The following is a 72089-nucleotide window of genomic DNA, read 5'->3' on the forward strand; positions in this document are numbered from 1 at the left end:
TATCTTTAGAGGGGACGGGAAGGAGAGAAGGAGAGAAATATCAATGTATGGTTGCCTCTCGTGAGTCCCCTGCTGGGAACTGGCCTGCAACCCAGGCACGTGCCCTGACTGGGAATCGAACCGTGATCGTGTGGTTCGCAGGCCTGCGCTCAATCCACTGAGCTACACCAGCCAGGGCCCAAACTACTTTTGACACATACAGTCAGTTACAGCATCTTCACCATATACTGCACAAATAATGTTTTTGCATTGAGTTATGTTTTCACCTTTCTTAAAATAATAAAGTATAATACACCCAAAATGTTGTGTATCCTCTTCCAGCTTCAATATTAAAATGTCTGCACAAAAATTCACCAATTTTAATAATTTTTTTTAAAAGTGCATGGTGATATGATAACTGTCACAATATAATCCAACAAAATTGTTTTGAATGAAGTTAAAGACAACTAAGCACTACTAGAGCCATTGTATGTAAAAAAACAAACAAAATTTTTTGCCAACCCAATACTGGATGATGTAAAGAAATACCTCAAAGCACAGAGGAAAAAGACACAGATGCAAATCTTGAAGAAAAAAGATAACAGATTGAAAGATAGACCTTTGAGACCTAATATGCATACAAACACAAAAGTTCCAGAAGGCAAAAAAAAAAAGAAGAAGAAGAAGAAAGAAAGAAAAGATACAAGTGAAGAAATAAATGAAAAACAAAATAATAGAACTTTCTCTAAGTTGGAAAAATATTTTAAAGGACTGAATCTGCAGATCTAAAGAACTCATGATATTTCAGTCTGGATTAATGAGTAGATTTAGGGAACTGATCTGCTTGGTGTGGTGAATGTAGCCCAGCTCTATCAGAAAACAGAGAGGCGTGAGTTGGCACACAGGAAGCCAAACCCATGTTCGGCTTTCCTGTGGGAAACCAGGCCTGCATTATATCTAGGCTGCTTTGAGGTTTGCTTTAGGTAAAACTCCCTCACCCTAAATTGAGGCAGAAAATGTTTACTGCATCTCTTTAAAGTAACTTTCTGAAATATGTGCTAAACCTCCCAAGTATGGAGTGTAACCTGTTCAACCACTCTTCCCCTGGATCGGCAACATCCTTCTCTTTGAAGTAATTAGCAAAATCCTTTCCTTTGTTATCTGTAAAAGGTAATCACCTACAGTGAAACTGTGCATAGTAAATGAGGGCCATCCTCCATGTAAAGTACCCACAAAAGCTTATTCAGGCAGGGGTCGGGCCCCTCTCTCTCACTGAGTGTGGCTGGGCAGTCCCTTTTTCTCTACAGGACTTCTATAGTCTGTGTGAATTTGTTTGTCACAGACACAACCCATGGACACCATGGGCTGGAGTCCATATCAAGTAGAGACTCACACTAGGCATATACAGATATAATTCCTAGAAACTAAGGATGAAACTCAAACTTTCAGGCAGAAAGTACAAGAAAGCTAAAAAAAATGATATTCGACTTCTCATTTGTAATGTGGGAAGCTAGAAAACTGTTACATAACAACTATAGACTAGTAAAATACAAGGGTGGCAACCTATCAGCCAAAATATAGAAACCTGTTCTGGTGAAACAAATATTTGAGGATTTGCAGGAATTCAGTCTATATCATTTAGGTCTCCCCCATCTGAAGAATCAACACAAGAAAGGACTAAACAAATAGCAAATAAGCTAAAAACAGAAATAACTCAGAAAAATCATGAGAAAGGAAACAGAGGAAGTCATGACGCAAAATAAATAAGACATATAAGGTAATATATAAAGAATGCAATAAATGATCAGTCATTACACTGAAGGTGAATAGATTAAGTTTTCTTATCTAAAGGCAGAAAATCCAGCCCTATGCTGTTTACAAGAACCACCTATGCAGTTAGTCAAAGAGCTACCAGGAAAGCAAAAAGAGAAGAAATGTCAATATTGAGAAGCAAATTGAAAGTTAATTCAAGAATCAAGAGAGAGATGAACTTTATATATTGATAAAAGACAATTTATGAAGTATAATAGTATTAAACCTGCTAAATACACAGGGCAAAATTGTATAAATTTGAGAACTCAATTTAAAAATACAGTTCTGTAGGAAAATTTAATACATTTGTGTCAGAATTAGATCTAGGAGACAAAAAACAAAATAATAAGGCCATGCTGAAGTCAAATAGTATAATTAAAAATCTTGATTTAAGAGGTATATAGAAACATATATCCTGATTTTAAAGCACACATTTCTGTGTCCCTAGAAAATTAACAAAAACTAATTATAAGCTTTGTCATCCTCATCTTCAGCTGATGAATGTGCTTGTAATTGCCCTTATTAACATTGTACCATATTAGTATAGTTTTATGAGGAGACAACTTTAAGATTTTTCTGAGATGCCTTTTGCTACTAGTAACTATTAATTTAAAAGATTTGCATTTTCCATTTATTATTTAATCATTTTTAGAAAAAGAAGGTCTAAAAAATGACTTTTAGCAAAAGTAATAGAGAAGAGACAAAACAGAATTTTTTATAAGAATAATGCAATTAGGAGCAAATGATACTCCCCACAAGGGCTGCTTTCCATGGAAGAGCTAAATCAAAAGGAAAAAGAAGCCAAAAAATGCATTCAAATGTATGATATTGTAAAATTTAAGTGTTTGTGTAAAATTAAATATGGTCAAATATATGTAAATTAAAATGAAAACTATTTAATTCATTTTTTAAGGTGCAGTTTGGGATTTTCAGCTTCTAAAATTAAGTCTCAGTTTTTTATTTTTATTAAATAAATATGTTCCAGTTTATGGTTTCATAAGCATGTTAAAAATGGTTTTAGAACCAAAACCTGTAACATTAATAGCTTTCAAAGATGTATGTATGTACTGTGAGCATAATATTCAGTTCATTACTTCAATGGCTATTATATAAGCATTTAAAATAGTTGTCTGGAGCCCAAACCAAGAGAGTTTACCTTGTTTTTTTATTTCTACACTATTGGTTATTCTTTTGAGTTAATTTTTACATGAATTTTATAGCTGTATTTTTCACACCATAAGACACACCTAGGTTTTAAGGGAGGAAAATAGAAAAAAATTTTTGAAGCAAAAAATGTGGTAAAATATTTAATAACATAAATAACATAATATTTCACCAATGTAAATGTAAACAAAACTCAACAGCAGCATTAACAACCATTATTCCTCCCAAATTTGGGGGGGGGGGCGCGGTGGAGGGAGTGCATCTTATAGTCCAAAAATACATTAATCTACGGTTCTGATTTCCAACTGTGATTGAGATTACCAGATCCATCTTGCTAATTAGCATGCCTGAGCCCTTAGTATCAGTTGTCTAAAGGATACAGTTGTTTAATGCCGATGAATACTGGCTCCTACTCCTCCAATAAGGCTTACAGCTCTCTATGAAGATTACAGCTGGAGAAATGCTACTTTGAACAAGATTGTGGACAACTCTTGAATCTCCCAAATCTTGGAGCTATGTCAATTGGAAAAGGTCTTTGGAATGGATTACCCTGAGAAAAAAGAAGCCTTCTTAGGAGAACACACATGTTTGCATTTGATCTAGAGTCCTCTTATCTGAGAGGAAATTCTATCTACTGAAGCAGCTGGACCTAAGCCATCTTTGAGGCCCCATAAATTCACACAGGAGCGGTTCTAGTCATGTGGCATTTGAATGAAATTGTATTATCCATATGGCAACACAGAGCCATGGTGATCATGGTGCCTGACTTAACTCAAATGTTTCTCATATCAAGCAGGCTCTTACCTGAGGGCCTTCACACTTGATATTTCCTCCTGCAATTGTCCATCTCCCAGATAACTGCATGGCTCTCACCCTCGCTTTCCGCAAATGCTACCCCCATAGAACGTGTTCCCTTTCCACCGGACGAGAAGTACGGTCTACCACCTGGCCCACATCCCCTGCACTAGGTCCCTTAGTCCACTCGGTTTTTCTTCACAGCAGTGATCACTATGTGCTGTGCTGACATTCATTGCTCAGTATCTGCTATCATTCAATGCGATGTAAGCTCCACGGGAGGTGTGGCGGAGGCAGAAAGCAAAACTTCGCGTGTTTTGTTAACTGCTAGAGAGAGTCCAGAAAACTGCCAAACACAAATTAAGTGCTCAGTAATTACAAGGATGGACGAAAAAAGGAATGCTGTTTATTGCGTCTTAGCCAGTCTGGGAAATGTCAACAGAAGCTAGGGTCCAACCCCTAGACCCTCTCTTCCACACATGTTATTGGTTGTCAGGAAAGGAAAACGGCTTTGCACCCCCAGCTGAACTGCGTGCATAGGATCCTATATTGAACAATGTATCTTTTTCCGAAAGCTGTGCGTGGTGGAGCGAGTCCCCAGCTCAGGCCGGATGTAGGGATCAACCCCTTGCCAGGTCAGCCAATGAGAAGAGAGCTTCTCTGGGCTGGCCTGGAGGGTCTGTCTACAAGCGCCACGGCCCACGGAAGACACTTAATGCGTTTGCTCTGCGTGTTTGCTCTGCCCGCGGCGGAGTAGGGAGATCGGGCGGTAAGGACCAAAAAGCCAAGTTCCCCTTTGGTATAACCAGTAGGTGCCAGTTGAGTTCTTCCTCTCACTTTTTCCTTTCACTTTTTGGTTCGTGGCTTTCAGTGCTGGAAATTAACCTTCGTCGCTGGCGCTGTTTGTGACCCCAGGTATGGAATGACTCTCCTTTTCTCCAGGTGTGTTTTGCTCACTCCCAAATAGGAAGTTAGATTACGTGAGAGTCTTTGAGAGCCCATGTAATGTGTGGGAGACAGAGATGCAGACCACGGGCCTAAGGCTCAAGGGGCGGGGGGGGCGGAATATTACAGGACCCCTCGGGGTGAAGAACGCTAGTGGCTTGCGGGTGAGTGTGGGCGCAGGCAGAGACCGGGCAGGAGAGGGCACTTCCCTTGGGCGAGGCTGTGGTCAACTGTTGAGGCGGGGAGCCCAGGACTGTGTTGAGGACATGCAAAAGGAATCCACTTTGGGTGGGGACCTAGTGTGGCCTGAGTTCAGGTGTTACGATTATTCTCACTTTCACTAGTCCTGGTGAATTCGGGCACACCTCGCTCATCCCTACCCAAAGCACGTGTTGGTCATCCAGTGCGAGAAAATTCCCTCCACCTGTGCGTCCTCCAGGCTGCTCTCTTATTGAAGACAAAACAGCCTAAAACTTAACAGTCCCTGTGCTGCATGCCACCAGTTTCTCTCCTTCCTATTACAGTTCTAGAAAGAATAGCACTTGCTTGCGCCCTGCATGGAGTCACGCTCTATTAATAAAAGTGGGGCTTTACCACCCTTGGTCTCTCCCAGCAGTGGCTTAAATTGCTTTCTCTGCAGAGGTTACTAATGAGCTTCCCACCCACCAAATTCGAGTACAGTGGCAGGCATTCATCTCTATGTCACTTTGGGTTTTGACAAATTAATATTGCCTTTTTTTGCCTGTTTATTGTTCCACTTATTTAAGGAATGTATTGCCATTAAAGAAAGTTGTCACAAATTGTCCTAAACCGCAAACACAACCTTGGTTAATATTTTGGCATATTTTCTTAGTACCTTTTTTTTAAATGGAGAAGTTTGGTTTTAATTCCGTGGTTATAATCCTCGTATTCCTCCCATACGCTCTTCACGCTGCTGTGTTGCATATTGCTGTGTGGAGAGGTCATTGAGACAGAAAAATCAAGGGTGCCATATTTTTAAGCATGTATTTCATTAATCATAATTTAATTTTAATTTGTTGACAGTTATTTACTATTCTAACTAAACACCCCAATGCATAAAACTTTCTTTTCTGTATTTGGGATATTTTCCATTGGATAATTTCCCAAAGGAGGGATTACTGGTTGAAAAGTCATGCATAGTTTTAAAGCTCTCCACAGCTGCGGACTTGCACCTTTCCAAAGGTGTAGCAATTAACATTTACACTAAGTATATCTGCCCCGTACCATTCTTACCCTCATATGGTATTATTTTTTAAATTTATTTTTGCTATTTTGATTATTGTGAAGTACGGTCAGCTGGTTTATAATAGTTTTTATACCTGCTCAAGTTTGAACTTTTTCTGAAATACTTGTTAGCCGTTTGCCTTTTTTTCTTTATAAGTAGGTTATTGGCAGTAGTTTGCTTTTAGTGCTTTGCTTATCTAGTTGTATATTATGTCTTTCTGGTGATATGAATATTTTTTAAAACCATGTTTTAGTGTAAACTATAATTCATATAGGAGAGTGCATTGAGCATAAATGTGCAGCTTGGAGAATGATTACCAAGTGATCATCCATGTAAACCAGGCTGGAACAGAACATTGCCAGAGTCCAAAAGCCCCAGGGGCACCTCCCTGATCACAAATGCCTCCTTCCCTGCAGAGGTACCGTTAAACTGACTTTCATGGTAGTTACTGCCTTACCTCTAGCCCATTTTAAAAATATGGCTTTAACTCCTGTGCTTGCATCCATAACCAGTATAGTTTAGTTCTTGAATTTTTAGTGATCTTTTTACAAATGGAATTATATATGGTGTATCTTCTTTTCGGGCTTGACTTCTTTCACTGATGGTGTTTCTGAGATGCCTTCTAGTGGCATGTAGCTGCAGAATATATATTTTCAATATCGTCTAGGACTTCATTATATGACTTTACCTCAATTTATTTATTGACTCTGCTATAGGAGAACTCTTGCATCTTTTCCAGTGCATGGGAATGACAAACACCACTTCTGTGACTATTCTTGTATCTCTCTTGGTGTACTTGCACATGCATTTCTGTTGGGTATATTCTTAGGAGTATAATTGCTAGGCTATAGGGTATGCAGATCTTCAGGTAAAAAACAACTATTTATTTTTGCCCTGGCCAGGTGCTCAGTTGGTTGGAGTGTTATCCCATGCACCGAAAAGTTGTGGGTTCAGTTCCTGGTCACGGCACATATCTAGGTTGCTGGTTCAATCCATTGTCAGGGTGTGTTCAGGAGGCAGCTGATCAATGTTTCTCTCTCCCTCCCTCCCCCTCTCTCCCTTTCTCTCTCTAAAATCAATAAACATATCTTTGGGTGAGGATTAACAAAAACAATAACTATATCTTTTTGAATAGTTTTAGATTTACAAGAAGAATTATCTTATACCCCATCACATCTTTGTTATTATAGTATATTTGTAACAACTAAGGCAATTAAAACTATTAATTAAGGCACAATGCAGGTTGTGCTTATTTTATCCTAGTTCATTTTCTATACAGGTATACTTAGCTTTATTGTGCTTCACAATTTTTTTTAAACAAACTGAAGACAAGATTCCACCAGCCAAAAAATTATGACTTACCTTATTGTGGTTGTCTGGGACCAAACCCACAATATCTCTGAGGTATGCCTGCGTTTCGATCCTTCCTAGGATAACACATTACAATACATTTAGTCATCTTTTCTCCTTAGTCTGGGTTGTGGCAGTTTCTCCCTCTTTCATTGTTTTTGGTGGCCTTGATAGCTTTGAGAAGTACTAGTCAGGTACTTATTTGGGGTTTTTATGATGCTTTTCTTACTGTTAGACTGGGATTGTGGGTTTTGGAGAGGAGTATCACAGTGGTGACATCCTCAGCACATCCTATGGATAGTACATGCTGTCAACAATGGCTGCTGACTAGTGTTACCCTTGATCACCAGGCAAAGGCAGTGTTTATGAAGTTTGTCCATGCAGTAGATCACCTACAACTGGTGGATTGGTTGCAGAGGGCAGGGTATGGTATGATCCACCTCCTGGAAGAGGAAAGAGCTGCCTAAAATATTTGTAATTCTTCTGGGAGAGATTTGTCTCTGCCCACTGACACAGCTTATTTATTTATTTAGTCATTTCTGTATGTCAGTGTGGACTCATACTAAGTTTCTTAAGGCTAAAATATACTCAGTGTGACATTTTATTGTATTTCTTAGCTGTGGTTCCTTCCTTTTCCATATACCAGTTTATTATGAAATTATTTTTCATTTATACATTGTATTTCAATTGTTCATAAAGCCAAAAACCATAGGTTACAAATGCATATTAATTTTTTGACAATAAAATGATGTATTTTAACATAACCTATTTTGTATAGTAAAAACTATTTTACTTTTTTTGCCATTAAAAGTTGCCTTGTTTTAAGAAATTTTCTACATGTTAAGTAAAAAACATTGTCAGTGGGTATATTAGTACTTCCAATATTGAACTAATTGTTTATTATCTTGCCCTGAATTTTTGCAACTACTCATCTTATAAATTCAATATTGCTACTCAGACCCGTGTTCTGAATTCTTCACTTTGGGAAAAATATATCCGGTGACAACATAGAATGAAGAAAAGAATGTTATCAAACATAGTATAAAAATACAGCTACATAAATATGAAAATAGCCCCTTTTCTTGACTTCAAATGTAGCTTTCTGCTTTCCTTAAATTTTACCAAAAATCAAAGGGGCTGCAAGACATAACAATTGCTAGCTGATCTCCTTCGTGGGGACAGGGGACACCATTACAACTGAGTTCTAGGGAGATCCGAAGGTGACCGTGTTCCTAGATAAACAAACAGCCATGGGTACTTTGTAGTTTACTTAGACCATTGGGACCTCTTTTGGGTTGGCTCCTGTGTCTTTTTGACATGGCTCATTTTTTTCTTTTCTGTACTTTCTGGCACTACAAGAAACTCTGGGCTCAGTTTGTAATATTTCGCTCCCCACCCCCTGCTCCCTGCTCCAAAATCAGCCATTTCTCCAAGGAGCCTTGGTTCCTCTTGTTGAAGGATGGTATTGGAAAGCAAGTGGTCTGGGAACATATCTCCAATTTTAGTAATTGATGCCAACAGTTCTAAAGTGGTTTTACTGATTTGCACTTCAACTCTATAGGCCATATTTTCAATAAACATTTTGCTGGTTTGAGTTTAACTTTTGTGTCTGAAATCTTATGGACAAGAAGTTTTAATTTTAACATCATTAACAAATATACCTCCTAATATACATACTGATTCTTGATCATTTCCTTTATTGTGCCCGAGCTCATGTTTTCCTTTCCTAAGGTGTGATGAATATTTCCTGCTGTCTTTTCCCTTCTGGTTTGAAGTATTAATGATTTGTTGACATTATATCTGAGATGTATTCTGTGAGGCTACTAATTAATTTTTACCTGGCTAGTTTACAGATTGTCATAATAATCCGCAGTGAATGCTTCCCTTCCCAATTACGGTATTTCTTCTCTTGCGAATGCATTTTCCAAGCTATCTACTGTTTTTCTGTTTTGTTTATTATGGTAATATCATAGAGAAGAATTTACTGAGTTATACACTCAGTAGTAAAGGGTAAGGCTTTGGAAGTGGTTTCAGCTGGGGACAGTTTGCTCCCTAGGGAACACTTGGCAATGTCTAAAGACATTTTGTTTGTCACAACTATAGGAGATTGAGGGTTCTAATAGTGTTTGGTGGGTACAGGCCCACCAGGAATATTGCCAAACAAGACACAGGGCACTTAACAGTGCCCCCCAAATAAACAGCTGTGCTGGTGTGGCTCAGTGGATTGAGCACCAGCCTGTGGACTGAAAGGTCACCTGTTCAATTTCCAGGCAGGGCACATGCCTGAACTGCAGGTTGTGGGCCAGGTCCTCAGTTGGGGTGTGTGTGAGAGGCAACCAATTGATGTATCTCTCACACATGGATGTTTCTCTCTCTCTATTTTTCTCCCTTTCTCTCTAAAATAAATACATAAAAATAAAAAAAAGAATTGTCTGGCAAGAAAATGTTAGTAGTGACAAGGTTGAAAGCAGCTATAGGAGATCCTGTTAGACCAACCGAGAAAGGAAATTAGGCAGAAGCATATGAAAGGGTGGGAATGTCCTGTTCCCTAGATAAAATGCCCCTTCCTCAAGACCTTCTCATCTCTATGCTCTAGAAAAAAAAAAAAAAACCCTCCCCTTAGAATTACTAGAACTCAGAAAATGGCTGTTTTATTGGGTTGGCAAAAAAATGTGTTTATTTTTTTTCCATACAGTGGTCCTAGTAATGCTTAGCTGTCTATAACATCATTTGAAACAATTTTGTTGGATTGGATTGTGACAGCTGTCATATCAGTGTGCATTAAAAAAATCAAGATCAATGAATTTTTGTGCAGCCATTTCAATATTGAAGATGGAAGAAGATACACAACATTTTTGGTGTATTACGCTTTATTATTTCAAGGAAGGTAAAAATGCAACTGAAATGTGAAAAAAAAAAGATTTGTGTAGTGTATGGAGAAGGTGCTGTGAAAACATGTCAAAAGTGGTTTGGGAAGTTTCTTGGTACTATTGACATTTTTGCCAAATAATTCTTTGGTGTGGGGCTGTCTTATGTATTGGAAGATGTGTAGCAGCACCTCTGAGCTCTGCCCACTAGAAGTCAGTAGTAGGAGATAGCCAACATACTCAAAATATCCAACTCAATAAACTTGTTGGTAAACATGAACATTTTCTTTTATTTTACGGGGGCGAAAAAAGCAGACTTTTTTGGCCAACCCAACGTATGTAGAGGTGTTTCTCTTCCATTAGCCCAGTGTTCAGTACAGAGTCCGGTATCTCAGACCATAGGCTACATAGGTTTCGTTTAATTCTGAATTCCCAGTGCCTAGGATAATAAGTGAAATTAAAAGTACCTACTAGAGACTTGGCTGGTGTGGCTCAGTGGATTGAGCACCGGCCTGCCCGAGTCAAAGCGTTGCCTGTTCGATTCCCCAGTCAGGGCACATGCCTGGGTTATGGGCCAGGTCCCTAGCAGGGGTCACATGAGAGGCAACCACACGCTGATGTTTCTTTCCCTCTCTATCTCTCTCCCTTCCCCTCTCCTTTCCCCTCTCTAAAAATAAGTAAATAAAATCTTTTAAAAAAATGTATCTAGTACAAAGAGAAGGAACTTTGTAGTTTTATAGGATACTTGTCAACTCTTGGCAAGTACTCTAATTTCCAAGTGCTTATATCTGTAAATATGGATAAAACTGAACTGTCACGACTATTTTTGAGAGTATAGAAAATTTTGATAGAATGTTTTGTGGCGGACCCTGGTCAGCAGAGTCCACCTGTTGTGGCTGACGACGAGAATAAACTCACAGGCGACAACAATCCTGTGGAGAAAAAGGGAACAGGCACGGCCACTCTCTCAAGGGGAGAGTGCCTATGGGTGCCTCGGCCACTCCCTCAAGAGGGGAGTGCCTTGACCCTTGCCTAGACAGGCTTTTATGGTTGTCCTGCGGTCTTACATCAGAGAAAGATTTATTATTTAGTACATAGAATATCATTGTCTACATTTTAGGTACAATCAAGGAAATAAAAGTAACATGCAGAGGGGGATGGCAATGAGCCGATTAGCTCCGTCCTTGGGCAAATTCACACAAGCTTTGGATATTACCTTGAAGCTAGATAATACATATTTGTTGTTTTAGACCAAGGTGATGGAATTTCGGCTAGCAAAATTCCATTTTAGTTATGGCTAGCAAGAGCAAGCCATAAGAGTCTGTATGTATTTTCTAGGCCTGATTCCCACGGGGAAACTCCGTTTGAAGGTCTGGCTCCTGCCCACCACTTCGCTTCTGTAGGTTTTCCGTACAGAGCTGAGTCACATTTGCCAGACTAAAACAAACTGGTCCTCTACAACGTTTCACAGCAGATCCTCCACAAACATGGGCTTTATGACAAGGTGGAAAGAATACACAGTGGCCTATATTAAAGGAATGTTTTTGTGATAGAAAATGTATTACAGAGGACACTAAGCACGGAGCAGAATATAGTGAGCTTCAACATGTTTTTGTTGAATTAATCTATATTTTTATAGGTATTTCATTTCCTAATTTTTTTCCACAGGTCCAGGTGTTGTTTTTTCCTACTGAAGCTGGAATATCGACGCAAGGACAAGATGACAGATTCGTCGTTTTCCTTCTTTTCTGAGTTTGGGCTGCTCCTGTGCTTGGAGGAGCTAAACAAAGAGGAATTACATAAATTCAAGTTCCACCTAAAGAATGAGATCATGGGGCCTGGGTACTGCAGGATACCCTGGGCCGAAGTGAAGAAGGCCAAGCGGGAGGACCTGGCTAACATGATGAACAAGCACTATCCAGGAGAGCAGGCCTTGGATGTGGCTCTCAAAATCTTTGACAAGATGAACCTGAAGGATCTGTATGAGAGAGTGAAACCAGAGATCAATCGTGAGTGATGCTAGGAACATACCTGGGGGGAGGGGGAAGGAAGTGCTTCCTGGAGCCTGCTGGGATGATTCTATGAAAGGGCTTTAGCCCTGGCTGGTGTAGCTCAGTGGATTGAGCACAGGCCTGCGAACCAGAGGATCGAGGTTCGATTCCCAGTCAGGGCACATGCCTGGGTTGCAGACAGGTTCCTTGCAGGCCAGTTCCCAGCAGGGGATGCACGAAAGGCAACCATACATTGATGTTTCTCTCCCTCTCTCCTTTCCCTCTAAAGATCAATAAATAAATAAAATCTTTAAAAATAAAAAAATAAAAATGATCATTTGCAAGTTTTAAAAAAAAAAAGGGCTTTAGAGATTACATCATTCTGTGGGACACAAGCTCCATGGTGGTCAAGTACATTGGGAGCTTGTTGGATCATTTGAGAAACACTGAAGAGTCAGGAAGGTCTTGAGTACTATTACCCAGCCCTGCTCATTAATGGGGGGTAATTCATTCACTTGGTATCAGTTAGCATGATGAAAGCAACTGTGATAAGAATTAGGCTAAATTTTAAGGAGTCTCAAACATGATTTAAATCTTTGCTGAAATATGAGGAATGGGAAAAAAATTATTACGGGACCTAAGCCAAGTCAGTATTTTTAGTCATTCCCAAGTATGGAATAGTGTAGAAATCTAAAATTCCTTACTCATATTTCCTTTGAGCCTCATCACTGTGACGTCTGTACAGGCGATGAAACGTTGGCTTAGACTAGACCACTTGCCCTGTTGGAGGGTGGGGGTCCTACTTCAGTGTTGTTTACAATCACATCGCTCTTCCCTCGGCGAAACTGGTGCAGTGGGAGGCTCTGTTGACTCTAGTTTTCTTAAACCCCGGTGGTCATAGAATTGGGTGACTGAGGATAACTCTGGCCCCTGTTCTGGCTATTACCAAAGCTCTCCTTGTTTTTGTAATCTCATGTCCCTGTTGGAACCTGTTGCAGGGGCTGCCCAGACCATGGGACCGGAGGACACCAGGGCCAGAGAGGCACAAGGTGGCCAGGAGACAGTAGGGTAAGTAGATGGGCTTTTGTTAGATTTGGGAGGAGTTTGAGCTTTTGAGACATGATGGGGTTTATTCCCCAGGGCACTTTTGTTCAACTCTTTAGGTTCTTCTAATATCTCACCTGTTTGCTGAATATCATTCAGCAGGTTAGAACCTGCTGCAGGGGCAGCCCAGACCATGGGACCAGAGGACACCCAGGCCGGAGAGACACAAGGTGACCAGGACCAGGGGGGTAAGTAGATGGGCTTTTGTTAGATTTGGGAGGAGTGTGAGCTTATGAAGCATGATGGGGTTTGTGTGCCAGGGTGCTTTTGTTTAACTCCTTAACTTCTAATATCCTACTTGTTTGCTGATTATCTTTCAAAAAGACTCAACAAAACTGGCTCTCTGGCCAAAGGCAGAGTCAGAGCCATGTTGATTCATGGCCTGAAGAGGATGGTATTTGGGAATGTCCAATTATCAAAGAAAGTCTAATGAACAAAGGTGTATTCATGTCTAGGTTGTATGGACTAGAGTCCCTGGGTTGGCAGGGACTGTTTGGCTTATCATATCTATTCCCTTCCTTTAGAAGTGATGCTATAGTTAAGTTCCTAAGATGGTGACTGACTAGTCCATATCAAAAGTAATTCCTAGCCCTGGCTGGTGTGGCTCAGTGAATTGAGTACCGGCCCATGAGCTAAAGGGTTGCCGGTTCAATTCCCAGTCAGGGCACATGCTGTGGCTTGTGGGGGTGCTAGTAGGGGGTGTGCAAGAGGCCATGACACTTTGATGATTCCCTTTCTTTCTCCCTCCCTTCCCCTCTCTCTAAAAATAAATAAAAATAAAATAATTCCCAGAACCAGGTGTTTTCAGTCTTAGTTCAATCTCATTTCCATTCCCCCACTTTGTTTTGAATTTTATATAGCTGAAATCCAGCGTATGTACATAGCATGACAGTACAGAGAAAACTGGAGCAGGTGGAAAAGCTTTATTCTTAACCCTGCAGAAACCCAGCTGGTTTCTAATAGGCCACACTCTTTCATGAAGGAAATAATCAAGAACTTCCTTCATTTCAAGAACTAATAAATAAAAATTGTTTATTGTATTAAATGATCCTGAAGATGATTTCCCACTTTGACCTTAATTTCTGACTCAATATAAGGACATTTATTTTTGTGGTGTATAACTGGCCACAAATTTAAGAAACCAAGTTTCCATCTCCATAGAAATTTACTGTTAGGAAATTTGGAATACAGTTAAAAGTAAACAAGGAAAGCAAAAATTACCCTTACTTCTTTTAAGTACTGCACTGTACTAAGTATTATACTATACAGAGTACCTAGTACCATAAGTTCTCCTTGAGGGTAATTTACCACAATTTAGTGGGATATGAACTATGTTAGATGTTTGTACTGAGTACCCTAGTAGAACAGACATAAAATTACAGTCTTATATCTGGAGAGCATTGGTTCCAGGGCTCTTCTGTGGGTGCTTAAGTCACATATAAAATGGTGTAGAACAATGCGTATAGTCAGCCCTTCACATCCACATGTGCCCAACTAATACTGTATTCAAAACTACTGTGTTCAGTCCACCATTGGTTGCCTCTGTGGATGCAAAACGCAGGGCTATGGAGGGCCAACTGAATATTTATTGAAAAAAATCCATGTGTAAGTGCACCCATGCAGATCAAACTTGTATTGTTCAATGGGCAACTGTATTTACTTTAAAAAATTAAATAGTTATAGCTTGTGCTATGTGCTAGGAAAGAAAAATAGTCTGTGTTTTGAGAATATATGAAAGAAAGAACTTATAGCATTGGGGTTCAGAGAAGGCTTCCTTCCTGAGATAGTGACATTTAATTGAGATATAAAGATGGGATCGGGCTTAAATAAGTAAAGATGAACCTGTAGTTAAATTCTACTTGGACATGTAGGAATTTTTTTCTTCTCTCTGTATAATTTTGTTATATGTTATCACCCCAGTAAATTCAATAAAAGTAAACAAAACAAAAGGAAAAAAATATTTTTCAGGCTGTGTTTCAATGTTCATTTCTATCAGTGTTTTACTTGTATAGAGTGGATTATTTTGATCCATAGCTTCGGCTCTGTATTCAGGTCCTCTCTGGCTATCATTGTTAATTGTGGACTATGTGCCTTTTAAATCTGGATGTGACTGTGTTCTACATACGTACCATCTTTTTCTCTGTGGAGAAAATTATAATATTTCTTGAATGGAATTAATTTTTATTTTCTATCACAAATACACTTTTCTGTATTGCCAGTTCTTTTTTTTTCAATTTCTAATGTATGTTTTAGATCTACAGGAATATTTTTGTTTTGTTTATGTTTTTTTCCTTACCTAAACCAGCTGTACTTTGATCTCAGCCTATGTTCCTAAGTCCAAGTCCAGTATTCTGAACATTGAAAATCATAGAAGTTGTTTTGATCATGTGTATCTTTGTTTTGTTCTTGCTTTTTTTCTGACCTAGGTGATGGAACAGAATATAGAATTCAGATACAGAAACAATTTTGCCTCACACGGGTCAGTAAGTGTTTGCTTGGAGAACCTAAAGATTTCTGTCATGAAATTGCTGCGGAAGGTAGGGAACTCTTGGAACATTTGTTCGATGTGGACATCAACACCGGTGAGCAGCCGCAGACCGTGGTGGTTCAGGGGGCTGCTGGAGTTGGGAAAACCACCTTGGTGAAAAAGGCCATGTTAGACTGGTCCCAGGGCGATCTCTATCAGCAGAAGTTTACCTATATTTTTTATCTGAACGCAAGAGAAATTAACCAGTGGAGAGAAAGAAGCTTTATTCAAATGATATCAAAGGACTGGCCCAGCACAGAAGGCCCCATTGAAAGGATTATGTCCCAGCCAAATAGTCTGCTCTTTATTATTGATAGTTTTGATGAGCTGAACTTTGCCTTTGAGGAACCTGAGTTCATGCTATGTGAAGACTGGACCCAGGTGCACCCAGTGTCCTTCCTCATGAGTAGTTTGCTGAGGAAAGTGATGCTCCCTGAGTCATTCTTATTGGTGACGACAAGACTGACAGCTTGCAAGAAACTAAAGCCCTTGTTGAAGAGTCAGCGTTCTGTAGAGCTACTAGGTATGACCGAAGATGCAAGAGAGGAATATATTTACCAGTTTTTTGAAGACAAGAGGTGGGCCTTGCAAGTATTGCGCTCACTCAGAAACAATGAGATGCTTTTTAGCATGTGCAAAATCCCCCTGTTGTGCTGGGTCATTTGTACTTGTCTGGAGCAGCAAATGGAGAACGGTGGTGATGTCACATTGACCTGCAAAACCACCACGGCTCTGTTTACCTGCTGTGTCTCCGGCTTGTTCACTCTCGCAGACGGAAGCTGTTCTAGTCGACCCAACCAAACCCAACTGAGGAGCCTGTGCCATTTGGCTGCCAAAGGAGTATGTACTATGACACATGTGTTTTACAGGGAAAACCTCAGAAAGCATGGGTTAACTAAATCTGATGTCTCAGTTTTTCTGGCCATGAATATTCTTCAGAAGGACCCAGATTATGAAAATTGCTACGAGTTCGCCCACCTACACATTCAGGAGTTTTTTGCAGCTATGTTTTATATTTTGGAAGACAGCTGGGGACCCATGGACCATCCCTCTCAGTCTTTTGCAGACTTGAAGCTGTTACTGGAAAGCACCAGTTATAAAGACCCTCATCTGACACAGATGAAATACTTTTTGTTTGGCCTTTTGAATGAAGATCGAGTGAAACAACTGGAGGAAACTTTTAACTGTAAAATGTCCCTGGAGATAAAAGAGAAGATACTTCAGGGGATGGAAAAATTAGGGAACAATGACTGTTTCCCATCAGAGCTGGAATGTCTGGAGTTGTTTCACTGTCTGTATGAAACTCAAGATGAAGCATTTACAGGCCAGGCAATGAGATATTTCCAAAAGGTTGTCATTAATATTTGCGAGAAAATCCACTTGCTTGTGTCTGCCTTCTGCTTTAAGCATTGCCAGTGTTTGCAGACCATTAAACTGTGTGTAACTGAGGTATTTGAAAAGAAGATGTTAAAATCAAGCCACCCAGCTGAATTTTGGTAAGTGTGCTAGGTCATTTCCCGGAAGTGCCCTGTCAGGGAGTGAAGAAAGAAGATTTTGTCAGGGGGAGGGGAATTGTTAGCTGAGGTCCTAGAGCCAGGATGCCCTTTCAGAGTTGTCCCACCTTAAGAAAAGGAGGCCAGGCATGGAAGCCCCTCTTGACCAGTCATAGCTACTGGTAAGGAATGGGTAAACACTTGTCTCAAGTGGCTCCATGGCTTGAGGGTAATTCCAGTAGATGGACTCGGCTGAGAGCTGTCAGTTGTGAACATGCCCAACAACTGGGAACCAGTGCTTCAGTCCCCAAGGAGGGCTGTGGTATAGCACAAACTTACATCCTCTATCCTACACCTATAAAACTTGCAAAAACAATGCCCTCCAGAAGAATAGGGGCCAGGAATTTCTTGTGGGACCTAGTGTACGTAGGTTATCTCTCTGGGCTATGTTCTGTGGTCCTCTACTGACCTAGCTGCCTTTCCCCATTGCCTGCACATAGGTCAGTCTTCGTATGAAAGGTCTCGGGCCTTTAACACCTGTTGAGAGTGAGCTGTAGGTAAGAAGTAGTAGGTGGTAAATGAGTATTTTAAAAGAATAAATGAATCTTCAGCATTTTATGCTTATTATTATTATACCCTCTCCTCTTCCTCAAGCTGCATTTTCTGACTTTACCCATCTAAGTCTAGGGGAAGAATTGAACTATGGAATTAGTTCAATGAATTTCAGATTTAACTGAAATTCATTGATGGCTTACTATATGATCAGTTAAATCTTACTATATGATTCAGTTAAATCTGAAATTCATTGATGGCTTACTATATGATCTATAGAGTGCACAGGATATTGAACATATCCAATTTAAGTCTCGTCAAAACCACATTGCAATTTATTTTTAAGACTGGAAAACTGAGATTCAGGGAAGTTCACCTAGAGAGTAAGTATACGGTCATTGATTTAAGCAGACATGAAATAATAACTAAGATTTGCTTCACATATACCTTATAGTCTTCTAAGTCCCAAGTCACTTAGTCTCCTGAAGATCCTAGGTGGATGCTCCTATTTCCATTTTACTTGTAAGAAACTGAGGTACCAAGAAGATGTGAAACTTGATGGAGGTCACACATCCGATTGTAAGTCCTTAGTTTTCCAACAACCCAAACCGTCTCATTGCTGTGACGTAGGATCACAGCATTCCTCTCGGAAGAACACATTTCATTTCTCTCTAAACTGTGGGAGTAGGGATTGTAGGCTGGAATGCCATGACCCCCACTTTAGTGTCCAGGGGAAGTTGTAAATAATCTGCTTCAGTCAGTTTCTGGATTCTGATCCCATAGTCCTATTTAAAGAAGACATAACCGAGCCCAGGGCATTAGAATGTGTTGTATGCCTAATAATAAATGTTACGAAGGCATTCTGGGCACTATCTGGCCAGTCTTTGTGCTACCTTACCCTCACCTCTCTTGTAGTGTTATCTAGTACTAGAGTTGCCATTGTTGCTAAAATTAAGAGTCTGAGAACCCCGTGTTTTTTTAAAGGGACATTATGGGTGAGCTTGGTCTCTTCTGCAACCTAACTACATTGTAAACTTAACGGCAGGATTTCTATCTTGTTCACTATTTTACCCCTAATATTTGGACATTGTAAGCACTTGAATGTTTGAATGAATAACTTATTGCCTAGTTTCCTCAAATTTGACATCTCAGGGGATGTAGGGGATACTACTCTGTAAAGTCATTCATTCCAATTTAAGTAAGGTATGGGGGAGACCAATGTGTATTGAATAGTAAAGAGGATCAGGATGTCCACTCCAAAATGTGCCACTTTGGTAAGAATTATTTTGAGTTGAAGATGTTTGAGTTCCTTAAATTCCTTATCTGCCTAAAAGCAGAGCTTCCCAAAAGTGCTCAGCTGTCATCAACTCAGGTGTCCTCTTCCTGTCCACTCTTCCCAAGAGCAGCTCTCATCTCTTCTTAAAGACAGAAGTTGGCAGGACACCCAGACAGTCCATAAACTATCATGTCTTCCATCTCGTCTCCTAGGGCCCACTTATCTTTCCCAAAAGTGATTTGTTGTTCCATAAGTGCCCTTTCTCCCAATGCCTTCCCCTACTAAATTAGGTATATAGACCCCAAACTCTTTTTTTTAATCCTCACCCAAGGACATCCCCCCCCTGCCCCACCAACTGCTTTTAGAGAGAAAGGAAGGGAGAGAGAGGAACATTGATGTGAGAGAGAAGCATTGATTGGTTGTGTCCCGTACAGGTCCAGACTGGGAGTTGCATGACCCAATAACCTAGGCATGTGCCTAACCAGGAATCAAACTCACAATCTCTCAGTTACAGGACAGCGCTCCAACCAACTGAGCCACTCTGGCCAGGCTGTAGAGCCCAAATTCTAACCACCCCCTTGCTTTACCCATAATGAGTTATGTGTATCCATGCTAATAAAATTTGTATGCCTTTCTCTTGTTAATCTGTCTCTTGTTAGGTCTAATTTTACAGAGTGTGAGTCAAGGAACCTAGGAGGACAGAGGGGAAAAAAAGATAACTTTTTCTTTGTCCTACAGTAGCTGTGATGTATAAGGAAACATGCTGGACTTACGTATATTTTAATACAAATAGCTACTGATTGGTAGGGGCATTTAAAACATGAAACATTTGCTAAGTATTTTCTATAGATTGTCTTAGTCTTCACAGTAATCCTAAGAAATAAATACTATTATGTTCATTTTTTTAGGTTAGTAATGTTGCCAGAATCACCTACTTCAGTGAATGGCACTTAGGGCTCACGACTATTTCATTCTAGAGCTTATGCTTATAATCACTAGATTATCTTCTATTTTCTTTCTTTTTTAAATTTTTTTGAAATTTAATTATTGTTCAAGTAGTTTTCTGTTTTTTACTCCCATCCCAGCCCACCCCCCCCCTTATTTTATTTCTTAATACCTTTTGTTTATAATGGCTTTCTTGATAGTATGCCTAATAATTAAATTATGTGACATTTTAAAATTTACAAAGTGCTTTTGTGTACCAACTAAAACTGACTATTAAGCCCTCACAGCCCCGGGAGAGGAGATGGCGTTTCTACTTTATAGAGGACGGAAACTCTGAGCTCAGAGAATTAATGTGACTTGCTTAAAGGACTCTTAGCTAGTAAATGGTAGGGCTGGGGCTCAAACCTGTGGTTCCCTAACGTGTAGCCACTGTCTCTAATCTGATTCTTTGTGGTCATATATTATTTTTTTCTTCTTGATATTGGCTGTTCTGATATTTGAAGACTTCTCCTGTCCTCTCTGAGTCTCTTCCTCCCAAGTGAAGTCTCTAGTTTTTATTCTGTGCACTGAAGGAGTGTGTTGAGGGGTGGAGGGAGAGCTATGCTATTGGGCAAGAAAGCCTCTGGAGTGCCAAGAGGAAGACAAGCCGGTGGGCTGTGCCTACGCTGGACAGACACCCTTGCCATTTCCAAAGGCCACTTACTTTCACCCACTACCGTTTTCTAAGAGTTGCCTGGGCTGAAATAGAGTCATTGGTCTTTTCTTTTCCCATTTTGTAGGCAAAGGGATGCTTATTCTTGCTGGCGGGATCTCTGTTCTGTGCTTCATACGAATGAACACTTGAGAGAATTGGACCTGAGTCATAGCAACCTTGATGGATTAGCAATGAAGATTTTTTATCAAGAGCTAAGGCACCCATGCTGTAAACTACAAAAACTACTGTAAGTCTGGCATGAGGAAATTTAAGAGTTCCAATTTCTTTCCTTGTTCCACTTCCCACTCCTACTTATTAGGCGCGACCAACAGTAAGATGCTTAAAATTCACGGTGTCAAATACTCTAAGAGCATAAACAGTGGAAAGCTCTGGGGATGTGGAAGCATAACTAACCTATTCTGGGAAAGAGTGCATAGAAATGGGATTTTTGAGACTTGATTAGGAATTTTCTAGATGAGGAAGAACACAGAGGTAAGGCATTACCTCTGTAAGGCTAACACAGAGATGATAGGGCATATTTTGCAATAATGTGTTTTGCTAAGGATGCACAATTAACAGTTGATATTAACAGTGAACTCACCTTGGGTTATTTAAAGGATTAAATATCATGAATTAATGTTATAAATGCAGTATTTGGAATAGTCCCAATGATTTTTGATAGTCATTCCTGGGGTTGAGTTCAAAAACCCTCCTACTGCTTTTCTTGATGTTACTACCTTCTTTTTCTTCAGGGTCACAAAACAAAGAAACAAACAACCCACAAAAGTTGAGGGTATCAGTTGTCAGGATATAATGGACACCTGGGCTGGAAACCCAGGGGAGGATAAGACATGGCAGGAATGTTTAGGTAATATCTGAGAATTGGATTTGAAAACAAAAGGGTGCTGTAGCCAGGGACAGAGATGATTTCGTAATTCCTCCTGCATATTTTTCTTCTGAAGGTTGAGGTTTTTTCCTTTCCCTGATGATTATTGGAATATCGCTAGTACTTTGACTCACAACCAGAATCTGCAGCATCTAGACCTGAAAGGAAGTGATATAGGGGACAGTGGAGTAAAGTTATTATGTGAAGCCTTGAGACACCCAGATTGCAAGCTACAGAATCTGAGGTAAGTCGTGATTTTTTTTTTTTACTACAATTGAGAATTTTATCTGTCCAGCCTGGAATTGCTGTTCATAGGGCTAGCTTAAATCTATTTTCACGATAGGGAGTCCTGGGGGATCAATTTCCAACTGATTTCCTCTAGACAGGACTTCTGATGCCTCTCATCCCCCTACTCCTGACTGAAGACCCCTCATTGTACAGTTCTCTGTGTCTCCATCTCCTAAATTTGAAAAAGAAAGTAGACCCAGAATTTATAAAGATTTATTTTTTTCATATTTAAATGAAGGAATGTGTAGATTCATTGTATCTTTGAGTACTCAGGAAAGAATGCACTGATGGTAACTGGGGACAGTGCTGGAGCAGGGTCAGTTTCACTTAATTTTTGATAGTGAATTGCCCTTCCCTTATAATTACAACTCAGCGACAAGTACCGAAGATTGAGGAAGAACAGTGTGGCCACTGTGCTCTCTCGCTGCCACGCACTGTTGGTCTTCCTGTGGGCCTAATTTGCTTTCTCTGTGAAAGTGAGAGGTTTAGCCGTCACATTTGGTCTACACATTGTTTAACAGGTTTCAAGGAAGATCTTGTTTTCCAATGAAAGAGATTTCATCCAGCTTCTGACAAATAAAACCAAAAACAAAAGCAAAATAAAAAAATCATTGCAGTAACTTTTACTTGAGAAATTTTTGTAATCCCTGGGCTTGGTGGGAGTGGGGATGGTACAAGAATGAACCTTGATATATGAAAGGATAAGTCTGTATTTGTGATAAGTAAATGATAATTTGTGTATAGAAAAATACAAGTAAAATCTGAGACAAGACCTTTTTGAAAATAGACATGATTCCTGTTGCCATTAAGAATTTATTTTTAGGGCTTGCTTGTTTTTACAGGGTGAAATTCACTTATAGCAGTCTGAAAAGTTGTTGGATAATTCCTTTTTAAATTCTTTTATTTTTTATTTAATTTTTATTTTATTTTTCCCATTACCCTTTAGTTCCCTTGTACTTCCCTCTACTGAGCAATCACTACACCATTGTCCATGTCCATGAGTCCTTTTCCTTTTTGCTCAATCCCTCCACCCTCACTTCCCCACCTGCTACCTGTCATCTTCTCTCCATCTATGAATCTGTCTGTTTTGCTTGTTACTTTAGTTTGTTCATTAGATTCCACATATAAGTGAAATCATATGGTATTTGTCTTTCTCTGACTGGCTTATTTCACTTAGCATAATGTTCTGCAGATCCATCTATACTGCTGCATACTTCTTTTTTGTAGCTGAATAGTATTCCATTATGTAAATGTCCTATAGTTATTTTAAATACTTATCTATCGGTGGACACTTGGGCTGCTTCCATATCTTGGCAATCATAAATAATACTGCAATGAACACAGGGGTGTTTATGTTCTTTCAGGTTAGTGTTTTGAATTAGTATTTTGAGTTCCTTCAGATACAATCCCAGAAGTGGGATCACTGGGTCAAAAGGCAGATCCATTTTGAATTTTTTGAGGCATCTCCATACTGCTTTCCACAGTGGCTGCACCAGTCTGCATTCCCACTGACAGTGCAAAAGGGTTCCCTTCTCTCCACCATTCTCGCCCGCGCTTGTTTGTTGACTTATTGATGATAGACATTCTGGCGATATGAGATGGTGTGTCATTGTGGTTTTAATTTGCATTTCTCTGATGATTTGTAATGTTGAGCATCTTTTCATATGTCTGTTGGCCATCTGTATGTCCTCTTTTGAGAAGTGTCTATTCAGTTCCTTTGCCCATTTTTTAATTGAGTTGTTTGTATTTTGGTGTTGAGTTTTGTAAGTACTTTATAAATTTTGGATATTAACCCCTTATCATATATATTGGTGAATAGGTTCTTTCATTCTGTGGGTTGTCTTTTGATTTTGTTGATGATTTCCTTTGCTCTGCAAAACCTTTTTAATTTGATGCAGTCCCATTAGTTTATTTTCTTTTTTGTTTCCCTTGCCTGGGGAGATCTATCTGATAAAAAATTTCTACAAGCAGCCCTGGCTGGTGTAGCTCAGTGGATTGAGCGCGGGCCTGCGAACCACAAAATCGTGGTTCAATTCCCAGTCAGGGCACATGCCTGGGTTGCAGGCCAGTTCCCGGCAGGGGATGCACCAGAAGCAACCATACATTGATATTTCTCTCCTTCTCTCCTTCCCTTCCCCTCTAAAGATAAATAAATAAAACCTTAAAAAAATTTCTACAAGCAGTGTCTGAGATTTTGCTGCCCGTGTTTTCTTCCAGGATTTTTATGGTTTCGGGTCTAACAGTTAAGTCTTTAATCCATTTTAAAAATATTTTTTGTGTGTTGTTGGAAGGTGATCTAGTTTCATTCTCCTGCATATATCTAATTTTCTCAACACTATTTATTGAATAAATTATCTTTAACCCATTGTATTTGCTTGCTTCCTCTGTCAAATGTTAATTTCCTATAAAGGTGTGGGTTTATTTTGGGGCTCTTTATTCTGTTCCATTGATATATGTGTCTTGTTTTTATGCTGGTACCAGGCTGTTTTGATTACTATGGACTTGTAGTATAGTTTGATATTAGGTAGCACGATTACTCCAATTTTGTTCTTCCTTCTTAGGATTGCTTTCGCTTTGTGGAGTCTTTTGTGGTTTCATATAAATTTTTGAAATATTTGTTCTAGTTCTGTGAATTGCATCAGTGGAATCTTGATAGGAATTGCATTGAATCTATAGATTTCTTTGGGTAGTATGGACATTTTAATGATACCAATTCTTCCTATCTGTGAACACAGTATGTGCTTCCACTTATTTGTATCTTCTTCAGTTTCTTTCTTCAATGTCTTACAGTTTTCCATGTACAGGTCTTTTACATCCTTGGTTAGATTTATTCCTAGGTATTTCATTCTTTTTGAAGCAATGCTGAATGGAATTGTTTTCTTAATTTCTTTCTGTTAGTTCATTATTGGCATATAAAAATGCAAATGATTTCTGGATATTAATTTTGTAACCTGCTATTTTGCTGAATTCATTATCATTCTAGTAATTTCTTGGTGGAATATTTGGGATTCTCTATGTACAGTATCATGTCATCTGCAAATAAAGACAGTTTTAATTCTTCCTTTCCAATTTGGATACCTTTTATTTCTTCTTGCTGATAACTGGCTAGATTTCCAGTACTATGTTGAATAAGAGAAGTGAAAGCGCACATACCAGTCTTGTTTCCAATCTTAGTGGGAATGCTTGTAGGTTTTGCCCATTGAGTATGATGCTGCTAGTGGGTTTGTCATATATGGCCTTCATTATGTTTAGGTATGCTCCCTCTAATTCCATTTTGCTGAGAGTTTTGACCATAAATGCGTGCTGGATTTTATCAACATTTTCTGCATCTATTGATGTGATCACTTAATTTTTATCTCTGTTAATCTAATCAAGCTGTGATCTGCAGCCTAGCTTAAGCACCGCAGGGTGGGGCAGAGTAATTCCAGCAGGCTGGGTATTGCTTCCTCTCAGGCTGACGCCACTTGAGAAGAGTACTCTGCCTGAGAAAAATGGCTTCTGTGCCTGGGGGATGATTCAACATATGGATCCTGGTGGCTGTTACTTCAGATCTCTTTCCAGAGCCACCAGCTCCAGACTCTCCTCAAGTGTCTCTGGTCCACTCTGCCTTGCCTTTGCTGTAGCCCAGTGTAAGTGGCTCCAAACAAAATTTTGTGCATTGGCCCTTTAAGAGGCTCTCTGTACCTCCAACCACTTCTCCCCGGTGGACAGAAACCCTGCTGCTTTTCCTAGCTCAAGGTTATCTGGGTTCCTTTCTGGCCCTGGTACAGTACACCAGGAGCCCAGCTTGGGGTTTAGGCCCCACACTTTTCAGGGGGAACCCCCTGGACCCGGAAATATCCTTTCTGGAACTTCAGCTGTTGCCTGCAGGACCCAGCCAGCCCTCTCGTGCCTCCTCCACTGTCACTCTCCCTGCCAGTCATGTTGTGGCGAAGTGGTTTCTTCCATCTGTCCGTGGTTATAAAGCTTTTCTCCAGCTATTGTTCAGTGGGTTATTCAAGATGACTTCTCTACTGTTTAGTTGTAGTTCCAGATTGGTCCTGGGAGGAGGTTACTTTAGCCTCCACTTATTCCTCTGCCATCTTGGATTCTCCGGGTAATTCTTAAACGAGTTCTGTTATCAGCAAGACAGTTTTACTATCTATGAAGTAGTTTTAGGACACTGTGAGAAATTTTCTATAATCTGAAGCCTTTGGTCTGGAACCCAAATGAGAAGTAGGTCATTGGCTCCTCTGTCTAATAGTAAAACATACTAGTGACAAAAAGCTGTTAAGTGGAGGGAAAGATATTTTCTGACATTGGGAGCTGTGGACCCAAGACAAAATGCCTTGGCACCTAACAGAGCAGCTGAACTGGATAAGATCTTTTTCATCAGTTGAGGGTTGATAAACCTTGATGTAGGCCCAGTTGCTAGGATTTTAGACAAGAAACCATCTCTCTAGGTAAACCAGTAGGGCTCCTTGTGGGGGTGAGTAGAATGTTTTGGTAGCGGAAATCACCAGTACTTTGTAAAAATAAAACATTACATTATGTAGGATTGGATGTTGTCCTATTGTGGGTGAGTAATCAAGAGTCCTAAAGATCTTCTACTGATGTTTCATGTGGGAAAGTTTCCAGTCTCCTCATGTTTTAAGAACTATGGACAGTTGACTGGCCATGTTATATGTGTTCCTAGTTTCTGTCCCATTAATGTTTTCTTTCTGTTAAACTTTAATAATTTACCCATAGATCCCATAATATTAGATTCTTTATGTGTTTAAAAGAACTCTCTCCAAATACAGTGTATGAAATTTCCTGTTTCCCTAACTGCCTGCCTGGCTGCTGATGTCATACCCTTTAGTATTAGTATACTCCAGCTATCATAACAGAATACCACAGATTAGCCTAGTCAACAGAAATTTGTTTCTCATAGTTGTGGAGGCTGGAAGTTCAAAAGCAGAGTGCTGGCAGGGTGGCTTCTGATGAGGCTTCTCTCCTTGGCTTGCAGGTGGCTGCCTTCTCACTGTGTCCTCACATGACCTTTTTTGTGTTTGCACACTCCTGGTATCCTGTCCTCTTCTTATAAGGACACCAGTTCTGTTGGATTAGGGGCCCATTCTTGTTACCTCATTCAATTGAATTACCTCTTTAAAGGGGGTCACTGTTCAGTCCAAAGCACCTTTTCAGGGCAAGTTGAGGTTTTCAGCCTTAGGCCAGGTTCTAGGTCATCCATTGAGGACTAATCCTGTTTGTATGTCTGTATGCCCTGATTTTGAAGAAAAGAATAAATTCCCAAGGGACTCAAGGAATAAATTCCCAAGGGACTCAAGTCAATAAACCCTTGGTTAAAAGGAATAACCAGAACAACACCATGTTCCAGGAACACTGCTGCTGCCAGGTATCAGGTATCAGGCCCAGCCACTCCAGAGCACAAGTGGTCTCTAAATGTAAGTCTTCAAAAATAGGGGCTCTACATGCACTTCTTTTCTTCTTCTGTTCCCCTTCTTTTACTTTATTTTTTAGAAACCTTTACTTCTGATTTACTTGTTTTTATACTTAAGGGATGATTCCTTCAAAAGCATGGGTTGACCATTTGCAAATGAGCCCGTGACAGACAGTAGTGGGAGTCACAGCGTTCGCTCCTGGTTTCCTGCCCATCAGTTTCAGAGGTCAAGGAGGGCAAGGATGCAGCCCTTCTTCAGTCCACCTTCACCCATGTTTTAGTTAGAGGACATTCCTCTCAATCAGAAAATGATGATCATTTTAAAATATTTTGGAACACTTTGATATATATTTTTTCCTAGGGAATTGGGGACGTGGGGATGGAAAATATAAGCTTCTCCCTTTCCTTTTCACTCTCAGAGCCTTGTGATTGCATTAGCATTCGTTCTATATAGGTAAGCTGGATTTCCAGAAACAGTCCCACAGGCCCAGATCCGCGTGGCCAAATGCTCTGGCTGGGTGAGTGGTGGTTATAATTCTCCTCTCAGAGGGGCCATTTCTATTTTTCTGTATTGTTTTCCAGCTTAGAATCCTGCAACCTAACTACACTTTGCTGTCTGAATATCACTAAGGCTCTCATCAGAAGCCAGAGCCTGATATTTCTGAATCTGTCGACCAATAATCTACTGGATGATGGAGTGGAGCTGTTGTGTGAGGCTTTAAGACATCCAAAATGTCCCCTAGAGAGACTGTCGTGAGTCTTTTTGCTTTGTTTTCTGTTTCCTGTTCAGTCTTGTATAGCTTAGTTACAATGTGAATGGGCAAACTGCCTGGGTCTTGACACCAATCAGCTCATTTGTCAGTCATAGAAGAGCTTCCCCTTTTCTCCCTCTCCTGCCCTCCTCTTTTCCTTGACTTCCAGACACTTCTTCTCTTCATGACTGACTGTTCATTTCCATTAATTCCGGGCTTCTCCTCTTGCTTCCTCTTTTGTGTGTCATTACACCCTGCATGTAGCTGAAACAGAATCGTGATTTAAGTAAGCTTTTAATGAGGCTGAGTCTGTAGTTGAGGTGTAGTAGGGGTCTTAAGTACCAGCTAACTTTCCTGTGAAGGAGAAGCATAAACTTTGGGATTTGACTGATCCCTTCCCCATCTGTTTTTCCTTCAGTTTAGAAAGCTGTGGCCTCACAGTCACTGGTTGCAAGGATCTTTCTTTGGCTCTCATCAGCAATAAAAGGCTGACGCATTTGTGCTTGGCAGACAACATCTTGGGAGATGGTGGAGTAAAGCTTATGAGTGATGTCTTGAAACATCCACAGTGCACTCTACAGAGTCTTGTGTAAGTATCTTCCAATCAAATCCACATTTTGAAATAAATTTAAAATGGGAAGATAATATGAACACATTCTGTTCCTTGCTTTTTCCATACTGTTGACCTTAATGATAAGGAAGATGATGAGGATAATGATATTAATAAGTGTCATTTATTGTGTCCTTAATGAATGCTTGGCCTTGTACTAGTTTTTTTTTAACCTATACAAAAGTACCTGTTGGTATCAAATTGGCAACCTGAGTTCCAAGTGCCCCATTGTACAGGTGAAGAATGGGAGGTTTAGAAAGTTTATGCACCTTGCCTAATGCTCACAAGAAAATAATGGATTCAGGACTAAAATCTGCCTATCCAGCTTCACATTTGGGGCTCAGAACAGGTAAATGTGAAGGAGTACCATTAAACGCAAGTATAGCATTCCATGGTATGGCTGGAGCACACTGTGATTATTCTGTTAGTTGCTGTTACATAATTTCATAGACATGGAAGTGATGAGCCAAAACTTATTTTGTCAGATATGGTCATATTCCCTCTGCAGTCTAGGGGCCTGTATTTTCATATCCTCACTGAGTATCTGGAACCTTGTTGATCATTGTGAATTAGATAATTGAAAATAACTTTAAAAAGGATTTGATGTTGAACAGCTTTTCTGGTTTTGGCCTTTAATACTCAAGGAATTGTCTCTTTATAGGCTCAATTTTCTTCTGGCTCTTTTCTTTATGTTATATATTATGGTTACTAATATCACATATATACTATCATTATTATATTTTATGTATTGTAAACAACTTACCTCACATGTTGCTGTATTTCTAATTTTTATGGTCAGTTTTAGAATATAGAAGTTAAAAATTTTTGCGAAGTGTAATTATCCTCCCCTTCATTACTTCTAGAAGTTTTGTCATAATGGAACTACCATTCTTCTTTAAAAATCTACTTACGTCATCTTTTTATATTCTGTATGGTTTAATTTTTAACATTTAAGTGTTAAATTATTCCAAATTAAATTTTTAATAAGAATTAAACTTATTTTCCCCAGACTGGACATATTAAACTTATGTCCAGTCTGTTGTCTCCAAATAATTTATGGCATAATATACCTTTTCCCTACTGATTAGAAATGTCACTTTTATTATGTACAAGTACTTTATTATAATTACTCCCATTTTACTCTACATGCCTGCACCTCCGTTCCATGTAGCTATCTCTGCAGCAGGGTTTTTTATTTATAGGCAGTGTAAAGGCATTAACATTTTATTTATGGTAATAAAAATTCTGAGGAACATGAATCCAGTTTGTAGCCCAATTTGGTGCAGACCTGTGGTTCTCAAGTGAGACAGTCAAAGAGGCAGTGAGGGAAGAGGCTGTCTGCCCTGAGATGGAGCATTGGCAAGTAGATGGGCAAGAAAACATGAAATCTCTTCATGGATTTAAATATTCAGGCAGTCCAGCAATGACTCCATTTTTTCTCACATTGTTCTTCTTGTAGGCTGAGATGTTGCCATTTCACTTCAGTTAGCAGTGAACATCTGTCAGCTTCTCTCCTAAGCAACAAGAGCCTGACACATCTGGATCTGGGGTCCAACTGGCTACAAGATGATGGAGTAAAGCTTCTGTGTGATGTCTTTCGGCATCCAGGCTGTAATCTTCAGGACCTGGAGTAGGTCTTCTTTGACCTTAGTTTTGTGTAGCTTTAACTACTACTGTGAGAGCAAGGGAGGTGTTTGTCTTGACTGGACTGACTCATGATAACCAAATTTCTGTATGAGTTTACTTGTCACATCTATAAACACTAAAGTGATTGAATTATTGGGTTCAATAAGCACTTGTACTTCCTTTGGGAAAATATGTATGATGTGGGTGACAATATGTTCTCTGAAGTTCCCTTGATTATGGTTCACTTGGAAGATAAAATTTTACTTACTGGAAATTATCATTATATCCAGTGCCTTTATTTCAGCTCCAGAGATACAATTTCTAAGTGACCTCTACACACAAGATAGGTGTTTAGCCCAGTTTCTCTCCTTAGCATTGCTGTAATCACAGACTAATTTGTGCTTTCTTAGAGACCTTCATAGTCTCCGTAGGTCAGGCCAATTCTCTCAACCAGTGTTTGCAACGAATATGAGCTAGATGCTGAGGGAACTAAAGGTTATTACTAAGGTGATGCTTTAGTCTGCAAGTCACTCACAAAATGCTGATAGTAGGGAAATGCCAACTCTGATCTATTCCATGTTTTGTTATAAGGGTATGACAAAGTGTCAAGGAGCAAGCAAAGAATGGGACAGAGGAGACATGAGTTCGTTCTGGTTTGAAAGATGAAGGGGATTTTGTTATGTGTAGATATTCTAGGCAGAAAGAAAGAAGAGAGAAAAGGGGAATGATGATAGATGTGGTATATTTGTAAAATAATAGGTTGTGTGGTTAGAGAATTAGGGTGGGGACAGAAGAGGGAAAGAGAACGCTTGAGGCCAGGTTGTAAATGCTCTAGAATATCCTACAAAGACATGAAAGAAATATCTTTCTATATGTAAGTTTCTTGATTCAGTGGGGATAACAATTTGAGGTAGATTCCTGAAAAGCATTTTTATATCAAAGGCATATTAGAAACTGAAACTATAGGTACCAGTTCCTTGGGAAAGCTTATACTATTGTTTAGTATTGGTAGGAATAAGTGTTTATATCCTTCATTTGGGAAGCTCGATAGATAGCAACCTCTTTATGGAAGAAAGCAGTTTTATCTACTGTCTTTTTCTGCTTATTAAGAAATCCTATCTGTTCCTACTGGTAATGTTAGACCTCTATGTGTGTCCTGGACTATGGATAGAAAAGGGTCAGAAAAAAGGTTCAAATACTACCTGAGCATCTCTCCCAGGAATAAACTGTCTCACAACTGAAGGTCTTACTTTTCTTTTGTATTCCTTGCAGACTGATGGGTTGTGTTCTCACTAGTGCGTGTTGTCTGGATCTGGCTTCTGCTATTGTGAACAACCCAAGCCTGCAGAGCCTGGACCTTGGGAACAATGACTTGCAGGATGATGGAGTCAAAATTCTATGTGAAGCTTTGAGACATCCAAACTGTAATATTCAGAAGCTCGGGTGAGTTCAGTTTTTCATTAGAAAAATGATAGCTATTTGGCAGCTAGTGTAGCTAGAAGAAATTTAGTGTATGGGGAAGAATGGAAAATAGATGGGGTTAGTAGGGGTTAGTAGAAAGTAAGTTACCCTCAGAAATGAGAATCTGAATTACAGATATTTGAATCAATGTGTGATATATGTTGTTAGTATAAAGCCGTGGTTCACATTTCTTTGCATCCTTGTCAGTACCCTAGACAGAGTATGTATTAATAAATAAGTGGTACTTAAATTAGGTCTTTCATATTCTATCACCCTTCAGATGTATCATATCTGGCCATGTGTTAGTGATTCTTATTACGTATGAGACTTACTAATCATCTTCTATCCAGAAGAATGCTGTTGATGCTCTTACAGAGCTTGCAACCTAATCAAATCTTATCCTGTGTTCTGAATGCTTACGTTCAATCCGATATTGCTTAGATTTTTTAAAAATCTTGAACTAATATTGGAGAGTACATTTTTAGTCATACAGCATGAGTTATTGACTTCTGGGTCAAAAATTTTGCTTCACATGTGGGAAGCCCAGACACTCTGATCTGTCTCTCTGAAGCTTCCAAGAAAGTGTTTTTCCTACGTACGTTTCCTTTGACTGTTTCTGTGTGTCACAGCAATGATGCTGCTGTAACTGTTGGGGCTGAAATTTAATTTTATTCTACTTATCATCTGATAAGTTAGCCTATCTTATTTAATATGTTTCTGCCTTATGGATGCTGGAAGGAGACACAGAATCTTATCAGAGACAGGGGACTTTTATTACTCATAGTATAGCCATGCGAGCATTAGGCATGTTTGTGTCAGTTTCCCTTGTGCCCTAAGCCTCACAGGCTTGTTGTGGAGGGCACCAGTGGATGCCTACACATGCAGTACTTTGTGTCCTGAGAGAGGAGCATTGAGTTTGGGGACTCACCATTTCATAGCAAGCAGTGAGCTAGCCTGCTCTTTGTCGTGGAAGGGGAGACATTGCCTCATCTCTCAAGGTTGCTCATTGCACATGCATCCTAGGAAATGGCTTAGGTAAAAGGTTGTCAAGGGCCTTTCATTTAAGTCAGCAAAAATGTAGGAGGCCTGCCTTGGTTGGTGTGGCTCACTGGATTGAGCGCCAGTCTGCAAACCAAAGGTTGTTGGTTTGATTCCCTGTCTGGGCACGTGCCTGGGTTGCCGGCCAGGTTCGCAGTAGGGGGCTTGTGAGAGGCAACCAATATGATGTTTCTCTCTCACACTGATGTTTCTCTCCCCTTCTCAAATATAAATAAATCTTTAAAAAAATGTAGGGGGGCTAAAGACCCATAGAAGAATGTCTCCCAACAATATCCACTCCCCCCCCTTTTTTTTTTACATAATACAGTCGTGGCTTCTGGTGTATTTTCAGAAGGATGTGCCATTCCATTGGCCATTCTGATTAATCTGAACAACAGAATCTAGGACCAAATTTGTTCATTTGTCTCCTACACCATTTAATTAGAGCCACTATCAACAGGAATCCACGCACAGGATGAGGCCAAATTACAGTATTGATTTCAACTATGTGCTCAAGGTCCTGGACTCAGCCAATTGAGGTAGACCTAGGGGGGAATAATATGTCTTAATACGCATTACAAATCATAATAGGGAGTTAGAATGACCTGCTGATCTTGGTGTCATTGTCAGTAAATAAAAGGGGGCAAACATGGGCCATAAACAATCCCATCCCCAGTAGAAACGCTCAGTGGGCCACACTTCCCGACACGCAACCATGTAACAAGTAGCACCAGTCACTGGGATTTGTTGTTATACTTGACCTGGGCCACCATTGCACTGATTGGCTTATGTCAGATGGGCCGTGTCCCTGAGTAGTTATAGCTGCTTTGTTTGCCATACATGGCCTACCCCAGGCTGTTCTGGCATCGGGAAGCTCAGGAATTTATATTGGTCAGACTAAAACAAGGTTGTACCTGTTGTTGTGTTTGCAAACATATGAGAGGGGTCCACATTTGGGGACTGCCATCGATGGTTTCAGGCACAACAGAAGAGTTAAGGCCTGCCGTGTCTACATGAGATGTTCTGTTTTCATAGCCGGCAGACATCATGACAGCTGGTCAGGTTGCCAGTCACAGCTGCTGTGTGGACGAAAGCCGATCATGTACTTATTTTGCCAGGCAGTGCTGTTGGACCTATCGTTGGGGAAAAAGAGAGTCTTACTTGTTCTTCCCAGTCCCTGCACCTCTCAGGTTCTGAGGTGCTCCTTCCTAGGCATTGGTGTTGTGCTCTTCCCCCAGCCATGAAGTAAGTGTGTCCTAGCCCAGCATCTGTAACTTCACTGTTGCCCTAATCATTCCCCACTTGTACCCATGCCTTCAGTCTACAAGGGTTAGGTGGAAGAGGGACCAAACCAATCTTATAGTTTGTACAGAAAGCCATTGTACCCCGCACCTTGGCTCGTGTCTAGTATTGTACTCAACCAGGTGATCCTTTTCCTCATGATTTAGGGCCTAGTTAATCCAAAAGAGAATCCAGGTGTCGAACACCATAGGTCCTTCCTTGCTGGTCTGCCACCGGGAGGATGTACCAACCAGGCTGTCTGGAGTTACTGTTAGGGAAGGAAAAGCATCATGCCCAGAAATGGTCAGGATCAATCCTGAGGTGTCGAAATAGTTCTATATAATTTTCTATCACTTTCCAATGCCTAATCATTATTCAAGAGGTGACCAAAATAGGTAAAACATTTCAGGAGATAGCTGTGTGACCAAACAGCCTTGCTAAGGTATGTACATCAGGAGTTGGCGAGGGAGGTAAAGTCACAAACCTTTTTGATTTCTTTCTGAGGGACCATTCCAGAGCTCAGCAATAGCAGATGCTTGTGGATGGCAGACACCATGGAATGTTCCTTGCATACCCTGAGTGGTGACCCATTGTTTCCTTGAAATAGAGGACCTGGCTATTATACTCCTTGATTTTTTGCATATCTGAAAATGTCTTCTTTTTCTATGAACTTGGAAAACTGCTTGGCTCTGTTCATATTATTTTGATCATCCTTTTCCTGACAGTTTTCCAGAGTCCACTGCCTGCCAGCATTGAAACTAGCTGTAGAAAAGTCTAAAGCCAGCAGATTCTTCCTCTCCCCTGTCCTTATCTGTTAAAAGTACTTTTCAGCATTTTCACAACTGCTAAAAATACATTTAGGAATATGTAGGATGAATTAGAAAAAAATCAAGTAAAAGAAGAGTTTTAAAAGATTAAAGAAAATTAACTGATACGACTAACAAGAGATCCAACATAAGCATAATTAATGACCCTACAATAAAAGAAATTGAACACATAAGTAAAAATTAAAGACAGGAAAACCTATCCCCTCCCCCTGCACAATCTTCAGATTGAAAAGGCACACCATTTCCCCAGAAAAACATTAAAAAAGAAAAGTCAACACAGGACAAATTATTAAACCTATGAACATTCAGGCCTAAATAAAAAGTACTTTTAACAAATAAGAACACTGAAAGCGGAAGAACCTGCTGGCTTCAGACTTTTCTACAGCTGGTTTCAATGCTGGCAGGCACTGGCCCTGGGAAACTGTCCGGGGAAAGACAATCAAAATACTATAGACACACCAAGCAGTCATTCAAGTCATTCAGCAGTGGTGAAAATACACTTCTCCTCTTCTGGTATAACTTATTCTACAACGTATTTTTTATTTTCCTTTTCTCTTATTTTTTAAGCTCTCCCAAATCACATTTTAAGCATTTCTGTTATGAAATACAAACTAAATACAGAAAAGTGAAAAAAACTAATATTTAAAAAATAAAAAAGGTATGTATAACCACACCCAGGTCAGGAAATTGAGTTTTCCCAGCTAACTAGATTCTCCTCATCATTCCTTCAAAAATCACAACTTCTGCCTCCCCTCAAAGAAGCAACCATTATCCTGATTTTATGGCAGTCATTTATTTGTTTTCCTATACAGTGAACCAGGAGTGTATGAAAACTATATAGTTGAATTTTGCTTGATTTTGAACTTTATATACATGTAATCATACCTTATGTATTCCTTTCTGTCAATGATTTTTTTTTTCGTTTTTGCTTAGTGTTATGATTGTACAAGTCATCTGGCTGCTGCCCTGGCTGGGTGGCTCAGTTGGTTGGAGAATCCTTCCATACACCAAGAGGTTGCGGGTTCAATTCCCAGTCAGTCGGGGCACATACCTGGATTGTAGGTTCTGTCCTCGGTCAGGGTGCATGCAGGAGGCAACCAATTGATGTTTCTCTGTGTCTCTCTCTAAAGTCAATAAACATGTCCTTGGGTGAGGTTTAAAAAAAATTTAAAAGGAGTCATCCAGTTATTTCATGTAGCTATAGTTCATTCATTTTTATTTCTGTAAAAGATTTTGACAGATGACCCCACCAAAAACTATAATAACCATTATATTGTAGGTGGACTTTTGGGTTGTTTTCATTTTTCATTTATGACCTGATGATGATGTAAATACTTTAATGTATGAATTCTGGGGCACATGCATATACATTTCTCTAGGCTAAATAATTAAGAGTGGACTTCTTCTGTCATGAAGGAATATATATCTTCATATTTATCAGATATTGTTAAAAGGATGGTACCAATTTGTTCTACCACTGCCAGTGTGTAAAAGTCCCTGTTGTTCTCTATTCTTGGATATTTTGTCAAGGCTTAATTTTTAAAATTCTAGCCAGTCAGATGTGCATTTTGGCATATGCTTGTGTAAGATTGGAATTATTTCTTTTTTGAGCTTTGTAGAAATTCTTGGTTAAGTTATATGATCTGAAGGTTCCTTTGTGTGGTGACTTTTTTGACTAATGATTCAATTTTTAAATAATTATACATTTATATAGGTTTTCTCTTAGTGAGTAATCTTGGCAAGTAATTGTATCCCTATGCTTTTATTTATTTATATGAATTTTAAAACTTACTGGCAAGTGTCTAGTATTATATCTGCTTAATTTCTGAATCATCTCTAGTGATTTAGGTATCTAGTGATGTTTCATTAATTATTGTTTCTATCTTATTTCTTTTACTCTGGTTGAGTTTATTTCACCATTCTTTTTCTAAATTCTTGAACTGGATGCTTAGCTCATAAATCTTTCTTCTTTTCCAACACAGCCTTAAATTTTTTAAATGATTTTCATTTAAATCATTGCAGTTTTTTTGTTATCTTTTTATATTTACTCGCTGGCATCGTGGTCTGAGAATATAAATGGTTTCACTTCTTTGACACATCCGATGACATTTGCTCACAGCCTAGTGTACAGCCAGTTTTGCATGTGCACATCAGTGGGATGCAATATTAAGAGCTGTTGGATTCAGTATTTCACATCAGTTAAAGTTGTTAATCCAGGTGTGTGAATCATCTGTATTTTTGGTGATATTTTTCCAGATGATTTAACTACTGCGAAAAATGTTTAAAATCTCCTTTGTAACTATTAGATTTGTTTTTCATTTTGTAGTTGTTAGTTTTGGTTACCTGCATTTTTCATCGAATTTATTTGGGTGACATTGGTTCTGAAAACCATAGAGGTTTCAAGTGTACAACTCAATGAAACATCATCTACACACTGTGTCATGCACCCATTACCCCAAGCAAAGTCTCTTTCTATCGCTATTTCCCACCCCACCCCTGCTTTGTCTACCTCCACCCAGTCCCCACCTACCTTTCCCTCTGGCCATCACCTCACTGTTATCTGTATCTATGGGTATGCATGAATGTTTTTTGGTTACTCCCTTTACCTTCTTTTATCCAGTACCCCCAGCCCCACCCATAGCAGTCAGCCTGTTCCTTGTATCCATGCCTCTGTTTCTATTTTGTTCTCACTTTATTTTGTTCATTAGATTTCACATATATGTGATATCATATGGTGTTTTGTCTTTTTCTGACTGCCTTATTTCACTTAGCGTAATAATCTCTATGCTGTCACAAAAGGTAAGATTTCCTTTTTTTTTTACAACCATGTGGTATTCCATTTTATAAATGTACCACAGCTTATTTGACTATTATTAGTGATTACAAATTTAGGATGATGCGTTCTTGATTATCTTTTATCTTTTATAATACTTTTTACCCTAACATTTATTTTGTGTGATAGTTGTGCATTTTGAGTCATTATTAGTGGTGGGACTATTGATCCACTGTGCTAATGTGTTCTCCATGTGGGCAGCAACTTAAAAACAATTGTATACTGTGTATCTACAGAGGCACTCAATTGTTGTATGACTAGGTAAACATTAAGGTGAAAATGAAATTTAAATTAGTTGGTTAGGGGGAATCATCAGGTACAGAAGATTGAGTTTAACATATTTCCTTAGTTCATGGTATTGTATTATCATTGGTTTATACAAGGGCCCATTGATTGTCGGTTGGTTGGTTGGTTAATTTATCTCCTCTAACCATTCTCTTTCACACCTGTAGGCAGCTGACCTAATGTGTTTGAAATTTAAGATGTGCTGTTTTTCTTTGGTGCATGCATTTCTATTTGCATAAATGGTATGGTGCAAGAGGCCTCATTATATACCTTGCTTTTAAACTAATACTGTATTTCTAAAATCTACTTATGTTGTTATATTTTTAATGCTGTTTAGAGATTCAAGTACTTTATAGTTTTTCTTGGTGTGCTTCCATACTTTATTTCCTGGACTGTAATTATGAATTTGTAACTCATGATATTGCAAGGCATATAGTCAGCCTATAAATATCTAGAATAATGAATATTATACGTACTTACATTTCATCAATTTCCTCTAATTGTGCTCACTTTTTCAGCTTCTAGAGTTATCCTCTACTCCCAGCTCACAGATCTCTTGTGTGCTTGCGCTCTCTCATGGGACAAAGTTAATTTTATCTGTAGTCTCTCTTCCCGCAGGCTGGAATACTGTGGCTTGACCTCTGTCTGTTGTCAGGATCTCTCCTCTACTCTTAGCAGCAACCAAAGACTGACAGAAATGAACCTGATACAGAATACCTTAGGTTGTGAAGGAATTAGGAAGTTATGTGAAGTCTTGAGGTCTACTGAATGTAAACTACAAGTTCTAGGGTAAGTCTTCATTGGCTTTTTAGGAAGAAAGTTTTCTGGAATGAGGGGTCAGGGGAGCCACTCATTTACTCTAGGCCTCAGGATCGACCTGATTGTGGCTCTCTGGGTATTTTCTAGGCCCTTATTTGTTTTTTCCCCATAGAACACTGAATTCTGAGAGACATGTGTAGCATAGTGGTTAGGAGCTATGAAGTCTAGAGCCAGACTCCCTGAGCTTGAATTCTGGCCTTACCACTTACTACATATTTGAACTTGTGCTAGTCCTCAGTCTCTCAGTGTTTCAGTTACCTTATATGTAAAATGGGTGCAATGATTAATATCTACACATAGACTTATTGTAAGTCAATATAGGTGGTCTTTAAAACAGTGCCTAACATAATAAACGGTCTATGTGTTACCTGTTTTCACAATCATTAGTAGTACTATTTTGCTTGACTAAAAAAAAAAAAGGCCTCTTGGAGGATCCTGTTAAGTTTTAATCTATTTCTCCCTTCTCTTCTAAATTCCATGTTTCTTTAACTGCAATATGCCCCTCAGCATGTCCCTCAGTTTCCTTTTCTACTCCCCAGCCACGTTAATATTCTCTCTGCTTTAAAAGAACAGTTCCTCCCACCCCAATGAAATAAGCTTCCCAGAGAAAGTAAAGGGCTGTTGGAAAATTGAGTGCAAGAAGAGATATTCCCTTGTTTTCTCAGGTTGTGCAAAGAGGCATTTGATGAGGAAGCACAGAAGCTGCTGGAAGCTGTGGGGGTTAGCAATCCACACCTAGTCATTAAGGACGATTTTAACGACCATAACGAAGAAGATGGATCCTGGTGGCAGTGTTCCTGATTTGAAGAACTTGATGTTCTTTGAAAAAGTAAAAGAAAGATCTCAGAGTGACAAGGTCTGGGGCTCTCTGCTTTAGATACGCTGTGCCCAGCCACACTGCATTGGATGTCTGTTAGATATAGGTTAATCACTCTCTGTAAAATGTCTGTTCTACCTCACAGAGGAGTTTGGGAGGCGAAAATAAAATGGAAACTGTAAAGCTCTGTGGAAAGTGTACCATGATGTTTTTAATTGGATGCAGAGCTTAAGATCCATGTGTGAGAACTCTAGAAATGCATCTGGAGGATGGGGCTGGGGAAGAACACCTTGTTTTCCTCTCTCTCCATCCCCAACACCACGGCTTAGTTTGCAGCCTCGCCGTCTCTGGTATGTTTTGTTGGATGCTTTTCTGTGTGCATTCTTGGGACTGGTGTCACAATCACTTGGTTGTTTCTTAAAATGCAGATTCCTGAGCCACATACTAGATTTACTGCATCAGACTGTCTGGGTGAGGGTCCTAGGAAGTGGCATTTCCAATACTTCTCAGGGAATTCTTTGGTGCACCAATATTTGAGAATCACTAGTGTCATTAGAGATCAGAGTCCATTTCTGCAGTGACCACTTTCTGTAGCCTATTGTGAAGATAAAGGAGACAAAGATTATAGGGGTTAGAGTGAAAAAAAGGCTCCTCTGTTTGACAGAAACATGGTGCAGTAGAATTTTCTATTAAAAAAGAAGTTTTGGTAACTTATTGGTATGTAACAAACAGTCCCCAAACATAAGTGACTTCGAACAATAACCACTCATTGTATGTCATGTCTTGGTGGATTAGAATTCAGAAAAGGCTCAGCTAAGCATTTCTTAGGCTCCACATGAATATCAACTGGAGTCCCTTGGTGCTATTCAGCTGACAGCCAAATTGGTCTGGAAGCCTCAAGATGACTTTCCCCATGAGCTTGGTACCTCAGAGAGGAAGGCTGGAAAGCTGGGTTGGGTTGGGCCCCTCCTCCCTCCAGTGTTAGAGCTTCCCCACATGGTCTCTCCAGCAGAGAAAATAAAGTTCTTTGATGGGAGTTCAGGATTTGAAGAGGTCACATGGAAGTTGTGAAATTCTTTAAAAGCTAGGCTCAGAACTGGCATAAAGTCACTCAGTCTTACTCCATTGGTCAAAACAGTACAGGCCAGTCAGATTCAAGGGCGTTCACTTCTGGATGCTTGATGGAAGTAGTATCAAAAAATCTGTAGCATTCTTTAGTCCACTAAAAACTCTGTCATTTTTTTCCTCTCTGTCTGTAGGAGATAAGAAAACTTCTGAGGTGGTATAATAGCCCCTGAGACAATGTGGTAGGGATGGAGACAAGAGTGGACCATGGCAGTTAGAAGGAGCAGATGGCAGTCATGTAAAAATGTATATGTAATGTTACTGGAGCTGATACCTACACAGAAGAGGGATATGGCCAACATTTGTCACAGATGATACCTAGAAGAGAGGTCTGCAACCCAGGCATGTGCCCTGACTGGGAATCGAACCAGCCACCCTTTGCTTCACAGGCCCATGCTCAGTCCACTGAGCTACACCAGCCAGGGCAGAAGAGATAAATGTTTTAATTTCGCTTACAAAGGTATAATTTACCAAATTGCCATAGATCCTTGGACACTTAGGAGAGAAAACAATTTATGTCTGGAAAACAAAGATCAAGCACCATTAACATTTTATATAGAAAATTATAAAAGCAAGAATCATTCTTATCAGTTCATTTAAGTCCACGGTATTAAAAAATGAAACTAGGCCGCCATCTTAACACTATAAACTAGAATGTTGGGGACCACTTTGTGTGGTATTGGAAATTGTAGCCCTGCTCGAGCAGGCCTTAAGAGAGGCCCGTAAGTCTGGACTGGAACACTGGGAACTCAGATGGCAGGCACCACACGGATACTAACACCGAGGGCTCCCAAGGGAAATCAGGCTTAAAGAATGCATTATACCCTTTGAAGCTTGCTTTGCTTTGTATAGCCCTGTCGATATAAACCGGATGTTTAAATTGAAAGCATAAAGGAGTCAACTCCTAATCTCATGAACCACGTCTTGGCCACCCTCTGGCATCAGCATATCTAACAGACTCTGACCTGAGGCAGGTCTCTGAGTTTCCTCAATTGTTAGCTATAGATAATATCTGTTTTCTGTAACTGTGGCCTTTAGACTTTGATCCATGAGCTTTGCATGCATGCTGTATAACCCTGTGCATACCCATCCCAATAAGAGCCGTTGCGGAGAAGGGCTCGGGGCATTCTCCACTAGGGGGAATTGCCACCCGCTTTCCCACCAGAACAACAGATTGTGTCCTGGATGACTCATTCTCCTCCTGCACAGCTGGGAGAGCTCTACAGGACCAGGGCATCCCACAACAGAACAAACTCAAAATGGATTAAAGACCTAAATGTAAGTCATGAAACCATAAAACTCCAAAAGAAATCATAGGCAGTAAACTCCTTGACATTGCTCTTAGTAATATTTTTTCAGATATAGCTCCCTGGGCAAGGGAAATGAAAGTACAAACAGGACTATATCTCAAACTAAAAAGTTTTTACATAGCAAAGGAAACTGCCAACAAAACTGAAAGCCTACCAATTGGGAGAAGATATTTGCCAATGATACATCTGATAAAGGATGAACATCCAAAATTTATAAAGAACTCATATAACTTAACATCAAATAAAAACTGGCAGTGTGTACCTGAATAGACCTTTCTTCAAAGAGGACATACAGGTAGCCAGTAGACACATGAAAATGTGCTCAATGTCAGTAAATATAAGAGAAATGCAAATTAAAACCACAATGAAATATTACCTCACACCTGTCAGAATGGTTATCAATAAATCATCAAAGGAGAGTTGGCAGGGATGTAGATCGAGAAAAGGGAACAACTCTTGTGTACTATAGGGGACTGCAAATTGGTGCAGCCACTATGGAAAACAGGATGGAGTTTCTTTAAAAAACTAAAAATGGAACCGCCACAATTTCACTCTTGAGTATTTAACCAAAGAAATCCAAAACACTAAGCCCTGGCTGGTGTAGCTCAGTGGATTGAGCGCGGGCCTGCGAACCAGACGATCGCGGTTTGATTTCCCAGTCAGGGCACATGCCTGGGTTGCAGGCCAGTTCCTTGCAGGCTAACTACCAGCAGGGGATGCACAAAAGGCAACCATACATCGATGTTTCTCTCCCTCTCTCCTTCCCCTCTAAAGATAAATAAATAAATAAAATCTCTAAAAAAAAAAGAAAAGAAATCCAAAACACTAATTCAAAAAGATAAATGCACTCATATGTTCATTGCAGTGTTATTTATAACAGTCAAGATGTGCAAGCAACCCAAGTGCCCATCAATAGACAAGTGGATTAAAAAGCTGTGGTACATACACACAATGTAATGTTATTCGGCCATAAAAAAGACTAAAATCTTACTTTTTTGTAACAGCATGGATGGGCCTACATGATAATATGTATGCTAAGGGAAATAAGCCAGTCAGAGAAACACATACCATATGATTTCACTTACATGTAGAATCTAAAGAGTAATATAGACAAAGCAGAAACAGTTATAGAGACAGGGAAGAAGACTGATGGTTGGCAGAAGGGAGGGTGAGGGTGAAAAGGTTAAGGTATTAAGAAGTACAAATTGGCAGTTATTAAATAGTCGGGGGTATATAAAGTACAGCATAGGGAATATAGCCAATAATATTGTAGTAACTATATGGTGCCAGGTGTGTACTAGACTTAGAAGGATCACTTAAATTACATAAATATCTAATAACCACTATGCTATACACCTGAAACTAGTATAAAATAATATTGAATGTAAACTGTACTTGGTAAATTAAAAAAGCTCAAGGGCTATAAGCAATATAACAGTCCTATTGTTTGGACTAAAGAAAAGTCTTGTTACAACTAGGAATTTAAACAGAGAATTAAAAAATTAGAACACTAAGTTCCTTATCTTCAAATATACATATTAATTTCTGGATTTGTATATGACTAAACTGTGAACTCTTGGAATAAATTCAAAATAAAGTCATGTCTATTTACTAAATTGAGTTAAAACTAAAACAAAAACCAAGGAACAACGCACTATGTATGCCAGCTCAGGACATATTGTTAACTAGTCCATATAGAATAAATTTTAAGCTTAGATACAACAATTAGAAGAAATATTTTTTTTAAATTCAATGCACTGTCTTACCTAAACATTTGGAACAAAAATGTACAAGCTGTTCATCCAGATGATATGGGAAGAAGGAAGGCAACAGCAGCAAATAAAATCAAAACAGGATCAGCAAAGAAAAAGCCTTGTTCTATGAAAAACATAAACTTCTAATAAGACATAAAAAAGAAAGCAAAACAACTATACTTAAAATAAATGTTCAAATTAAACAAAAATAGATAACTCTTACAAACGTGCATCCTACAAAAATTAACTGAAGAAATTTTTAAAAATTGGAAAAACTAAAAAATTCATGCAAAAATCTCCCTAGTATGAGAAAAAAACCATAGGGCAATACCCTTTGTGTTCAGAAATGTAAAATTTCTAAGTATGAACAAACAAAAATCATCTATATTTAAAAATGAATACATCTCAAACAGGTTTACCTAAGTAATACAATGATTTAATAATAAAAATCTGTTACTGCAATTTACCACATGAACTGATGTGATGCATTTAGCTCTAACTTCTATTCGTGCATGGTAAAAAACATTAAAACCTTAAAAGCATCCCCATTGAAGTCTGAGACATCATAAAAACGTCTGCTTTCATACCTGTCTCAACATTATACAGCCATTGAAATAAACCAATGTAAGATGTGTACACATATACACATAAAGACTTCTCATGACTATTTTCACTATAGCAACCTTTGAAAAAATTATACTATGTTTTAAAAATACAGCCTCAAATTGCATTAAATATAGTTTTTAAAGTGTTTTTAAATGTTAAAGTCTCAAGCAAAGATGCATTCACCAAGTTATTCCTCACACTTCGGAGAATATTATAAAGAACAAATCTGAATTGTATACATTTTTGGGGAGTGAACGCAAAATAGTTTTTATCCTCTTGGAAGAGGAAGAAGTGATGCCTTCAGTTTGTTATGCTTGCTCAGGCTCTACTTTGATGATTGTCCAACTGCTGTCGTGCTTTGCCTTTTTTTTTTTGTCATACGTGACTTTCTGTGCCATATCACCTTTATTTGAAAGGGCCGTTTCAACATTTCATATCTGAGCCCTTCAAAGATTGGAAAACGAAGAAAACGGTATATCCAAAGAACGAACGAGTCCCTCTTCCTATTCCACCAACCAAAGGTACACTATCAAGTCATCTGTTCCTGTGGCAAAAAGTCAAATACACCTAAGGTACAAAGTGTATGTTAAAACTTTTGAGTTGTAATCTCATTTTTTAAAGAACTTTTTTTCGTTTAAAAGTGGGTTGGGTAACTTTGATTATAATGCATTATAATTTTAATTAACAGTAATGGGGAAAACAGTTTTGTTAACCTAGCGTTTTTTCACGATCTTTAGTGGAAACTTTAAAAACGAACCAGGGCCAGGTTAATAAAGTTCAGAGAAAGGGTAAAGTAGGTCGCCAAACTGCATACCTTCCCCTACCAGGATCACAGTCCTGGGGCAACCGACCAATCACAACTAGCAAGAGCCCAACCGACCAATCACAACTAGCAAGAGCCCTAACCTGCCCACCAATCACAACTAGCGGGAGCTCTGGCAACCTGCGGGAACCAGTCCCAAGCGACACAACCTGGAGCATTCCGCCTGCGCGCAGTGACTGAGGTTCTAAACTCCACGACGACTAGCCGCCCGACCGGTAAAAGCCGTCCTGAGTGAGCAGTCGTAGGCCACGACCGACGCTGCTTCTTTGCCTCCCACCGCCACAGGCCGCTTGACCGCCGACATGGTTGAAGCAGATCGTCCTGGAAAGCTCTTCATTGGCGGGCTTAGCCCCGAAATTGACGAGAAGACCCTCGAGGCCGAGTTCGGCAAGTATGGCCGCGTCATCGAGGTGCTGTTGATGAAAGATCGAGAAACCAGCAAGTCCAGAGGTTTCGCGTTCGTCACCTTCGAAAGCCCCGCCGACGCCAAGGCCGCCGTCAGAGACATGAACGGCAAGTCCCTGGATGGTAAGGCCATCAAAGTAGCCCAGGCCACCAAACCGGCCTTTGAGAGTGGCCGGCGGGGCCCGCTGCCGCCATCTCGCAGCCGCGGTCGCCCGAGGGGCTTCGGCGGGGCCCGCGGCGGTGGCGTTGGCCCTCGGAGGTCTCCCTCCCGGGGTGGGTCCGCCGACGATGGCGGTTATGCGGGAGATTTCGACATGCGGTCGTCCAGGGCCCCCATGCCCATGAAGCGCGGCCCGCCGCGCAGGGCCGGCCCTTCCCCCAAAAGGGCCGCGCCGTCGGGCCCGACTCGCAATAGCGGCGGTGGCGGAATGCGCGGGCGGGCCACGGCCGCGCGTGGGCGAGAAGGCTATGCGGGCCCACCTCGCCGGGAGCCGCTGCCCCCACGCCGGGACCCCTACCCGGGCCCCTGGGAGGAGGGCTACTCGCCTAGGGACAGCTACTCGAGCCGTGACTACCCGAGCACCCGCGACTCCCGGGATTTCGTTCCCTCGCCCCGAGAGTACACCTATCGCGATTACGGCCACTCCAGTGCCCGGGACGACTTCCCTTCGAGAGGCTACGGCGACCGAGAGGGCTACGGGGGTCGCGGCCGTGATTATGCGGATCATGGGAGCGGAGGTTCCTACCGAGATCCCTTCGAGAGCTACGGGGACCCGCGCAGCGGCAACTCTGCCCGAGGGCCCCCGCCATCTTACAGCAGCAGAGGCCGCTACGACGAGTACCGGGGCTGCTCGCCCGACGCTTACGGTGGCCGCGACAGTTACGGCGGAGGCAGGAGCGACCGCTACTCGAGGGGCCGCGACCGGGTCGACAGAGCCGATCGTGGGCTGCCCCCGTCCCTGGAAAGGGGCTGCCCTCCGCCGCGCGATTCTTACAGCCGGTCGAGCCGCCGGGCTCCCAGAGGAGGAGGCCGCCTAGGAAGCCGCTCGGAGAGAGGGGGAGGCCGGAGCAGATACTAAGTTCAACCAGACTTGGGACCAAAATTCGTCTTCGAAAAGAAGATCCTGTTCTATGGTAACTACCCAAGGACTAGTATGAGGAAGAGCTGTTTTCATCTTTTGAGACTTTCCTGTTACTTCCTCTCCCATAGTTTTTATGCTTTTGAGAGGAAAAAGTTAAAACTCGTTTAATTTCGTTTTGGAATTGTTAACGTTTCTTTCAACAAGTGTTTAAAAGCATGATTTGAATCTGCGTACTGGTCTTATATTTCCAAGTGCAAATTCTGCTAAAGTTTTCCTCCCTGCTCAGTTTTTTCTGGTAAATGAGGCAAACAGTTTTAAGATTGTTTACAAATATCTGCCCACCTAAATGGAAAAATGGATCATTCTGACCAAATCAGATTTGGGGGGGGAAGGGGGAGTAGGAGGAATTGGTGTATGCTACTCTTAAGATTTCAAGGGAGTCTTTGAACTGAATCTCAGTATTGCCATTATTAACAAACAACCAGCAGCAGCAAAAACCACCTAAATCAGAGGCTTACATAGAGAAAGTTAATACTCGTAAATCAAAAGCAAATGGATAATGCTGGCCGTATTTTGCCTTTTTTTGCCTTTTCTTTGGGGATCTGCAGAATTTCTTGTTCCCTTGTTCCCCAAAAGATTGGGCCAATCAACCACAAATCTGCAAAACTGAGACCAGACAATATCAATTAAATTTATTTTAACCACCACCAAATTATTAAGAAACCATTAGAAAATATACCAGTGGTGGATTTGGAGAACTTAATGACTTCCATTATTAACTCCAAAGCTACCTGTTCTTGGCTCTAGAACCAGCTGCTGGCTTCTGTGGAAAGAACCGGGCTTATTCCCTTATGTAAGCCTGGAGGAATTACATAAATGTGAGCAGCATCAGAAGCTCCGAGAATCCCTGAGAGAGCTTGGCAGTTCAACATCTGAGGATCTCAACTTAGTGTGAGACTTGGGTCTTCCTGTGCAGAAAGGCAAGGGAATGGGTTGAGGGTTCTATATCTTAAGGTGGGCAAAGGACTCGAGTAGACAAAGATCAGAGAGGCTTCCTCCATGGTGACTCAGGAGGGATGTAACAGTCTCCTTTTTTTCACCTGAAGTTCAGGGCAAGAAACACCTTTTCCACTCAATACCTATGGAACTCCCCGATTTATCTAAGAGAAGGTAATTATACAGTCAAGGGACTCTAGCAACCAGAGAACGGAGGATTAGGTTAAAATATTAGGATCCGAGTTCAGCATAGTAACTACTGGAGGAAACAGACCAATACCTGAACAACAAAGATGTGAATGTAACACTGACATACATAACTCTAAAAACATGATTTGTTTACAAAATAGTAAAGTAGGTAATTTACAGGAAAGGCGTTTGTGGCCCAGGAATCCAAATGTAAGAAATAACAAAAAAATCCTGGAATCTAGCAAAAATGGGTAAGACCTTTATGGAACAAATTATTAATCTTTATTAAAGGACATAACAAGACTAGATAAAAGTCAATGCATGAAATGGTTGGGAAAACTTTTTATCATGGCTATTCTCAGCCTCACCAAATTAATTTGGAAAATCAATACAACTTCAAGGGAAATTACAATATGATTTTTTTCCACAGAGCTCCTCACCCCTCTTTTTTAATAATACCATTTATATGTGTTGATCAGCAATGGAATGCCAAGTAAAAGATTTGGCTAATGAACCACAAACAAAAAAAAAGTAGCTTCATTTCACTATCAACAAATTATTAAGAAACAGGTAAATAAAAAAGATGAATGGGAAGTCTAGCTAATCCTGAAACTTTCATGGTGAAATAAAGAGCAAGAAGAACCAAAGCAATTCTGAAAAACAGTTAGGACTACTCACTCATTCTAAAAAAATGCTTAGAAATCAATTTAAGAAAAAACAGGAAAAAATCATTTTGGCAATGCCTAGTAATGGAGCATGCATACCCTTTGACTTCTTACAGATTTCTAACAATTTAAGCTTTAAGCTGTGTATTCTCAACAAAGACTAGTAGACCAAAATAGCCTAGAAACAGGCCCACTTGGTTACGAAAACATGATATATGACACAGATAGCTTTAAAAGGCATGGTGAAAGGATGGATCTTTTAAATGACTTTGCAAAAAGATAAAATGAGTTTTTCTAACAGCACACACAATCTAGGTGGTTTGAACATGTAAATGTGAAGAGGAAAATTTTTAAATACAAGAAAATTAAGAAGAAATGTATCACACTGGGGTAGAGAATTCCTCTTTAAGACAAAAAGCACAAACATAGAAGAAAAATGTTGCTAAAATCTTCCATATCATTACTGAAATGTTTTTATGATAAAAGACACTTGAAAAATATAAAACCATAGATTGGAAGAATTTATTTGCATTGAAATAACTTCCAAAGAATGGTTAGAGATCAATATAAGAAAAAACAGCAAGAAAAATAATTGTGGCAATGCCTAGTAATGTTGGAGGGTGCATATTCTTTGATCCAGAAATTTCACTTCAAGGAGAGGACCTAGAGAAATTTTCACATGCACACAACGAGGTATACAAAAAAATTTGGCCTTATAGGTATCTTTTGAGTGTCTTTAAGAAGCAGAAGCGGTCTACCTGAAGAGGATTCAACTGAGGTAATGGAGTCCTGTGTAAAAGCTAATTTGAATCAACCAGACTCACAGGTATCGACATAGGTAAATATCAGAATACTTGGAGGTAAAAGGCAAATTGCATAAGGATAGGTATAATTCGTAAAAGTACAGAAATGTGAATTAATACACAAAAGTCAGGATATTTGGTGTTAGGAGGAAAGGAAGATGGGATGAGTGGTAGACTTTAGCTGAATCTGTAATGTTCTCTTAAGATTTTAAGCAAAAATGACAGTGTTTAACACCTGAAATTTCTGTGGTCTACACATTGGCATCTCATGTTATGATTTTAAAATCCCTCATAACAAAAGTTTAATATGAAAACTAGAGCTTAGCACAGCACCAGCATGTAATGGCTACTCAAAATGTTGTCTATCCAGAAAGTATCTGAGTTGCAACACTCTAATCTTGACAATAATTCTCCTAACTTTATTCTCATCAATGTGGGTGATTTATTGTTTGATTCAGTTTATAAAACCTTTTCATAGAATGTTCTCATAGCTAGATCACCATAACCTCAAGGGTAGAAATTGCAAATATGAGAAACAAGTATTAGTGCACCTTTTGGCATTCATTTTGAAACAGAATAGCTGTTTCTGAAGAGTAATGTCTTAAATATTGAAACTATTAATAATTTTGTTAAACTGAGATGCAAACATTTGGAAATAGACTTACCCAGAGGTTAGATGAGTCCGAACTGAACATACAAAGTCTGTGAATTTCTCATGTATATAAATGACATTCCTGATAATTCTTTATTGAATATTAATGTGTTGAAGCTATTTTTGTAGGAAAATATGAAAGAGATCTAGTTGGGAATTCTTATTTATAATTGCTTTCATAATGATGAGCAAGAAGGGCAGGGAGCAAATCGGGTGTTTTGCAGGACTTACTCCTTGGGTATAACTTAAGAAATGTACATCTCAACCAAAACCTTTATGTTCTCTATCGAGCTTGTCTGCTCTGCTTGTGCCTGAGACCCCCATCTTCACATTCCTTCTGTCTAAAACAAGGTTCCAGGAACATCCAAACTGTCCGTGGGGAAACTGACAGCATTACTGAATTTTCCCTACCAGGTGAGGGCTGAGCATCTGTCTGCAACCTGAATTCTACCGTGGGTCCTGGGGCTCTCTTTGGTTGCTGGAGGTAGACTTCTTTCCCCTTTTTTTCCTTAGTTCCCCTTTTTCCCTTAGCTCAGGTCAGGTGATAAGGGAAGACTTTTCTGCCTGAGTTCCTTCTACCTTGGGGCCTCTAATTTCTTAGCTTTTAGATTATATTAGGTCCATATGCCTTTGTTTTAGCCTTTATCTTAAAGGTAATATGATTTTCCTCTTCCACATACACAAAAAATGTCCTTTTGGGGGACAGTTACTGTGTCTTCCTCTTGGGCCTTTTTAAGAGCTCACCAAGCAGAATCAGACTATGTTGCTTTACTGTGCTCACATGGAACCCAGTGGGAGTGGGAATTCCTTTCAGAATCTGTACGTTCTGTGTGTGGTGACATTTCTTCTGAAGCTGATTGGTCTTGCAGTGCAGCTCATTGAAGGATTCTTTAAAAATGAATCTGAGTCTTATTGTTCTGTGAGTGACATTGGATATGAGTATCAAGGGCAAAAAAATTAACTGGAGGAAGTATAGAGCAATGATGACCTCCTTGTATGTATTCCACTATCATTTATGAAAATGTTCCAGGAGAATAAAAAAATGAGCATCTGTTATGAAGTTTTTAGGAAAATATTGATGAAAAGTTTTGAGGCTTCCCCATAATGTGTAGAGGCTGCTTATTAAGTAGAAAGGCAATTTTTCATTCATGTGTTTCAGTCCTCGTTCTATTACTTATGTGACTTGGGCAGTTTTCTTAAAAATTTTGACCTTCAGTTTTTTTCATATGGGATGGTGATGATGGTCATCTCTTAAAAATTTGGAAGTTAAAAATAAGGTAATACATACCAAGCATGCAGCATAGTACGTGGAGTGCAGTGGGGTTTATTAAATGGTAGTATCACAGCATTCTACACACAGCAGTACTGCAGACTTTCCTTTGGAATTTACCTTTTCCACTTACCAGTAAAGTCCGATTATATACTACATCATCAGAAAAATTCACACTTGAGAGTTTACTGCACTTATTCAATTTATACTTTCCCAGCTTGAAATCTTGGTGACATATTTGACTCTTTACAGCCCTTGTTTATATTCTGCTGTTGCTGCCGCTGCCTTCTCTACTTGACAGCTAGGGTGACCTGAAACTGCCACCAGCAGAGTCAGTGCCCAATTTCTAACCAGTCTGAGGTGAGGTGGGTAGATGTTATTATTGAGACCTTGAGTTCTTCAATCTTCTAGTGTTTAGAATTATTACTCTGGCATAGTTGGCTTAGAGGGAATTCACTTAACCCCATAAATAAAGTACCTATTACAGTGCCTGGGTTTTTAAAAGGGAGGCAATTACTGTTACTGTTCTTTACCATGGAACTAGGGCCTAGCACACCTAGGGAAGTCCCTGAGTTGCGGTAGAGTATAGTGATCTGGAATAAATAGTGTGGGATCTAGTAGACCTGAATTCAAATCCTACATCCACCAAATACACTGTGTCACTTCAGTCAGGTTAATCAATCACTCTGCTTTGTTTCCCTTTTAAAATGAGACAAGGATGTTTACCTCATCTGGTTTGTCCATCTATCTGTTTATGAATTAGATAAAATGTTGAGCAGATACACATGTAGTGCCTCTATATGTCAAGCACTGTGCTAATGCCAGGCCAACAAGGCAGACAGCAAAGCAGCACACATACTTGGTTGCTGAATTCATGTTCGTTAGGAAAGAATCACAGAGCACAGTAGCAGTTGGTGGGGGTCCAGATGCATGCCGGGGGAATGTACAAAGATGCAGCATTGGACATCAGATTTTGGAGAGAAATCCTACACTTGTGGTCTGGAGCTTTTGAGTTGTGTAATATAGGAAGTGCCAGCCCCACCCCAGAATAATTAGGGGTTAAGGTATAACAGTACTACATAAGAGAGCCTTATCTTTGACCCTATTGTGCCTCATGGTTAGGATTTGAAGGAGTTAGGTGTTGATAATGAAATCTTTCTTCAGACTTGTCAAAAATGGGACACAGACTCCTGGTGGAAGTTTTGGCCAGCCCAGCTGTCAAGAATGGTGAGGGTAGAATCAGAATATCAATGGGAGTGGTGAAGATGTTACCCTGAATAACACATCTTTTAAGGTGGTGTGGGGGCTGCGGTCAAGGTCTTGCCATTGAAGCCTTGTTCCTTACTTAGCAAACTAGTGGCTGGATCCACTGATCAGCATTCATGAGTGAGGAAGCACTAGCCTTGTTCTACTGTGATAGCTGTAGGGGCACCTGTGGTCCAGGCTGTGCAGCTGACCACAACTGACAGACTTAAAAACAGCCTTAACCAGTTTCCACTGAATTTTATGTGAGGCCAGTCTTTTTCTGAGAGGTCACTCTGCTGGGGATTAGTTTTGGACAGGGTAATTCCTAGCTAAGCAGTGGAGATACTGTGATACACAAAAGCAGACATTATTGCTCTTCGAAGGGGTTGATTTTTAAAAGGGAAGCTAGATTTTGGTTAAGAAGTGTGAAATTTTAACTGTTGTAAGCATGAAAGTTGCATAGTGCTGTGAGATATATATTAATAAAGGTCTGGTGTAGTTTAGGACTTCAGATTGCATTTTTAATGAAGCGATGACTGAATTAAGATGTCAAGGATAAATCAGAACTAAATTGATGCGAAAATTAATATATTAAAGCAAGTAGCGTATAGTAAGCTCAGTAATAGAGGCTGTGGTATTTTATTGCTATTTGACATCAAGATAGTTTTTTGCTGTAAGTTTAAGCTATATATATAGATAAGGGTGAAGGAACACAGGTGAATCACTAACATTAATTAAGAAGGCGTGGTTGATTACCAGGAGAGCAAAAATGAGGAATACCAAAATGTGAATCAATAAATAAGACAGGCCGAAAATATGAGATCAATTTGAGGGAAAAATGGTAAAATGTAGAAACTGAGAAGTGGCCGTAGATTGTCCAGATTAATGTTTTGGAATGAACTGCATATTCACTGGTACTCCCTTTAAAGTCTGAGTCACCTTTACAGAGGAAATCACTCTACTTAAAGGTGTCAGGACTACTTGAAGTGAACCAGATGCTGTCTTGATTCTCAAGGCATTCAAGCTCTTGTGTGAGGGACAGATTGTTCTGCATTAAACTACCTAGAACACCAAACAGGAGAAGATCAGTACTATCAGATAGGCATGGGCAGTGTGCTAAGGGAACAAATGAATTCTGATTAGAAAAAGACTTTCCAGAGGATGTGAATTTCAAGGTTTTCCCAGAAACAAGGAAGCTGGTCTTTATGTGTGAATGTTACTATTATAAATATAGATAGGTCCTTTTGTTTTTATTTGTAGTTAACTTTAGGATTGTCCTCATCTTTGTTGATTTTATTTCCCTCTTTGTTAATTTGCATGTACTTTATTCCCCTGCCAGTTGGAAGCCATTGAAACTTCTGAAGATTGGAGTGGTGATCTGAGCTGCACTTGATGTATCTTGGGTATCTGAAATGTAGACCACAGAGTAAAAGGTTGGAGCTCTGTAGAGAGCCATCCTATGCATGATAAGCCTTCCATTTTTTTTGTATTCAAAATTGCCCTAGCGAGTTAAGAAGCTGGGTAGGGGAAAGAAAGTGCTGTGGAACCTCAGTTCTCGAACTTCATTCATTCCAGAAGTCTGTTTGAGGAAGTAATTTGTTTGCAATGGAATCGTGCTCATACTCATGCATTCTCTCCCTTGTCGCCTGAGAGGTGTGTGATTGATCATACAGGTATCAGCATAAAAGGGTTGTTGGGTTGAGAACCAAAGTTTTGTTCGACAACTAAGACATTTTTTTCTGTGAACAACTTGGAGAATTGAATCATTTAAGTTGGGAGTGGTTAACTCATGAAAATGTCCAGTAGATGGCACCAAAAGCCTAAGGATTGTGGCTTTGTGTCTCCTGTTTATTCCCCGCCTAGAACTTGAGCTCCAGGGTTTTATGCCTGGGTGGTGTTTGTGCCATTCCTTCAGTATATGATGAAAATGAAGTAGAGGCAACTGGAAATATTCATATAATGAGATACTGAGGAGTGTGTAGTTGGAAAGACTAGAAGTATATCCAAGTGTGTACAAGTACTCAGATTGGTAGATAAAAATGAATAATTCAGTAAGGCTAGTTCACTGGCTAAGTACTTTAAGGAAAAAATATATGTAATATATATATTATTATCGTTACACTTCAAAGTAAATTCCACACAGATTAACTTTTTGGGGTAAGGTTTGTAAAAACTTAAAGATTGTGATAAAATACAATTTTAAGGTTTACCATCTTACCCATTTTCTTAAATCTTTTAAATTCAATTATTTATTTATATTTAGCAACAAAACTGGTTATCATATTCCAGGGTATTATTTTGCATATGAATATCATTGCTTTCTAGAGTTACACTTTTTTATTGATTATGCTATTACAGTTTTTCACCCTTCGTTTCCTCTCCACCCTGCCCCCCAAACCTCCAGCATCCCCCCTCTTTAGTTCATGTCTGTGGGTTGTATATATAAGTTCTCTGAGTCTTCTCTTTCCCATACTATTTTTTATCTTTCCCCATCTATTTTATGCCTACTAATTATGCTTTTTCCTTGTACCTCCCCCCCCCCCCCGCATTCCTCCCTTCTCCCTCCCCATTTAACTCCCTCTATGTGAAGTTCATTTCTCTAATTCTGTTCCTGTTCTGGTTGTTTGCTTAGTTTTTGTTTTCATTTCTTTTAGGTTCATTTGTTGATAGTTACAAGTTTTTTGGCATTTTATTGTTCCTATTTTTGATCTTCTTTTTTCTTAGATAAAAGTTCCTTTAATGTTTCATATAATAAGGGCTTGGTGATGATGCCCTCCTTTAACTTGACCTTATCTGGGAAGCACTTTATCTGCCCTTCCATTCTAAATGAAAGCTTTGCTGAATAGAGCAATCTTGGATGTAGGTCCTTGGTTTTCATGACTTCAAATAGTTCTTTCCAGCCCCTTCTTGTCTGTAAGATTTCTTTTAAGAAATTAGCTCATAGCCTTATGGGAACTCCTTTGTAGGTAACTGTCTCCTTTTCTCTTGCTGCTCTTAGGATTTTCTCTTTGTCTTTAATTTTGGTTAAGTTAATGATGATGTGCCTTGTTGTGTTCCTCTTTGGGTCCAACTTCTTTGGGACTCTCTGGGCTTCCTGGACTTCCTGGAAGTCTGTTTTCTTCACCAGATTGGGGAAGTTTTCCTTCATTATTTGTTCAAATAAGTTTTCAATTTTTTGCTCTTGCTCTTCTCCTTCTGGCACCCCTATAATTTGGATATTAGAACATTTCAGGTTGTCACAGAGAAACCTCAGCCTCTCTTCGTTTTTTGGATTCTTGTTTCTTCGTTCTGATCCAGTTGGATGTTTATTCCATTTGTTCCAAATCATTGCTTTGAATCCTGGTTTCCCTCTTGTCACTTGGTTCCCTGAATATTTTGCTTTATTTCATTTTGTGTATCTTTCATTTGTTGTTTCATTTTTCTACCAAGCTCAATCAGTTCTGTGAGCATTTTGATTACCAGGGCTTTAAATTCCCCATCAGTTAGGTTGGTAATGTCCTCATTGCTTAGTTCTGAAGTTTTGCTGTGTTCCTTCATTTGGGCCATATTTCTTTGTCTTGGTGCACCTGATGAGTTAGTTGTAAGGGGCAGGGCCTTAGGTATTCTCCCAGGCTGGGGCAACCCTCTTTGCTGTGCTGCCTGTGCGGGGGGGGGGGGGGGGGTGGCCAGAGAGGGAGCAATGCAGCTCGCCAACTATCTCTAGCACACTTTCCAACAGACTCTTGAGTCAGACTGGAAGTTCTCTCACCGAGCCAACCCCAGCCTAGCCCACAGTCAGCTCTGAGTCTGTTTTCCCCTTAAGTAAGTCCCTCTCACGCAGAGTTCAGCAGTCAGTCCCGCCCCTCGACCACCTCCCTCGGTATTTCTGAGTCACCTGCGCATGGTCTGCCTTACCGGTCTGGTGGTTTTGTTTTTTTTCTTTAATTCCTTGGTTGTTGGGAGTTCCATGCAGTTTGATTTTCTGGTGCTTCTGGTTGTTTATTGATTTTAGATTGGTTGTTATCCTCCTTTGACTGAGAGGAAGTGAAGGGTTTCTACCTAAGCCTCCATCTTGGCCGGAACTCCCATCTTACCCAGAACTCCCATCTTACCCATTTTTAAGAGTACAGTTAGCTTGGTGGCATTAAGTACATTCACACTGTTGTCTTACAGTATCGCCATCTATACACAGAACTCTTTTCATCTTGTTAAATTGTGGGTTAACTTTTTAAATGTAAAAAAAATTGCAAAAAACTTGAAAGAAGACATAGATGTGTTTATATATATAAAATCTTGAATTTGGGAAGATTTTACTAGGCCTGGCAGCAAAGGTATCAAAGTTATTTGATTGCCTAAAGACTAAAACTTTACTTCTAAATAACAACATGTATTTACTAGTTTATCAGATATATTTATACACACATTTGTTTTCTTGGCAGAATTCATCTATAACACTCAGGTCCCTGTTTCCTTGCTGGCTGGCAGTCAGGGACTGCCCTGGCCACCCCTCAGTTTCGTGCCACGTGACCACACCACAGGCAGATTCATGGCATGGCAGGTTATTTTTTCTGAATTATAATTCAGATATTGGAACATTTCAAGTTGTCACAGAGAAACCTCAGCCTCTCTTCGTTTTTTGGATTCTTGTTTCTTCGTTCTGATCCGGTTGGATGTTTATTTCTTCCTTTTGTTCCAAATCATTGCTTTGAATCCTGGTTTCCTTCCCATCACTGTTGGTTGCCTGTGCATTTTCCTTTATTTCACTTTGCATAGCCTTCACTTTTTCCTCTATTTTGTGACCATACTGAACCATTTTTGTGAGCATCCTGGTTACTAGTGTTTTGAACTGTGCATCTGATAGGTTGTCTATCCTTTCATTGCTTAGTTGTATTTTTTTTCTGGAGGTTTGATCTATTCTTTCATTTGGGCCATTTTTGTGGTCTCAGCTTGCCTTTTATGTAGCAAGGGTCAGAGCCTTAGGTATTCACCAGAGTGGGTCAAGTGTTGTGGTGCTATATGTGGGTGAGGGGTCCAAGAAGGAACAATGCTTCTTGCTCTGCTGATGATGGCTTTCAGTCACTTCCCCCACTATCCACAAGCAAATTGGATCCTTCTGGTGCTTATTCCTGGGTGTATGTTCTAGGACCCTGTGGGTTTCTTCAACAAACTCTCCTGTGAGGGTGGGAGTTTCTCCTGCTGCCACGACCCCCACAGGTGTTTTTCAGAGGTTTTGAGGCTTTTATTTCCCTTCACTGAAACCCTGGGTTGCATGATCTGTGTCACTTCCCAGTTGTTCCTCCCAGCTTATCTGCACATAAATGTGGGACCACCCAGTCCTCAACCTGCCACCTCGCCCTGTCCACCAGCCACCACCTTGCCTGGAATCCTCTCCATCCAAGCTGTCTGTCTCCACTCCTCCTGCCAGTCTGGATGAATGTTTCTTTTTTAACTCCTTGGTTGTCGGATTTCCATACACTTCAGTTTTTTGACAGTTCTGGTTGTTTTTTGTTTTTAAATTTGTTGTCCTACTTCTGGTTCTGTGAGGAGGCAGTGTGTATCTACCTACACCTTTATCTTGGCTGGAAGTCTCAAGATACAAGTTTTAAGAAGATACTAACAATTGGATGAGAATAGGGGTTTGTGGGGCTTTGTTAAGTAATGTATTAGACTATAATTGTATTTTAAAATAGGAAATCTAATTTTATATTGGACCTTATAGCTAAAAAGAAACTATATAGTTAAAAAAAGGTTTCATATACTTATTAAAATATCACGATATTAGTAGATTTATGTAAATATTTAGTTTCTTGATGTTAATAGTCTTCAAATTAAAAAACAAGGCTTGAAAGAGGTTATGATAATTTTGATCTGTGTGATCAAATAAGTTTTCTTCCTAGTTTTAATGAGAGCAACAGAAATAACTAATATTTTTTAGTGATTTCTCTGAGCAGGCATGAAGTTAATTTACATCATTTNAATTGTATTTTAAAATAGGAAATCTAATTTTATATTGGACCTTACAGCTAAAAAGAAACTATATAGTTAAAAAAAGGTTTCATATACTTATTAAAATATCACAATATTAGTAGATTTATGTAAATATTTAGTTTCTTGATGTTAATAGTCTTCAAATTAAAAAACAAGGCTTGAAAGAGGTTATGATAATTTTGATCTGTGTGATCAAATAAGTTTTCTTCCTAGTTTTAATGAGAGCAACAGAAATAACTAATATTTTTTAGTGATTTCTCTGAGCAGGCATGAAGTTAATTTACATCATTTAGTCTTCACAGTGACCCTGTGAAGCAGATGCCTTTTTATACCCATATTACAAATGAAGAAAGTGAGGCCTGTGGTAGGGGTAAGTCATTTGATGGAGGTTACAGAGATAAAAATTCGATGGAGTGATATTTTTTACCCCACTAAGTTGCCTCTGGAGCCCAGGGTTTTACTTACTAGGTTATACTTCTGGGAAAGTCACCTGTGCCAGGCAGGCCATGGCATGAGCCTGAGTTTCTGTGCCGTCAGTCCACATAGCTCAGTTCTCACCTTGAAGTTCTAGGAAAAATCACTAATTGGGGAATGTTCTATTACCTATTTAATAAGCATTCATATTTCAGAATTGTAGGAAATAATGATAGGAAATGTATTAAAAATTAGGATGTACATTACTTAACAAAGATAAGTCCCCACTCAGTCCCTCAGTATGTTAATATCATTTTATGACTCACACATCACACTCCTTCATGGAAAACAACATAAGGATAGAGCAAGAAAATGGGTTGGCTGCTATGACCTTCTGCTGGCTACTACCTATTTTTAATTACTTTCAGTCATTAATATTTTATAATTAGTACCATATCTCTTAATTATGACAGCTGTTTTGAACTAAGAAATCTCACAATGAATATTCAGTGGGAGTTGATAATGTATGTTTTTTTAAAACCCTATAATTGTTTTTGGTATCAAATCCAGTCAAGAGCAGCTTTGTTAGAATCTTGGGGCACACACTACGTTTGTATTGACGGCTTTTTGGTGGCAGTTGTGTGGATGTAACTTGAGATAAATCCTTCTCAGTGTTCAATTCCTTAGCTCAATCACGCCCTCACCCAAATCTTCCAGCGACCTCGGAAACAGCAAGCAACTCATTGACTCTTGTTTGGTTTGAGATCGTAAACACATGGTCTCATTTCCCTCATTACATTATGTAACTGCCTGCCTCAATTTTTCCAGTAACATCAAGATACATAATAGGGTTCCATCTCCAGTCTCGAATTTGTGCCATTACAGCGTTCTTGCTTTCACTTGTATTTTGTTTTATTATTGAGACCACATGTAGTAGCAGATAGTTCTAGACTTCCTTTTAGTCTGGAAATGTGTTATGAGCCTTTTTCTCCAGACCTCATTCTGTGTTTGGGTAGACCTCTCTGTCTTCTATAATTGATATTGTGTTGGGTGTTTCCACCAAAATTAGAGACTTGGGAAAAAGAACTATTTGTATGATACTTGATTGTGGGGAGGGGTGGATGATCTTGGGATAGTAATCACTCTGGGCATTTCGGCAGCCTGGAGATGCAATTCCACCTTTTTGATGCTCAGTGGTTTCCCAGAAGATGTCCAACCCACTGGAAAAGAATGAAAGGGCAGAGGGCACTCAAGAGAGGGGCACTCAAGAGAGAGCCACTGCGTGCTGTGGCTATGTTCCGCCTTCCTGCCACTCATTTAGTACAGATCAGTTCAACACTTTCCCCTGGCCAAGCATGGTGCTGAAAGGTGGAGATGTCGATGTTCGACATGGTGTATAGTCTGTCTTTGATTGTTTATCTCAGTCAGTCCAGTGGAAAAGAAAAACACAAACCAGCAATTGTAACCTAACTCATATGTAGAGTACAAATGAAAACACTTCAAAGTAGCAGCGGAAAACAAGCTTTTGCTTTGGAACAGAAGGAAATCTGAAGACCAGAAATGAATCTAAATAAAAGGCTGAAGGGACCCAGGGCCTGGATAAAGCCATTATGTGTTTCTTCTTTTATGTCCAGTGAAATACTGACAGAACACCAAAAATACATCATAACACTGAATTCAAAGTTGACTTGAAGAAATACCATTTCTCTGATTTAAGGAAGTCATAAATACTATGAACATTTGGTAATACTAAAGTAGCAAACTGAGAAGAGTAGTTCTCACCAAATGGAGTTTATGGTCTCAATAATAACACTTTTATTTTCATTTTTCCAGGGGAGAGAACAATCTACATGTAACTAATATATTTGGATTCATTTGTTCTGGGCAGGACTAGTAACAAAGCTAGATTTATGAATTTTGGGGGAGGGATGTGCTGTCTTGAAACACTCCTCTGGCTTTATACGTATTTGTGAACGACCATTTTTGTAGACCCAAAACGATACCAATGGGAGATGAAATTAAGCAGAGCCCAGCTCCTTAGAGTGTAACTGTTGGGTAAACAGAACAATAACTACAAAAGTAAGAATGGCAGTGCAGTGGCACTCAGTCAAGGGCTAATCCGCTGCTGTGGCAACAGGCACTACTCCTGGCTTGGTGTGAGGGCCTGCTACTGTTCCTTGCTGGTCAGTTTGGGTGGTGCTTTCCCCAGCCCCCGTTTCTTTCCACACGTGTACTTGTGTAGTACTTGGTGGACACTCTAGGTGGGCCCTCTGCAGATGTGCAGAGTTCTCTCTCTGGGCCACATTCTTCTGCTGCTCTGCCCTGCAGAGTGGCCTTGTTCCCCTCTCTGGACTGTCATCTCTTTCCCCTCAATTTAGGGCTTACGTGAGGCCAGTCTCTGCCTGTATTCTCCTCTCTGCTCTCAGTAAAATAGGTGTTTTAGTTGAAAACTATAAATTATGGAAACATTCAGAATACAAAGAACATATAAATAGGCTAATAACCACTGGAGCAATTTAAAACCATGGAAAAAATGAACTCTCGGACACACTTGTTTTGCTCAGATTTTAAAGAAGTAATTCCCATGCTATATAAATCATTAAAGAATATTTTAAAAGGTAGGCAATGTCTAAGTTCATTTTATAAGCCAGTGTAAACTCACTACCTAAATCTTACAAAAATATGAAAATTACAGGTAACTTTCACCTGTAAATGTACATAAAAACACATTTTCAGTAATGGTAAACTGAACCACACAACATTTGAAGAGTAATACATGATGAACAAAAAGGAATGTAGTTTCATAAAATTTGTTAATATAATCTTTTATCTATAGTAGAACAAAAGAAAAAGAGGTCATAACTGTCTCTAGATTCCAGTGAAGCATTAATAAAAACTCAATATCCATTTTTGATACACGTAGTAAATCAAAAATATAAAGTGAAAAAATGTATTTCAGGATATTATCTAACAACATTTTTTCTTTTTAATATATTGATTATGCCATTAGAGTCCCATTTCCCCCCCTTCATTCCTCTCCACCATGCACACCCCCTCTCCTACCATCCCCCCCTTTAGTGTCAATGTGTCACAAATTCTTTAGATTCTGTAGTTTCNAACAACATTTTTTCTTTTTAATATATTTTATTGATTATGCCATTAAAGTCCCATTTCCCCCCTTCATTCCTCTCCACCATGCACACCCCCTCTCCTACCATCCCCCCCTTTAGTGTCAATGTGTCACAAATTCTTTAGATTCTGTAGTTTCCCTACTATTCTTGCCCTCCCCCCTATCTATTTTCTACCTACTGTCTATGCTACTTATTCTCTGTACTTTCTCCCCCCTTCTCCTCTTCCCACTCCCCTGTTGCTAACCCTACATGTGATCTCCATTTCTGTGGCTCTGCTCCTGATCTAGCTGTCTTCTTAGTCTGCTTTTGTTTTAGGTGTGGTTGTTAATAACTGTGAGTTTGCTGTCCTTTCACTGTTCATATTTTTTATCTTCTTTTTCTTAAATAAGTTCCTTTAACATGTCATATAATAAGGGGTTGGTGGTGATGAACTCCTTGAATTTGACCTTATCTTAGAAGCACTTTATCTGCCCTTCCATTCTAAATGAAAGCTTTGCTGGATAAAGCAATCTTGGATGTAGGTCTTTGGATTTCATGACTTGGAATACTTCTTTCCAGCCCCTTCTTGCCTGTAAGGTCTCTTTTGAGAAATCAGCTGACAGTCTGATGGGAACTCCTTTGTAGGTGACTGTCCCCTTATCTCTTGCTGCTTCTAGTATTCTGTCCTTCATTTTAATCTTGGCTAATGTAATTATGATGTGCCTTGGTGTGTTCCTTCTTGGGTCCAACTTCTTTGGGACTGAGCTTCCTGGACTTCCTGGAAGCCTGTTTCCTTTGCCAGATTGAGGAAGTTCTTCATTATTTGTTCAAATAAATTTTCCACTTGTTGCTCTTCCTCGTCCCCTTCTGGTACCCTATAATACGGATGTTGGAACGTTTAAAGATGTCCTGGAGGTTCCTAAGTCTCTCTTCATTTTTTTGAGTTCTTGTTTCTTCATTCTTTTCTGTTTGGTCAATTTTTTCTTCCTTCTGGTTCACACCCTTGATTTGAGTCCCAGCTTCCTTCCCATCACTGTTGGTTCCTGTGCATTTCCCTTCATGTCACTTAGTTTAGTCTTCATTTGTTCCTCTAATTTGTGACTAAAATTAACCAGTTCTGTGGGCATCCTGATCACCAGTATTTTGAACTGTGCATCTGATAGGTTGGCTATCTCTTCGTCGCTTAGTTGTATTATTTCTGGAGGTTTGATCTGTTCTTTCATTTGGGCCTTTTTTTCTCTGGTCTGATGCGTCTGTTATGTAGTAAGGGGTGGCACCTTAGATATTCACTAGAGTGGGTCAACCCCGGTTGCTGGGTTTTGACGCTGTAGGTAGGAGAGGGGTTGGAGAGGGAACAGTGTGGCTTGCTCTGCTTGCTGCCAGTTTTCAGTCACTTCCCCCACTTCCCACAAGCAAATTGGGCCCTTCTGGCGTTGATTCCCAGGTGGGTGGGTTTGTGTGCATTCTTGGACCCTGTGGGTCTCTCCAGCGAACTCTCGTGTGAGGCTGAGAGTTTCTCCTGCTGCTCCCAACCCACAAAGGTGTTTTTAGTCAGATATTTGAGGCTTTACTTCCCTGAGCTAGAGCCCTGGGTTGCAAGGTTTGTCTCGATCCCCAGTAGTTTCTCCCAGTTTATCTGCACAAAATGTGGGACTGCCCAGTCCACCAGCCACCTTCTTGTCTTGCTGCAAGTCCTCTCTGAGCTGCTGCCTGTCTCTACCTCTCCTTCTGGTCTGGAGGACTGTTCTTTAACTCTTTGGTTGTCGGGCTTCCATACAGTTCAATTTTCTGTCAATTTTGGTGGTTTCTTGTTTTTTAAATGTCCTTTTGGTTGTCTGAAAGGTAGTGTGTCTACCTAGGCCTCCATCTTGGCCACTCATCTAACCACATTCTTAATACTACAACTGAAGAAATCTGATGAAGCAAGGAATAAGATGGGATGTTACTTACCATCACAGTTACTCAACATTGGTCTAGAATGTCAGCATATTTTTTAAAAAGCTAAAAGGAGTTAAATGAGCCATGAAATATATGCTGATAACGTGATTATTTACATGTAACTCTTTATAAATGAGGGAGGAGATACTTTCAATGTCAAGAGTGAAACCGTATTTTCTGCTCCTCCCCATTTTTCCAAAAGAGAATATTAGAAAGTTTTTTCTCTCTAATTTCTGCCTGTCACCCACTGCAATTTATAATTGAAATCATTGGGATTTTAGATTTTTATAATTTATTATTTTTGTAGCTGCTCTGTGAAAAATAATTACTGATGATTTCATTTAATCCCCCTAAGATATTTTAAAATCATATGAGTTTTGTTTATTTTTAATATTAACTGCCAAATTTTATACCACCTTCTCTTTTACTAATTTTTAAAAAAAATATATAAATTCATTTTGTGGTCAGCTAAGGTAGAACCTAGAATAGCTTTTAAGGATGGAAACACAGTGAGCAGATTTTGGGGAAATTTTTTTCAGTGGGTTCTTGAATGAATGCTTACAAGACCAAATAGAAAAGGTTGGTGTGTCTATCATTTTAAAAATTCTGTTGCTAATGCTAGATTGATTTTCTATCTATAGAGATAGAAAATCAATAGTTATGGAGGATTTATAGTTATGGAGCATAAATCTGAGACCACCAGGACTCTGTTTTTTCTTTGTGATTTATCTTTTTCTTTTATGTAAATACTGGTTTGAATTTACTTTTTAATCCTTATAATTCATAAGTTTTATGAGGATCTGCTGTTTTTTTCATCATATTTGCTTGTAAGTAAAATGAAACATTTCATCCTGAAAATTCAAGTAGTTCTTTAGTTCAAGGCCTGTTTTGCTTTTATTTCATTGATTTTGAACCACACAACACATTTAAAGAATAATACACCATGAATAAATAGGGATGTAGTTTTATAAAATCTATTAATATAACCTTTTCTATCAATAGATAAAAAGAAAAGGTCACATGATTATACCCACAGATTCCAATGAATCATTAATAAAAATTCAATATCCATTTGTGATATAAACTCTTTTGAGAATGCTTTTTATATACATATTTCATGTGTTTGATTTGTTCTTCATGTATCTAATATTTCATCAGTTCTCTCTGTGTTGGGCCATTTTTTTTTTTGAGGTTTAAGAATTTTTCTTGAGTGTGTGTTTACTTTGTCTCAACTTTTTTCTCTTGGCAAATTTCTTGTTGGCTCCATTTAAAAATTCCAGCAATTATGGTTTTCAAACCTGGAAAAATATCTCCTAATTCATATTGTGCTTCTCTTATAATTTTATGCTCTCATTTTATAAGTGAGCACATTTAAAGTACATTTCAGAATGTACTTTAAAATCTTGTTATGTGAATTGGAGATTTCTGATGATTGTTCTCTCTTAGGACAAGAAGTCAGTTTACTTGGGGTGGCCAGTGGGTGTTGCATTGTTCATATTTGTCAGCTTGGTTCCTCTTTTTCATTGATGAGTGTTTCTGTAGTACAGTTATCATTGTTCTTTTTCATTTTGTCTGGTGAGGGGTGTTTCTGTTTTAGAAGCAGGGAGGCAGAGTGGCTTTTTTCAAGAGACTATGTTGGTTCCTTTTAAATACTTGAAACACCAACAAACAGAAGGAAACATTTTAGATTTTCTCAAGTTTTACTTCTCTATTTTAAAGATCCAGAAACCTAAATTAAAATTTAAAATGTAGAGCTAGGAGTGGCAAAGCAAGGAGCATTGCCTTGTTGCTCAAATGACATGTTTCCTTGTTTATTGTGACAATCAGTGCAAGTTAGCCTGGTGCCTTCATTGTTCCTCCTTTGTTTCCTTCTCCTCTGCTGTCATCCTCCCCCTCCTCCTCTTAGTTTTATTTTTTTTGTCTTGGTTTACCTTTTAAATGTGTATTGCAAAATGTATGTGGAGAAAAGAGTAGGAAATTATTTGTTTAGTAGAGAGAAATTGTTAAGTGAACACATATATAATTGCTAACTAGATAAGGCAGCACACAGGAGGTAAGTCCCCCATTATCTCTCCCCAAATGGAACTCCTCTCCCTCTCCTGGAAGTATCATAACCACTTCCTTGACTTTTGAATAATCACATTATTGCTTTTTTTAATATTTATTTTTAAAGAGATTTTATTTATTTATTTTTAGAGAGAGGGGAACAGAGGGAGAAAGAGAGGGGGAGAAAAACATCAATGTGTGGTTGCCTCTCACATGCCCTCTACTAGGGACCTGGCCTGCAACCCAGGCATGTGCCCAGGCTGGGAATTGAACCAGTGACCCTTTGGTTGGCAGGCCAGCACTCAATCCACTGAGCCACACCAGCTGGGACAGAAGATTTATTTTGAGATATATATGACATCTCACTCATATATTTTGTACAACATACATGTCAACATATACATATTGGCATACATGTGAACATGTGTCACACACTTGAGATTAATATGTTGTGTAATATATATGTCAAAATGTTTAAGAAGTTTTTTAAATCTCTATAGAGCATATGGGATGGGTTTAAATAGCCTTAAGCCTACACTTTTTTTCTAATAATGTATGTGAGTGCCTTTTAAAAATATCATCACAGCAGGACCCTCATGTTAATTAGCTAGTAATCTGTGATGGGCCTGGATTCTTTGTTTTAGCAATGTCATTTACCCTTATATTCCAGTAGGATTTACATAGACCTCTTTCCCTACAAATACTCCAGTGTGCTCTCTTCTCAGCATCAAATAAAGGCACAGGGAGGTGACTAGGGAACAGATGTGATTAATTAGGAATGACCTTGGCATTGCTTTCCACTTATTCCCAGATAGGCTTTTCTGTCTCTTGTAGAAAATTACAGTTTGGTCATTTTTTTTCTGTCTTATATCCATTATGTCTTTCAATATATTCTCAATGTAACTGACAAGTAAAATCCTCTCCATAGTCTCCTCACAGAGACTGTCCACCTTCATTATCCTTTTGGTCCTTTCAGTGAGAATTCAGAAGGGACTGAAGATAGGATTCAAACTAATAGTTCATGATGCCACCCTCAACAAGCATTCAGTATGTAAATACTCATTTTGTTTATAACCTTATTGGTAATGTACCATACCCCTCAGCTGTATAGGAAGCTTTGTGCTATTATATTTTTCAATTTCAACTTCTTCCTTTACACTGGCTTTTTCCCGTCAGCATTTAACTGTGCTCAGGTCTCTTAAAAATCTCTCTTGATCTACAGACCTCTCTAGCTCTCACCTGTGGCTCTCCTTCCCTTCACAGCCAAATTTGTCTCTGTTTCCTGTCTCCAAAGTCTTGTGGGGTCTTCCCATGGATGACAAAATTGGAAATCAACTTGTCAGGTTCCTTAAAAAATGATTTTCTATTTTAATTGAGAATATACCTGAATTACAGATAAATGTGTTATGAATTGTTATTTTTAAACTACTTGCAGATAATATGAATTTTCTCATCCAACAATATAGGTAGCTTTTCTATTTATGAAGTTTCTTTCAGATCCTTAGGTAAAATCGAGTCATTTTCTTCCTATAGATTTTGTTAGGTTTATTCGAATGTATTTAATACCTTTACTTCTTCAGTGAACATTTTTCCTTCTCAGTCTTTCCTAATTATTATCACTGGTTGGTATAGGAAGCTGTTGCTCCTTGTAGACTCCTCTCATCTAGGGTCAGCTTAACACTTAACCTCTAGTGGTTTTTCTGTTGCTTCTATTATACATTCCAAGGAGACAATGAGATGGTTTGCAATATAGCACTTTTTGTCCTTTCCCCCAATATCGTGTCTATATACATTTTTTTCTGTTATTGAAATGGATACAACACAATAAATTTTTACTAGTACCAGTGACAGTGAGAGTCCTTGTTTGCCCTTCTGTGGTTGTTCGGCTTGCTTCTACCATTTAACATGAGGCATGGTGTTCGCTGTGGGGTTTCTTTATTCCTAATTTGCTAAAAGTAGTGGGTTTTTTTCTTTCTTTTTTTAAAATATATTTTGTTGATTATGCCATTACAGTTGTTCTATTCCCCCCCCTTCATTCCCCTCCACCCTGCACACCCCTCCCCCACTATTCCCCACCCCTTTAGTTTATGACCACATGTCTCAAGTTCTTTAGATTCTGTAGTTTCCCTACTATTCTTGCCCTTCCCCTGTCTATTTTCTACCTACTCTCTATGCTGTTTTCTGTACCTTCTCCCCCCTTCTCCTCTTCCCATTCCCCTGTTGCTAACCCTCCATGTATTCTTCATTTCTGTGGTTCCGCTCCTGATCTAGCTGTCCTCTTGTTTTGCTTTTGTTTTAGGTGTGACTGTTAATAACTGTGAGTTTGCTGTCCTTTCACTGTTCATATTTTTTATCTTTTTTCTTAAATAAGTTCCTTTAACATGTCATATAATAAGGGCTTGGTGATGATGAACTCCTTGAATTTGACCTTATCTGAGAAGCACTTTATCTGCTCTTCCATTCTAAATGAAAGCTTTGCTGGATAAAGCAATCTTGGCTGTAGGTCTTTGGATTTCATGACTTGGAATACTTCTTTCCAGCCCCTTCTTGCCTGTAAGGTCTCTTTTGAGAAATCAGCTGACAGTCTGATGGGAACTCCTTTGTAGGTGACTGTCCCCTTATCTCTTGCTGCTTCTAGTATTCTGTCCTTCATTTTAATCTTGGCTAATGTAATTATGATGTGCCTTGGTGTGTTCCTTCTTGGGTCCAACTTCTTTGGGACTCTCTGAGCTTCCTAGACTTCCTGGAAGTCTATTTCCTGGAAGTCTATTGCCAGACTGGGGAACTTCTCCTTTATTATTTGTTCAAATAAGTGTTCCACTTGTGGCTGTTCCTCTTCCCCTTCTGGTACCCTATAATTCTGATGTTGGAACCTTTAAAGATGTCCTGGAGGTTCCTAAGCCTCTCTTCATTTTTTTAAATTCTTGTTTCTTCATATTTTTCTGTTTGGTCATTTTTTTCTTCTTTCTGGTCCACTTCCTTGATTTGAGTCCCAGTTTCCTTTCCATCACTATTGGTTTCCCGTGCATTTCCCTTCATTTCACTTAGTTTAGCCTTCAGATGTTCCTCTAATTTGTGACTATAATCAACCAGTTCTGTGAGCATCCTGATCACCAGTATTTTGAACTGTGCATCTGAGAGGTTGACTATTTCTTGGTCACCTAGAGTTATCGGCTCTGGGGCTTTGAGTTCTTGAGCCATGTTTTGGTCTGTTTGCACCTGTTATGTGTGAGGAGCTGAGCCCTAGGTGTTCACCAGGGCAGGGCAGTCACTGGGTTGTGACGCTGTATGTGGGGGCAGGGTCAGAGAGGGGCAGTGCGGTCCCCTCTGCTGCTTCCCGCTGTTGGGACTTGTGGGGCCTGTACCATCTGTCTCACTGCTCGCTCCTTTGCTGGTTTATCTGCACGTAAATGTGTGACCACAGTCAACCTGCCGCCTTGCGCCCTCACTGGGTCTGCCTGTCGCTACCCCATACCTGGGATCTGCCAATCGCTGCCCGTGTGCCTGGGTCCGGGGATCTTTTCTGCCCGACCCCACTCCACTGCTGGCTCTGCCCCTCTTACCAGCCTGGCTGAATGGTTCGTTGTTGTCGGACTTCCATATAGTTCAATTTTCTGTGTTTTGGCTGCATTTTTGTTTACTAAAACTTTGTTGTCTTTAAACTTGGTTGTGGGAGAAGGCACAGTGTTTCCACCTACACCTCCATCTTGGTGGAGGTCCCCCAGAGTAGTGGGGTTTTATTTGGTCATTTTAACCAGGAATGTTTGTTGAACATTCACAGGTGTATGTTTTCCTTTAAACTTCTAATGTGCAAATATCTTCAGATAAACCCTTCCAGATCATGATGTATTTTTTCCTAGTGCACTGCTGGACTCCAGGTTCTAATATTGATTTATAATTTCTTATCTGTGTTCAAAAGTGAGTCTAGTCTGTAGTTTGTGTTTGTTTATTTTTTTTTTCTCGTTTAGTTGTCAGGGTTGGGTAAGCCTGGTTTGATATTACTGTTCTCCTGCAAGGCTGCGTGTTACTTGCAGGTAATATGATATTTTCCATATAATACTTGTTCAAGACTTTATAGAAGACATTTGACTTGGTGTCCATGAAAGAAAATGGAATAAAAGGGTTGATGGCATATTAAGAAATAAAACAATAGACTGAAACAAACAAATGGTCTGTCCAGAAAGAGCAGGGGCAGCTAATGTGGTCTGAATAAAAACCTCTTTATTGGAATAGGTAAGGATTCTCTGGAAGAAGGTCCAGCCTCCTGCCGGCTCACTACACGTAGTTAAGTTCCAGTGTGACTAGGAGCCAGATAGGTCACACACACGTGGAAAATGGGTTGCAAGCAGAAAAGCCACCAATTCTTGGCCAGGTGGGATTTGTAAATGGGGTACTATTGCTGCTAGATAGTCTCTATTTTTCCAAAGCAGCCAGAGTATCATTTCTGTGTAATAACCCAATTTTATAGTAAGTACAATATAATTTATAAAATACAAATTATTATGTGTGTCCTGATTTGGCTCATGGGCCAGTGATTTAATATAGTTGAAAAGATATGAAGCATACCAGTTGTTAAATTCCGCTCACATCTATGGAGCTTCTAGTCAGTCTTACTCCCTTATTATTAAATAGAAGTGGGCAATCATGAATCACCAGATATTTAAGGAATGCCTGTAACATGACCAAGGTGAATATACTGAAAACTGGTCCCTTGGGAAACAGATAATTCTGGAAACAGAAGGCAAGTGTAACTATCACACATAGTAATCTTTCCAAGTCTCATAACTGTTCCTGAGTTCTACAGTGTAAGTTCTAAGTCAAAAATTAGTGTCCTTACTGGTCTTCTGGGTTTCTGAGAAATTAGCTACCTATTCAAGAATGGAATCCACATTGCAGAATTCTACTGTGTTGATGGATTGGTCACCTCTGCTGCTCCACACTGTCTACAGAATAAGAGAGTTACCACACGGCCACAGCACGTTCAGGTGGCTGACGGAATGACGACAAGTTGTAATTCTTGTGAGCAGCAGCATCGCTGTGGAGGTACATCGTTCTGGAGGAGACAACGTCAGGCTGCACAGGCCTGAGACAGGATTTGATGGCAGGGCACTTTCTTTGTTGCTTTTGCATTATGTTATCCTAGGACATTTTTAGAACCACATAAAAATAAAGTGTCAATTCCTTCATATCTTCTTCCATTTTTAAGAGTAATAAGACAGAATGAGGCCAAGAGCAAATATGTTATTATAATTGGCTCTGTGCTTTTAAAGAATAATTAGAGCAAATCACAGTTTCTTAGTTTGAACTCGTCTCACTAGGGATTTGTGCTTTAAGATTAGTGAATTCTGAGCTTTTGATGGAAGAGTTGAACAGAAGAATTAGCTTCAATATTATTTTTGGCATACTTATTACTTAAATAAAATCCTGTGCCTTTAATTACTATTTTAGTGACCAAGATCTACATTTTTCCATTCAAAACCATTTGCCACTTACTATTGAGTTCATGTTTTATTTGTTTAACTAAAATAAATTGAGTAACTATCAAAGCACAAGATTGGGAGGTGTTAGGGAAGGGTACAAAGATAAATCCGATGTAAGCCCCGCCCTCAAGATTCCCATGCTTCCCACACTGAAAATCTCCAGTCGTCTGCGTTGGGTCCAAAGGGAATAATATATCATATGCTGCCAGAAATAGAATAATGTAGTGCTTAAAAAGTGCAGGCTCTGCAGTCAGATTGCCTGAGTCCTGAACCTTTTTGGCTGTTTTCTGATCTGTAAAGTCATAAGAAATAGCAGCTACCACGTAGATTCCTATGAAGATTTAATGCAATGCTATCTGTAAGGGGTTGAGAAGTCGATTCTGGATTTTACATTATATGGAACTTTGAGGATTTAATTCTTACAATCACCCTTTGATAAGATCAAGGTTTAAGAAGACTGAATAACTTTTTAATGAATGTGCAGGTAATACCTAGCGTAGGTTTGATATCCTATTGAATTTTCA

The 72089-nt window shown here is 39.5% G+C and overlaps 2 protein-coding genes across 2 annotated transcripts; both read left to right on the plus strand.

Annotated features, from left to right (window-relative positions):
* The first annotated feature begins 11856 nt into the window (after positions 1–11856).
* NLRP14 (NLR family pyrin domain containing 14) lies at positions 11857–39669 on the plus strand. The gene is made up of 11 exons (XM_037066990.1): positions 11857–12167; positions 13373–13441; positions 15680–17276; positions 20826–20987; positions 21703–21870; positions 27919–28089; positions 28507–28677; positions 30158–30328; positions 31597–31767; positions 38668–38838; positions 39534–39669. The coding sequence occupies exons 1-11, from the start codon at positions 11879–11881 to the stop codon at positions 39667–39669; spliced, it is 3276 nt and encodes a 1091-aa protein (XP_036922885.1). The 5' UTR covers positions 11857–11878.
* Positions 39670–45605: 5936 nt separating this feature from the next.
* RBMXL2 (RBMX like 2) lies at positions 45606–46787 on the plus strand. The gene has a single exon (XM_037067012.1). The coding sequence runs from the start codon at positions 45606–45608 to the stop codon at positions 46785–46787; it is 1182 nt and encodes a 393-aa protein (XP_036922907.1).
* Positions 46788–72089: the final 25302 nt, after the last annotated feature.

The sequence above is a fragment of the Sturnira hondurensis genome, unplaced genomic scaffold, assembly GCF_014824575.4.
Source record: "Sturnira hondurensis isolate 20B ecotype Veracruz unplaced genomic scaffold, ASM1482457v3 Scaffold0016915, whole genome shotgun sequence".
Lineage (NCBI taxonomy): Eukaryota > Metazoa > Chordata > Mammalia > Chiroptera > Phyllostomidae > Sturnira > Sturnira hondurensis.

Excerpts from the sequence above, each read along its gene's own strand:
- NLRP14 (XM_037066990.1), top strand. The coding sequence starts at position 11,879 with ATGACAGATTCGTCGTTTTCCTTCTTTTCTGAGTTTGGGCTGCTCCTG. Across the intron at positions 31,768-38,667 it reads TGTAATATTCAGAAGCTCGG|GCTGGAATACTGTGGCTTGA; the intron begins GTGAGTTCAGTT and ends CTCTTCCCGCAG. Across the intron at positions 38,839-39,533 it reads TGTAAACTACAAGTTCTAGG|GTTGTGCAAAGAGGCATTTG; the intron begins GTAAGTCTTCAT and ends TTGTTTTCTCAG.
- RBMXL2 (XM_037067012.1), top strand. The coding sequence starts at position 45,606 with ATGGTTGAAGCAGATCGTCCTGGAAAGCTCTTCATTGGCGGGCTTAGC.